This window comes from Ranitomeya variabilis, chromosome 7 (genome assembly GCF_051348905.1).
Source record: "Ranitomeya variabilis isolate aRanVar5 chromosome 7, aRanVar5.hap1, whole genome shotgun sequence".
Taxonomy (NCBI): domain Eukaryota; kingdom Metazoa; phylum Chordata; class Amphibia; order Anura; family Dendrobatidae; genus Ranitomeya; species Ranitomeya variabilis.
The window spans coordinates 181,097,814-181,169,902 of NC_135238.1; the positions used below are offsets into that span (position 1 = coordinate 181,097,814).

The following is a 72,089-nucleotide window of genomic DNA, read 5'->3' on the forward strand; positions in this document are numbered from 1 at the left end:
TCCCTGTACCGCCGGCACACCGCGATCATGTTTGATCGCGGTGTGCCGGGGGTTAATGTGCCAGGGGCGGTCCGTGACCGCTCCTGGCACATAGTGCCGGATGTCAGCTGCGATAGGCAGCTGACACCCGGCCGCGATCGGCCGCGCTCCCCCCGTGAACGCGGCCGATCGTTATGACGTACTATCCCGTCGGTGGGAATTAAGGCCCACCCCACCTCGACGGGATAGTACGTCATATGGGATTAAGGGGTTAAAATTAATAGCTACAGCGCCGAAATTTTGCACATACACACTACTAACATTAGTAGTGTGGAATATGCAAAAAAAGGGGGATATGACATGGTTTACTGTATGTAAACCATGTCTCATATCATGTCGGGTTTTAGGCAGGAGAAATGAAAAGCCGGCAATTGAATTACCGGCTTTAGGGGTAGGGTTAGGATCCCTTTATCAACCTTGATGGTGAGGGGTGGCTTATCAGTGTGTATTCTTGTTTTTTTCTATAAAAACGCATGCGTTTTTAACGCAAACAAACGCATGTGCTTAAAAAAGCATGCGTTTACATAGACAGCAATACATTTTTTTGCCGCAAAAAAACGCATGCGTTTTTTGGCGGCAAAAAAACGCCTCTAGAAATTACTACATGTTGCATTTCTGCGACAGAACGCATGCAGCCAAAAAACGCATGCGTCGTTAAACGCGGCCAAACACGTACAAAAAAAAAACGCATGCGTTTTTTTCTGTACAAACGCTGCAGATCAAAACGCAAGTGTGAAACCAGCCTTAGTATAATGTCCCACATCCTGGTATAATGTGCCACAATCTGGTACATACGTCCCTTATCCTGGGCCCCAACCTTTTGTATATGTCCCCAACCAGCTGTAATATACTCCATCCCATGTGCCCTGTTTTGTAATGAATTAAAAACAAAACTATACTACCCACCTTCCCCCACACCGTGCAAGATCTTCTATTTCCAGTGTGGGAGCCAGCAGCTTGACTTCGGCATCCCCTTTGTGGCACATGATGCCACTGCTGTGCACCCCCAGTCATGCCATCAACTGTCTGCCTCCAATTGGGCGGCAGCATGTATTGCAGCGCAAGGGAGCCGACAAGTTCCCTTTGCCACAATACATTTTAGCTTAAAAAGGAACCCGTCACCAGTTTTGGCCAATATGAGATACGACCACCACTTTTCAGGTCTGATATACAGCATTGTATAATGCTCTATATCTGCCCCCAACCTGACCTGCAAGAGAAAAGAGCTTCTACATTGTGTCCGTGAAGTCATGGTGCATTTTTAACCAGTCACTGGAAAGCAACAAAAAAAAAAAAAAAAAAAAAAGATAGAAATGTGAAATCTGCTCCAAATGAAAGAAACTCTCCCAGTTTCATACCTATTCAGTGCAATTCGATGTGGACTCCATTTGTTGCCCTACACACGTCCAAACGATAGTGTACTTAGCCGTGCGTGGCAAGAACTTCATCTGGTGTAACAGAGCGGTCGCCTCATCGCTAAACACAATCTTCTGCAAGAGTCATTGTCGATCTCATGAAGCATATCTGTAGCAAACACGCATCGTTTAGGTCTATCCGGCGGTTTGATAGTGTGCAACAGCCGCAATTTGTACCCCGTAAAACAGATGTTTAACACCTTATGAACTGTAATTTTGCTTCGTGTAATTGTCGAGCACACCCACGCATAGATTTTTATTTAGGGCTCCTTAGGTAGCTATACCATATAGCCTCTACAGACTCATCACTGACTGATGGCCTACCAGAACGGGGTTTCTCCACCAAACTGCCGGTTTCCTTCAACTGCTTATCCCTATTCCTATGTGGTGTCACTTCTTTATAAATGCACTGATATTCATGTAGCACTTTGGTCACTGATTCGAATTTAGCGAGCCACAGAACACATTGAACTGTCCTCTGTACCATCCACATCTTGACTGGCATGGAAAACCACACAGCTGGCATAAGCTTGTGGTTGCATAATATCACAGACCTGGCAGTGTATTAATTAGAGTTCAGTTTATCAGGGGTTAATCTGACTGGGGGCTCAGCAACCGCTTAAATGAGTTTGTGTTTGATTGGTTCTTGTTATCTCTCCTCATGAACAGGTCTGATATGATTGGGCCAGAGAAAGGGCACCAAAATGTAAACTATAAATAGATCCTGTCACTGGTTAAAAGTGCACCATGACTTTACGGACACTATTATGCTCAACTGCGGGGCAGTCCGGTGTCACTGGTCTTCGTCTGGCTCCTGTGCAGTCGTACTTCTCTGCCCTGACAAGGGCTGAGTAAAGTACTGAAGTGCACATGCAGCGGGGGGGTTCTTTGACCTTACCCGGCTGCAAATTCAGAACATGTGCACATACCCTAAAGCTTATGAATTATTTTTTTTTTAATAATATTCTTAAGGCCAATTACACCCATGTTTATAATTTAATATCTTATTTTTACTTAATTCCAGTGTAATATTTCCAAACTTCTCAAAATCTGAATCTCTCGAAAGATTAAGACCAGTATAAACCACCACATGGAGTCCATTAAAAAAAAAACAAACAAACAAACAAAAATATATTTCTATGAATTGAATTTCTGTTGCACCAAAAAGTACTGTAAAAGCAAAAACTCAGAACAGTCAAGAGTGACAGCAAATAAATGTTTGTTTAGTTAAAGTTCACTCTCGCCCCTCACAAAGCAGCAGCACAGATTCAGTAGACTTCTTTGCCTCATCCAACAGCTGGAAAATCTTCTTCTGAGTCTAAAGGGAAATAAACACAAAAATGGATATCAGTTTCTGTAGACAAGTGCATACAAAAATACCATTTAGGTGGGAATTCATCAAGAGTCCGGTTTTGTATGCCAGCGTTAGTAACTTTAGAGCATCTTTGGGTGCCACAAACTGAAAATAGTCACCAAGCACAAGCTAAAATAGATTTCTGCCAATTTCTGAAATAAATTATAGGGAATTGTTCAGGGTTGTGGAATTATCTGCAACTTTTATGCCAGAAAACTAATGCAATTACCTTGATGTGTTCCCTACATCGTATGCACCTGAGGGAACATTCTTGAGACGTTACTGTTATTCCATATTGAGGTTCAAAACTCTTTGCTGATCAATTTCAAAACATTTATGTGGCAGGATCTCCTTTCTATGCTTGAACACATTTGAAGCTGTAGAAGTCTGTATGCACCGAGCTCCCGTAGGGTCAGGCTCGCAAACCACCATAAAAGATTAATAACTGTACCATGTCTCTCTGGTGGATGCTCCACTGAAGCATAACTTCATAAAAATTTATCTTTCTTGGATTGAAGGATATATTTTAAATTACTTGGCTTCAAATTCCTGCATCAGACAGGGAGGCATTTCAAAGTACCGTAGTTTAAAACCAAATTATATATACCGTATATAGAGCTTTTGTGGGAAAAAATAAATAAGCCGGATTACTCACCGGTAATGCTCTTTTAGTGAGTCCACGACAGCACCCTACTGGAGAGAGGGATCCGCCCCGCAGGAACAGGAAACCTATTGAGAAATAAAAGGGGGCGGTCCGCCTCTCCTCCTCAGTTTTGATTTCAGAGTACCCGGAGGACCGCCAATATTAGGCAAATATCATTTATTTCATTCTTTAAACTTATTTGCTTATCATTAAAAGGATTTTACTCAAATAATATGCATTATATTAATATAGGGAGGGATGTAAGAGGGTGCTGTCGTGGACTCACTAAAAGAGCATTACCGGTGAGTAATCCGGCTTTTTACTCTTCGCCACGACAGCACCCTACTGGAGATCTTTCAGAGACCATCACCTAGGGAGGGGACCACCGTGCTGAGGACAGTCCTGCCAAAGTCTAGGTCAGAAGTTGACGATAGGTCTAGCCTATAGTGGTTATAAAATGTAGAAGGATTTGACCACGTTGCCGCCTTACATATAGTTTCAATCGGGACGTCTCCCCTCTCTGCCCAGGAGGATGCCATCGCTCTGGTAGAGTGTGCCGTTATGCCTTCCGGAGGGTTTTCTTTCCTCGCGGAGTAAGCCAGTTTGATAGCCTCTCTGATCCACCGGGATAAGGTGCTTTTTGTTACTCCATGACCCTTCTTGACACCCTGGAAGGAAATAAACAGAGCCCTACTCTGTCGCCAGCTGCTGGTCTTTTCAATGTATTTTAACACTACTCTTTTAACGTCTAGAGTGTGATATTTTTGTTCTTCAGGAGTGGATGGATTACTGAAGAAAGTGGGCAAGATTATTTCTTGTGACCTGTGGAATTTTTTTGCTACTTTGGGTAGGTAGGAAGGGTCTGGTTTAAGAATTAACTTATCCTGAAAGGTTAACAAAAAAGGTGGATCTATAGAGAGTGCTTGGATGTCACTGATTCTCCTAGCTGAAGTCAGTGCTACCAAGAGGGCCGTTTTTAGTGATAGACATTTAATTGGTATTGAGTCTATTGGCTCGAATGGAGAGTCTGTTAGGGCTTGTAAGACTAAATTTAAATCCCAGGGTGGAATTCTAGGTATGTTAACTGGATTCATTCTTTCGCAGGCCGTAATAAATCTGGATACCCATCTATCCCCCGCAATGTTATGGCCATAGAGGGCTCCTAGTGCTGAAACATGAACCTTTAAGGTGTTTACAGTTAGACCTAGTTCTCTCCCTTTTTGAAGAAACTCCAGGATAGAATGTATCGGAATCTCTGATATGTTGGTAGATGTATGGAATTGAAAAAATTTTCTCCATACTCTTGTATAGATTTTTGTGGTGGAGGGTTTTCTACTATGGAGAAGCGTATCAATTAAACCCCCCGAGAATCCTCTTGATCTTAGCATCTGCCTCTCAAGTTCCAGGCCGTCAGGTGGAGATTGTCCACCTGAGGGTGGAAAAACGGACCCTGGAAGAGAAGGTTGGGCGTTGAGGGGAGGACCCAAGGATCTGAGACCGACATGGTCCGTAGCCATGAGAACCATGGTCTCTTGGGCCAGAATGGAGCTATCAGTACAACTCTCGCCCCTTCTTCTCTGATTTTGCGTATAACTTGAGGTAGCAATATGATCGGAGGAAATGCGTACGACAGACTGAACTGCCAAGGGGCTTGGAGAGCGTCCAGAATGTCCGGATGATCCGCTGGAGATAGAGAAGCAAATCTCCGGACTTTTCTGTTTTTCCTTGTGGCGAAAAGATCTGAGGACGGCCCCAAAGAGATATTATGTCCAGAAATATTTGCTGGTTTAGACACCACTCTCCTTGCCTTAGGGTGTGTCGGCTTAAAAAGTCCGCCTGCTGATTGCTTGCTCCCCTTATGTGCAGTGCAGTAAGGGATGTTAGGTGATTTTCTGCTAGATTTAAGATTTCCGTAGCAGAAGACATCAGAGTCTCTGATCGCGTACCTCCTTGCCGATTTAGATACGCCACCGTGGTGGTGTTGTCGGACAGGACTCTGACGTCTTTCCCCCGAATCTGTGGGAGGAAATAGTATAAGGCGTATTTTACAGCATTCAGTTCTTTAAAGTTAGAGGAGCTGCAATTTTCTTCCATGCTCCATAAACCCTGGCAATAATCGTTCCCCATATGAGCGCCCCATCCATGAGGACTGGCGTCAGTGGTTATGGTGTGAGATGGCGTTATTACCCATGGAACCCCACTCAACAAATGGTTTGAGTCTAGCCACCACTCTAAGGAAGTTAAAACCTCCTGAGATAAGGTTATTTTTGTATTTAGGTGACCAAATAACCGTCTATCCTCTTGTAAAATTTGATGTTGTAGGACTCGAGTGTGGTGTTGAGCCCATCTCACTGCTGGTATACAAGAGATAAGAGACCCTAGTAACGACATAGCTTGTCTTAGGGATATACGAGGATTAGTTATTGCGGCTAGGACTTTGTGTCTGATCAGTAGGATTTTTACCTGCGGCAGGAGACACTTTTGAGATATGGAGTCTAACTGGAACCCCAAGAACACCTGACGGGAAAGCGGAGTGAGTCTGGATTTGTCGGTATGGATTATCCAGCCCAGGTCCTGTAGAGAGGAAATTGCGTGAGCTAAACGATCAGCACATTGAGTAACTGAATTTCCTATTACCAAAAAGTCATCCAGATAGGGCACAATCAAAGTTTCCTTCTGGCGTAGGTATGCCATCACCTCTAGCATTATCTTGGTGAAGATCCTCGGCGCTGTTGAGAGGCCGAAGGGTAAGGCCGCATACTGGAAGTGACGAACCTCGTTGTTGATTTTTACCGCCACTCTGAGGAATTTTTGGTATCTGTTATGAATGGGGAGATGATAGTAAGCATCCTTTAGATCAATGCCCCCCATCATACAGTTCGGGAAGAGGAGTTTTATGGTGGACCTAATGGACTCCATTTTAAATGTATAATTTTCAATGAATGAATTGAGTTTTTTAAGGTTTATGATGGTTCTGAAAGAACAGTCGGGCTTAGAGATTAGGAATAGGGGAGAATAGAATCCCCTACCCTCCTGTCCCATCGGTACTTGGACTAGGATCCGTTTTGATATTAGGGTTTGAATTTCAAGCTCTAGAGCCTGTTGCTGTATAGGCGAGCTGAGAGTTGTTATAATATAAGACTCGTGGGGCACACGAGAGAATTTTAATTTAATTCCATCTCGGACGATATTTAAAACCCACGAGCTAGATGTTATCTTCTCCCATTGGGTGGTGAAAAATTTAAGTCTGCCCCCAACTGGTATGTCCTCAGTATTTGTCTTTTGGGGGGTTGGGTCTTCTAAACATGGTACCTCTCTGCTTGTCGTCCTTAGGGGTCCATGTTGTAGACCTATCTGTTTGCCTCCTTTTGCCAAACGGCCTCCTCTTAAAGGCTCTCCTGTAAAAGGGAATAGAGGATTCAGGAAAAGCTTTCTTCCTGTCCTTTGCCTTTTTGAGTATGTCATCTAAGGTTTTACCAAAGAGGTACTCACCCTCACATGGGATTGCGCATATTTTAGATTTAGATTGCGCGTCCCCTTTCCAGCTCTTCATCCATAGAGCTCTTCTTGCGTTATTTACAAGGCCCGCAGATCTTGCTGCTAAACGGAGTGAGTCGGCGGAGGCGTCTGCCAGAAAGGCCGCTGCTCCTCGTATTAAGGGGATGGCTGCTCTCAGTTTTTCTCTCGAGCTTTTCTTTTCAATTTGCTGGTCTAACTGATCAATCCAGATGATCATTGACCGGGCCGCGCAAGTACTGGCTACTGCAGGTTTGAATATTCCTGTAGCCGCTTCCCAGGAACGTTTAAGGGATGATTCAGCCTTACGATCCAAAGGATCGACCAATAGTCCCGCATCCTCCACAGGTAAAGTGGATTGTTTGGAGGTAGAGGCTACAGCCGCGTCGACCTTAGGGACTTTGGTCCAAGTAAGAAGCTCCTCGTCACTAAACGGATATTTGCGTTTTGAGGCTGAGGGTAGAAAGCCTCTCTGATCTTGCTTCTCCCACTCTCTTTTGATTAATGTTTTCACTGCTGGTATAACCGGAAAACATCTCCTCTTTCTGTCTGCCAAACCCGCGAACATTATCTCTTGCGCGGTTTGCGCACCCTTAGACTCCTCACACCCCATGGTATTTCGAATGGATTTTACCAAGTTGTCCACACTGTCTAAGGGGAAACATGAGCGTCCCTCAATCTCTGATGAGGATGAGGACGCTGGACATGATGATAGGGAGGCATCTGACAGTATCGGTTGGTCACTGTCGGAGTCTGACACAAGTGTTGGTGTTTTAGATTTAGAACTACGCGGTTTTTCCTGGGTCATATTTTTTAGTTCTTCTCTAATAATGGCCCGTAGGTCCGTAATGGACACTGCTGCTCCCTGTGTTGTTTCTTTAACACAGTCCTCACAAAGTTTTTTGGGGTATGAGTCAGGGAGGGGCTGGTTACACAAGGCACATTCCCTGTGCTTCGTTTTTTGTCGTTTTTTGCTCTAAGCGTGTAAGTAGAGAGAGAAAGGGAAAAGAGAGAGATAGGGAGACAGCGTTAGCTTAATAGGCAGAGTTCACAACTCACCCAGTGAAGCAAATAATACCGGATCAGAAGGCCGAGATCCTGTTCTGGAACCGTCGCTTTTACGAGCGGTGTCCGAGGATCCTCTGGCGTGATCTTTGGCGGGGGGTACTGGAACTCCGGTTGTAGGGTCCATGGCACCTGGGGATGACATCTCTGCATCGCCGTTTTAGTGTTAATGAGCGCTTTAAATAGAGCGCCAAAACGTTTTTTTTTTTTTTGTTGTTTTTTTTTTTTCGCGCATGCGCAGACAGTGCCGCTCCCCTGCCCTGGATCCGGCCTAGGCGCCCCGGAAGTCCAGGATCCACTTCCGGGGTAGCCTGTATTTGCGGCGGTCGGCGCGTGTGCGGCCCGGGATTCAACGCCGGGCCGCGATGGAAGGTCATCTTACCCGCTCCTGCTGCCGTACCGCACGCTGGGAAGGACGCCGGTCGGCCTTTCCCGGACCCGGCCGTCTGCCCGCTCCATCAGACGAGGGGGGAGCCGTCTAACGGAACTCCCCCGACGCTGCTTCTGAGCTGCAGCCCCTGCCGTTCTCTCGGATACTGCGCAGGCGGCATGCAAGCCCAGGTATGCTTTTTCTCATTCGGAAGTCCTGTCGTTCCCGCAGGAACAGGAAACCTAAACTGAGGAGGAGAGGCGGACCGCCCCCTTTTATTTCTCAATAGGTTTCCTGTTCCTGCGGGGCGGATCCCTCTCTCCAGTAGGGTGCTGTCGTGGCGAAGAGTAAAAAATAAATACTGCAGTGGTCAGGAAAGGTTAACTGCCAATTGTATTACATGTTAAGATATCTTTCAAACATTTTACACCATTAGGCCGGGATCACACATGCGAGAAACACGTCCGTGTCTCGCATGTGAAAAACAAGCTCTGGCGCCGGCACTTGGGAGCGGAGCGTGCAGCTCCATGTGTTCCTATGCGGCCGCACGCTCTGCTCCACAGTGCCGGCGCCACAGCTTGGTTTTCACATGCGAGACACGGACGTGTTTCTCGCATGTGTGATCCCGGCCTTAGGGGGTTGTCCAGTTTATATAGAGCACAGCTTGTTACATAAGTCCTCTGCTCTAATTAGATATATACCTGTGATGATTGCCCTTAAACCAAGGCATTAGTGACTGTCACAGCTGGTGTGAATTGCCAGCAAAAAAAAAAAAAAAAAATGCTGAAAGAAACTGGTAGCAACTAATCTGCACAAATGTGTACTAGCGTAATGCGTGTTGTCACCAACTGAGAATTTATTATACCAAAACCAAACAGGTAAAAACAGCCCCACACCGGGTCATACAGTACATATAATAGTCAGATAGTCAGGTTATGTACACACATCCAGCTATCTGTGGTAGTGCAAGACAATTCACTCAATGTCTATAGAGCCAAAAAGGGTGTAATTCCAATTTACATAAAACTAAAAGTATTTATAAGCACCTCTTAAGCGGTAAGAGGCAATGGTATATTCTCTGTGTATAAATATTTTATAACCTGTTTGGCAACATAGATCATGCATAAATGGTGTCCAAGTAACTAGATTTGGACTTCTGCCACTCATGAGCCAAACATGTAAGGAAGTCTGCTGTAACCAGTCCTTATTTATGTTGCCACTGAGTAAGGGTACCGTTACACTACACGATTTACCAGCGATACAACCTGGCCGTGATCGTTGGTAAGTCGTTGTGTGATCGCTGGAGAGCTGTCACACAGACAGCTCTCCAGCGACCAACGATGCCGAAGTCTCCGGGTAACCAGGGTAAACATCGGGTTACTAAGCGCAGGGCCGCGCTTAGTAACCCGATGTTTACCCTGGTTACCATTGTAAATGTAAAAAAAAATAAACACTACATACTTACATTCCGGTGTCCGTCAGGTCCCTCGCCGTCTCAGCTTCCCGCACTGACTGTGAGCCCCGGCCGGAAAGTAAAAGCAGAGCACAGCGGTGACGTCACCGCTGTGCTGTACTTTCCGGCCGGGGCTCACAGTCAGTGCGGGAAGCTGAGACGGCGAGGGACCTGACGGACACCGGAATGTAAGTATGTAGTGTTTATTTTTTTTTACATTTACAATGGTAACCAGGGTAAACATCGGGTTACTAAGCGCGGCCCTGCGCTTAGTAACCCAATGTTTACCCTGGTTACAAGCAAACACATCGCTGGATCGGTGTCACACACCCCGATCCAGCGATGACAGCGGGTGATCCAGCGAAGAAATAAAGTTCCAAACGATCTGCTACGACGTACGATTCTCAGCGGGGTGTCTGATTGCAGTAGCGTGTCAGACACAGCGAGATCGTATGGATATCGCTGGTACGTCACGGATCGTGCCGTCGTAGCGACAAAAGTGCCACTGTGAGACTGTACCCTAACTTGAACGAATATATATAGGTCTGATTAGTACCTCAAAGTGCAAAATAGTGGTCAGTGCTGCATATCCTCGGTAGGCAGGAGAGTCCAGGAATCAGTCACAGCAAACTAAATTCAGGGAGTCCCTGCCAGTGACCCACCTGATGTGGTGAAGAGCCGCGTGTGTCAGTAGTCAGCGTGTGACGTCACGGTGTGGCTCGTGTACGGAGACCTGGAGGGGCCATACTATCCCTTATTTACCAAGCTGTGCTCTATATGAACTAATCACACCACCACCTGTGTATATTGCCTCCTGCAGCTTTTAAACATGCTCCTTTGAAGTTTGGACAAGTGCGGGTATCCATAATTACTCTGTTGTCCAGTGTATGTAGCTCTGATCTCCTCGCTTACGGAAAAGCTATATTAACAAGCAGGGCCGTATTTAGAGTTTCTGCTGCCCTAGGCACTTTTAGCACTGCCTCCCCTTTGGTGAGTATGACACTATCGGCAGTGACTTTAGCAAGAATCGCTGATGTGAAAGTCGCCTTTTGCAGCAGATCCGGCAGTTTTTCTGCATGTGCCGCGTAACGGATCACTTACGGCAACACTGCGGTCGGCCTCATTCATTCCCTATGGGATTTGCAGCACTTGCCATGATCTGGCAAATGTGGTACCATACCTCCCAACTTTTGAAGAAGGGAAGGCGGTACAAAGTGCGGCGCGCCGCGGCAAATTTTTAGGCCACGCCTCTGACCACACCCATTTCACAACTAGTCACACCCATATCCACGTCCCAACCACAGCCATTTAGCACTGCTGATCACAATGTTTTATATACAATAATTATAAACGAAAAAATATGGCCACAGTGCTCCATACTGTATAATGGCCACACATGATGCTCCATACTGTATAATGGCCACACACAGTTCTCCATACTGTAACGGCCACACATGATGCTCCATATTGTATAATGGCCATTGGCCACACATGATGCTCCATACTGTATAACGGCCACACACAGTTCTCCATACTGTATAACGGCCACACATGATGCTCCATATTGTATAATGGCCATTGGCCACACATGATGCTCCATACTGTACAACGGCCACACATGATGCTCAATACTGTACAACGGCCACACATGATGCTCAGTACTGTACAACGGCCACACATGATGCTCCATACTGTATAATGGCCACACACAGTTCTCCATGATACTGTATAATGACCCCCCCTGTATGCATGGCTCACACTCCCCCCTGTATGCATGGCTCACACTCCCCCCTGTATGCATGGCTCATATTCCCCCCCCCCCTGTGTGCATGGCTCATATTCCCCCCCCCTGTATGCATGGCTCATATTCACCCCCCCTGTATGCATGGCTCATATTCACCCCCCTGTATGCATGGCTCATATTCACCCCCCCCCCCCCTGTATGCATGGCTCATATTCACCCCCCCCCCCCCTGTATGCATGGCTCATATTCCACCCCCCCTGTATGCATGGCTGATGGCTAGTGTTGAGCGATACCGTCCGATACTTGAAAGTATCGGTATCGGAAAGTATCGGCCGATACCGGCAAAGTATCGGATCCAATCCGATACCAATACAAGTCAATGGGACTCAAGTATCGGACGGTATCCCTGATGGTTCTCAGGGTCTGAAGGAGAGGAAACTCTCCTTCAGGCCCTGGGATCCATATTAATGTGTAAAAGAAAGAATTAAAATAAAAAATATTGCTATACTCACCTCTCCGACGCAGCCTGAACCTCAGCGAGGGAACCGGCAGCGTTGTTTGCTTAAAATTCGCGCTTTTCTTTCCTTACGTGAAGTCCCGGCTTGTGATTGGTTGCGTCGCCCATGTGACTGCGACGCAACCAATCACAAAGCCGGGACGTAATTTTAAAATCCTTAAGGACCTGAAATTACATCACGGCTTGCTGTGATTGGTTGCGTCGCCCATGTGACTGCGACGCAACCAATCACAAAGCCGGAGCGTAATTTTAAAATACTGAATGACCTGAAATTACGTCACGGCTTGCTGTGATTGGTTGCGTCGCCGCCACATGGGCGGCACGCGACCAATCACAAGCCGGGACTTCACGTAAGGAAGTAAACGCGCGAATTTTAAACAAAAAACGCTGCCGCTTCCCTCGGTAAGGTGCAGGCTGCGTCGGAGAGGTGAGTATAGCAATATTTTTTATTTTAATTCTCTCTTTTACACATTTTTACATTAATGTTGTTTCGATACCGATACCCGATACCACAAAAGTATCGGATCTCGGTATCGGAATTCCGATACCCGCAAGTATCGGCCGATACCCGATACTTGCGGTATCGGAATGCTCAACACTACTGATGGCCCATCAGCCATGCATACAGGGGGGGTGGAATATGAGCCATGCTTATGGCTCATATATTCCCCCGTAGAACCAGGTATATTATACACAGGGGTGGCAGAGCAGGACTTGGATGGCGTGCCGCGTGTGGGGAGTTTGCCAGTAACCCGCTCGGCTCTCCTATATCTGCGGCGCGCAGCACTCACCTTCAGGTGCCCGTTCAGGTCGTGCGGGTCCCGGTCCGGCGTCAGCATCGGGGCAGAGGAGCGGCTGAACTCGTCCATGAAGATGCGAGCGTCGGCTTTCTCCTTCTCTAGCCCCATGCCTCCTCCGAGCTGCAGCGCGAGAAGACACTTCCTGGATGGTGCAGCTGCTCTCCGCACCCCCCTCCTACCCGCCCGGTGTGAGTTGTGAGTATTGTCTTCAAGGAGGGTGGGTGGGACTCGGAGGAGGGGGGCGGGAGGCGGGGGGACGGGGCGGTCGGTCGCTTGTGACCTGGGACTTTAAAAAAAAAAAAAAAAAACCTTGCTCAGGTGCCGCCCCCCGCAATGTCGCCGCCCTAGGCACGTGCCCTCGAGTGCCTAGTGGCAAATACGGCCCTGTTAACAAGCAGACAGCACTTCATTGAGACTACATAAAAGCTACGGTTCTCAAAAACGGTAATTAGTCTTACCGGTGATTGTATTTCCAGGAATCCATCCTGACAGCACCATGGAGGTTGCCTTCTTATCCACAGTGGGACAGGAAGCCACGAGAGTATAAAAAGGACCCTCCCCCCCCCTACCAACCGTCAGTGATTTTCCAAAGTACCACATCTGGATGGATGCCATAAAGAATAGTTTATTGAAACAACAAAACAAGATACAAATGTTTACATCACATTAGTTTTAGGTGATTTAGCATGGGAAGGGAAACTAACAGTGCTGTCAGGATGGATTCCTGGAAATACAATCACCGGTAAGACTAATTACCGTTTTCCAGGTCATCCACCTGACAGCACCATGGAGAAATACCAAAGCCGATTACTTCTTAGGGTGGGAGCACTGCCTGGAGCACCTTCCTGCCAAACCCTAGTTGTGTTGACATTACATCTAGTTTATAACGTTTGGAAAAGGTACTAAGATTAGACCAGGATGCGGCGTTACAAATTTGATCTGCTGACGCCCCCCCTTTTCTGCCCAAGAGGCTGCCATTGATCTAGACGAGTGTGCTTTGATATGTCCTGGTGGGATTTTCCCCTGAGCTTTATAGGCCGAAATTATTGTGGATCTAATCCATCTCACGATTGTGGATTTAGACGCCTTTCTACCCTTGTTTGGGCCTTCAAACTGAACAAAAAGATTATCTACTCTCCAGGGTGCAGTTACCTCTAGATATTTAAGAACCGTTTCTCTAACATCTAGGTTATGGTAGAGTTTCTTTTTTATTCTTAGGTGATTGAAAAAAGGAAGGGAGTATGACCTCCTGATTCAAATTTGAATCAGAGATCACCTTCGGGAGAAAAGCTGGATCCAGTTTCAGAATCAACCTGTCATTAAAAGACCTGCAAATAAGGATCCTGGATAGAGAGGGCCTGAAGCTCACCCAGTCTTTTCGCCGAAGTGATGGCTACAAGAAAAGACATTTTTAGGGACAATTTACATAGTTACATAGTTAGTAAGGCCGAAAAAAGACATTTGTCCATGCAGTTCAGCCTATGTTCCATCATAATAAATCCCTAGATCTACGTCCTTCTACAGAACCTAATAATTGTATGATACAATATTGTTCTGCTCCAGGAAGACATCCAGGCCTCTCTTGAACCCCTCAACTGAGTTCGCCATCACCACCTCCTCAGGCAAGCAATTCCAGATTCTCACTGCCCTAACAGTAAAGAATCCTCTTCTATTTTGGTGGAAAAACCTTCTCTCCTCCAGACGCAAAGAATGCCCCCTTGTGCCCGTCACCTTCCTTGGTATAAACAGATCCTCAGCGCGATATTTGTATTGTCCCCTTATATACTTATACATGGTTATTAGATCGCCCCTCAGTCTTTTTTCTAGACTAAATAATCCTAATTTCGCTAATCTATCTGGGTATTGTAGTTCTCCCATCCCCTTTATTAATTTTGTTGCCCTCCTTTGTACTCTCTCTAGTTCCATCATATCCTTCTTGAGCACCGGTGCCCAAAACTGGACACAGTACTCCATGTGCGGTCTAACTAGGGATTTGTACAGAGGCAGTATAATGCTCTCATCATGTGTATCCAGACCTCTTTTAATGCACCCCATGATCCGATTTACCAATATCTAGATCATTCCCTAAATCATAATGATGTCTACATAGTTCTTTAAGGACTAAATTTAGGTCCCATGGTGGGACAGTTTTCCTTATTAATGGTTTTAACCTCGCAACTGCCCTGTAAAACTGACTAATCCAGGGGTGGGCCGATAAGGTACAGTCATAGAAGACACTAAGGGCCGCCACTTGTACCCTTAAAGTACTGGGTCTAAGACCCGCTTTAAAACTGGATTGCAAAAAAATCAAGGATTTTAGGTATATTAGGGTGATCAGTATCGACTGTCGCCTCTCCACAATAGCTGCAGAATTTTTTCCAAATTTTGGTATAGATGGAAGAGGTTACTGGCTTCCTACTTGCTTTCAACGTGGAAATAACTTCATCTGACAAGCCTTTCGCTTTTAGAACTTGCCGTTCAGGATCCAGGCCGACAATCGAAGACTTTCTGGATTCTGGTGGAGAATGGGACCTTGAAAGAGGAGGTCTGTTCTTCGTGGAAGAAACTGGTTTCTCCCTTGACATGCTCTTCAGTAAGGAAAACCAACTTTTCTCTTTGGCCAGAACGGTACCACAAGTAGGACTTTGGCTCTGTCTTCTGCAATTTTTCTGAGAGTCCTTGGTATTAACGCAAGCGGAGGGAATGCATAGAACAGGCCTCTGCTCCATGATTGTGAGAAGGCATCAACTCCGGTTGGGTTCTCCTGAGGGTTCAGTGAGTAAAAGACGCTGACCTTTGCATTCTGTCTGGTTGCAAAGAGGTCCACGTCTGGATTCCCCCAACGACGGCATAAGTCTCTGAATACCTCGTTGTTTAATTCCCATTCTGTCGATAAGACTGTCCCTCCTGCTCAGGAAGTCCACCACTTGGTTTCTGGCACCTTCCAGATGTACTGCTGAGATCGAGAATACCGTTTCTTCTGCCCATCTGAAGATTCGTTCTGCCAACTGCTGCAGAGCCATATGTCTCGGACCAGCCTGATGTCGAAGGAATGCAACTGCTGTTGTGTTATCCGAGAGTATTTTCACATGTTTGTTCCTTGCCAAGAACTGGGCGGAGGATAGAACCTTCCAGACTGCGAGCAATTCTCTGAAATTTGAGGACTGTCTGCTGTTCTCCTGACTCCACTGACCCTGGAAATATCTTCCCTGGATGTGTCCTCCTCAGCCTTGTTGACTTGCGTCCGTGGTAATTATGACTTCGGGAGAACTAATCCAGGTCACTCCCTGCTGCAGATTTTTGGGATCTGTCCACCAGCGTAACAAAGTCTTCACTTGGGTTGGTAGCTGTATCACCTTGTCCAATGACCCCTGACTTCTGTCCCAGGATGAGAGAATCGCTCGCTGAAGTTGTCGAGGGTGAAATTGACTCCAATTTACGCAGGGTATGCAGGCAGTCATCAGCCCCAGGACCTTCATGGCTTCTCTGATAGAAACTCTGGTCTTTGAAGTGACGAATTCTGTTTACTATGCCGCACAGTTTTTCTTCCGGCAGAAAAGACATTCTCACATTTTGAGTCTAGTATGACTCCGAGAAATTTTATTCTCTGTTTGGGTACTAGATCGGATTTTGACCAATTTACGATCCACCCCAAATTCTGCAGTGTGGAAATTAAAGACTGACAGTCGGTTCTGAGCTGATTTGCTGTGTCTGCTACCACTAGAAAGTCGTCCAGATACAGTACTACCATGATGTCTTGATTTCTTAGGTAGGCCACTACCTCTATCATAATCTTCGTAAAGATACTTGGAGCTGAGGCTAGGCCAAACGGTAGGCAGCAAACTGGTAGTGGAAGATCCTGCCTTTTTTTTCTACTGCAAACCTGAGATATTTTTGGTGGCCTGGGTATATTGGAACGTGGTAATACGCACTCTTCAAATCTAGAGTGCACATCACCACCCCTTTGTCTAAGAGGGGAATCGTAGATTTTATATATTCCATTTTGAATCTTTTGTATACTAGCCATGAATTTAGGCGTTTGAGATTTATAATTGTTCTTGATTCCCCCGAGGGTTTTATGGAAAATAGGCTTGAATAAAACCCTTGTCCTGTTTCTTGGGGAGGCACTGGGACTATCGCAGCTGTTTTTAGTAAGTCCTGAATATCTACCTACATGGGAGAGGTTGAGACGAGTTGGGAGCTGGAGATTAGGAATTTTTGTGGGGGAGGCGAAGAGAATTCTATCTTGTAACCCTGAGCAATCAGTTGCAAGACCCACGGGCTGGTAGTGATCTTTTGCCAGCCCCCCAGAAACCTGGATAAGCGCCCCCCTACACTGGTGGCGTCATTTTCTGTGGTATCCTGATGTTGAACCTGAAAAGGTGGACTCTTTACCTTTTTGGTTCTAGCCTCCCCACCTTTTGGATAGCTCCATCTTCCTTGTTTCCCTTTCCCTCGTATAATCAGTTTTTTGAATAAAACGGAACCTACAAAAGGGCTGAAACTTTTTGCGTTTTTCTTCCGGAACCAACTCCCCCTTTTTTTTTTTTTTTTTTTTTTTTTTAAATCATCTGACGCCTTCTCTAAAATGTCATCCAGAACTGGCCCAAATACTCTTCCACCTGAGAATGGGATAGCACAAAGTTTATTTTTTGAATGTACAGCCCCCCGACCAGTTTTTGAGCCAGATGGCTCTTCTGGCCGCATTTGACAGTGACTGACTTCTGGCCGTGAATCTTACTGATTCTGCAGACGCGTCTGCTAGAAAATCTGTCCCCATTTTTAGAAGGGGTAGGGATTTTAATATAGCCTCTCTAGGGGTTTTAGATGAAAGTTGATCTACCAGATCATCTACCCATAAGTGCATAGATCGTGCTACTGATGTCGCCGCTATGTTTGCACGTATTACAGCTGCCGAACTCTCCCAAGCTCTTTTTAAGAGACTGTCTGTCTGCCTTCCTATCTATAGGCTCCTTTAGGTTAGAGGAGTCTTCAAAGGGTATGGCGGTTCTCTTGGAGACTAGCTAAAGTGATGTCTATTTTGGGAATGTCCTCCCAATCCTTGACTTCCTCTGGATCAAACGGGAGACGAAGTTTAAAGTCTTTTGGAATAGTCAGACGTTTCTCAGCTTCCTCCCATTCTTCTAGAATCATACCACGTATGAGAGTTTACAGGAAAAACTTTTGAGGTCTGAGCCCATAACCCGCCAAACATCTCATCCTGTATTGAACAAGATGTTGGGGGTTCTTCAATTTGCATGGTGCGTCTCACTGCACCTAGTAGCTCGTCCGTGTCCGTAGAAGAGAATAGATACTACTTCCCTCTTTCTGGAGCAGGGGTGTCAAACTGCATTCCTCAAGGGCTGCAAACAGGTCAGGTTTTCAGGATTTCCTTGTATTGCACAGGTGATAATTTAATCACCTGCAGAGAATGATTCCAGCACCTTGTGCAATGCTAAGAAAATCTTGAAAACACGCATGGTTTGCGGCCCTCGAGGAATGCAGTTTGACACCCCTGTTCTGGAGTATCTCTATATTCGTTTTCCTCCAGATCCGACTCGGACAAAGCTCCCTCAGATGTAGAGTCTGAATCCCTCATCCTTTTCCTGTTATCAGGCTGTGTGGGTTGAGGAGTCATTAAGCCAGAGACTGACGCCTGTACCTCCTCTCTGATAATAGCCCTCATGTTAGACATGAGAGAGGCTTGTTCTTCACCCACTATGCGGTTAGTGCATGATTCACAAAGGGGTTTTTGCCACGAGTCCTTTAGTTTTATGGAGCATATGGGGCACTTCTTATATTTCCCCGATCTTTTAACCTCCTTCTTATCCACGGAGGCAGGGGCTCCCTATAAAACAGAAGCAGCCCAGTTTTAAAGGACGCAGACTGTGGGTGGATGGTAGGGATCTGGTGGCTACCCTCTTTAGGGAAATCACGTGTGCCTGGCTCTCTGACTCCAACCTGGCGGTATCCTCCATGCCGGACTATGCCCTGGTCGGTGGAAACGTCCCTACCCCCCTTTACCTTATATCCTTGCTGTTAATTCGTGCGTTGGAGCGCTCTGTGCTCGCCCACATGCCCCGGAAATGATTCTTTGCGAAGGAGACGCCGCCCTGCCCACCGCTGACCGCCACCCGGAAGTGACTACGCCGGGCTGCAGCATGCGGTATGCTGGTAATGGTCGCTGGTGCACTCCGGGATCGCGTAATGAGATGCCGCTCACAGAGGAGGTTCCGGACCAGAGAGGAACCCGGGCGGTGTGCACGGTCGAGAGCCCCCCCCAGGAGGAAGCGACCGGCCATCCCAGGAGCAGCGCTGCACTGGGTAAGCTGAGGGACCCTGTGTCGGGTTTCAGCACATGGAGGTCTTGAAGTGGGAAGGGTAATAAGGGCCTAAACCCCCCGATCCACACTGTCCGAACGGAGCCTGTCAGTTCTCGTAGTTCCTATCCACAGTGGGACAGGAAAAACACTGACGGTTGGTAGGGGGAGGGTCCTTTTATACTCTCGTGGTTTCCTGTCCCACTGTCGATAAGAAGGCAACCTCCATGGTGCTGTCAGGTGGATGACCTGGAAATGGAAATTAATGGAGGACCATGTAACCACACTGGCCCATCAGCCTTATTCAGCAGGTCTTTCTCTGCTCAAAGGTTCCACATCCTATTTCTTCCTCTACTGGCACCCAAGATCTATGGCTCGGAACCACCCACTAGTCCCACAAACTGTTTAGGTCAGTTACTTTCAGCGTTTAGCAAGCTCCGGGTTTCTTGTGACAAGTTGTTCTGTCCAGAGACCGTTTTAAAGGTGGGAGGGCATGGTCTCCTTTTCGGTCAGTTGTAGGCTGCACTACTCCCTTGTTCCTTAGTCTCCTTTTGGCAGTTCACCCAACAGCAGCACTGCTCACAGCCATTTCCTAATCTAACTTGTCTATCTGCATAACTACAGGAAGCAGTCACTTCCCCCAACACTGATACTCTCCCACCATGGGCTAGTACCAGACACTAACTACAGTCACCATCTACCTTATCTATTAACCTGTGTCTTATCCTATACACTACCAACATTATACATTACTTAGGCAAAAAAAAGGCACTTTACACAGTATATACACACACAAGAGATGCACAACATTATACAGACACACCGCGATTGGTGTCTTCAGGGGTATGAACCCAACAGTCCAGCCCACACCCCTTACATTGGTATACTGTATGTAGCTTTTGGTTGTCTTGTATACTGCATGCATTTTTTTATTATTTTATTTATTTTTAATTTGTTTATTAATTCCAGAATAAATCAAACATTACACACATTTGCTTTTGTTATTATCAATTATAACAGAATACAAATAATTGCAGAGTATCATCATATCTAAAGTTTTGCAGGGGTAGCAAACTGTGCATGTTAAATCACTAGTACCTTATAAAATTACCTATTGTACAACATTAACTACTTTAACCACCAATAGTAATCACCAAAAGGAAGATCATACTTAAGTCCTGTAAGTGATGCCCCCAAAACCACAAGCCCATCTTCTTGTGTAAGTATCTACTGCATGCATTTTTCACTAACTTTTGAGTCATCTGAACTATTCCACCAAGCCATTTTCTAGGAATCCATACAGTATCGCATCTTTGAATTTTGTAAACTAAATACTACACGAACGGGCAATACTTCACAAAAAAAAAAAAAATAATGAGATCCAGTAATACATGTATAGGAGTAGCACAAAATTATGACCAAACATTTGGTGAAAGAAAGTGAACAATCCTTTTAATGTATTACCTGACTTTTAAATTCATCATCCTTGATTTCACGGAGGTTTATGAGAACATTGAAATAAGCTCCAAAGACTTCGATCTCTAAAGCTTTAGCTGCCACCTAATTAAAAAGAATAAATCCAGTCACAGATGTACCAAAATAAGATGAAAGTGCAATAAAATAAAAAGCACAAAAAAAAAAAAAAAAAAAAAAAAAGGAGGAAGAGGAAGAAAAGATTCCATGTGTGGAATATTCAAATGACGTCTCCTCTTCTTGACACAAGAATAAGGCTTTTATCAGCATTATCCCAATGGATTCTATGACACTTACACAAAAATGAGAATATATTACATTTCATGTCAGTACCTGCAAGTCAGATATACATGATGCATTGCCGTATTTTGACAGCTCCAACAGTGGCTTCCACAAGGCGCTTATTTTTTCAGCAAGACTTAGCGCTCTCCCATTAACACAATGGGAACCTAGCCTAACGGACAGCGTTGCACTGCAAAATTAACGCCGTGCACTGTGTCCGTTAGCGCTCCCATTGCCGGCAATGTTAAAGCGCATTGCTAGCGCGTGTCATTTTCGACATTTTCAGCGTTCGCGGCGCGCCAGAGGTCCGTTCCCCGCTCTCGCAGATCGGGGATCTGCGAGAGCGGGGACGTTAACGCGACCCCTAAAAAGACATTGCGTTAGTGCAATCCGCTAGCGCTAAACGGATTGCACTAACGCAATCTGAACCTAGCCTTAGGGGCACACCAACTGCCTCCTTAAGGCCATTCTGAAGAGCCTGGAAACGTCTGGAGAAAGCAAAAAAAAAAAAAAAGCACAGATAAGATTGAGGTCTTTGTTAAATATCCAGATTATGAGTCAGAGGCACAGAAGCCGGATACCAATACTTGAACCCCATATAAAATGTTGGCTAGAAAAGGTCTCTGCTGCTCTAGTCTTATCCTCCAAATGGCTTCTTTTTTTAGTTTAAGGCTTACCGCTATCCAAATGAAAATCAAGTAACAAAACGCTAGCAAGAGCTGCCGATTAGGAGGGTTTTTTTTGTTTTTTTTTACTTTTGTTCAATCTTGGGCTAAACAGCGACATGGATTATATGGCAGCAATATTCAAAGACAAAAAAAAATTAAAATGCAGCTTGAAAGCAAATTGTTACCACGATTCTATTTCAAGTATAATGTAAATGGGATAAGCGATAAATACAATGGCTTTAAAGTGGAATAGGCGTATAATGGAACTGGTTAGAGAGGAATCAATTTTACCTGGTTATAGAGGCTGGAAAGTAGTGCAACATAGGAGAAGGGTCGTGTCACCTCCTGCGCCCGACGAGCGCCTTTTCACTTTACCGCTTCTTCAAAGGGGGCGCCCTTTAAAAGCTAAACGGCGCTCGTCGGGAGCAGGAGGTGACACGACCCTTCTCCTATGCTGCACCACTTTCCAGCCTCTATAACCAGGTAAAATTGATTCCTCTCTAACTAGCTCCATTATACGAATAACAAAATCCAAAATATATTAGATACCTTCATAAGAAACTTATTAGAACAAAATTCCCCTTGTATATGTATGGGGAACAAAGGTATACCCACAAGAATAAAATTGAAAATACTTTATTAAATACCACATTTAGTGAACATTAAAATCCACGAAAATAGCCAAACAGGGAAAGATCTCACCCCCCTTATGGAAGAAGCCTGAGCGGCGAAACAGTGCTGTCGGGGTTACAGGACAGGCACACGATTCCTTCATCATTTGTCATGTAAGTTCATTCTCCTATATATTTGAACTTACTCCTGATAGAGACTTGCTTTGTAGCTTGTTGTGCATTGGTACAAATGAAACGGCACTGCAGGACTGTATATTGAAGCATATTGTGTCTATTAGGTTGCATTCCAACCATAGACTACTAGCACTGTTGCACTTTATTGCTTACTTTTTACACTGATTAGCATCTGGTTTCTGTAGTAGCCTCAACAGATACAGCTGCAATTTCGGCACATAGTCTCATAGCCATTGTTATGCTGTCACATACACAGCTCTTTTTTTTTTTTTTTCATGACTCTTTTCAACATGCCCACATGGGGATGCTGTGTGCAGGATTGACTGGGCTTAGTGGCTAAATACACATTGGCTGCGCTATATTTGAAGGAGTGTTCTGAACATACATACTACAATCTACATTGAGGTTTTGTAAATGGTTTATCGTGTCTGCTCTGTGATAGATCTCAATAAAAACAATCACAGAGCAGACACGATAGTCTTAGTTACTCACCGGTTAACGGTGTTTTTCGGAGTCCATGACAGCACTACGGAGAGAGGGGATCCGCCCTTCAGGAACAGGAAACCTACAGATACATAAGGGCGGCACCTCTCCCACGCATCAGTTGGTTTACAGAGCACAAGAGGACCACCAAGGTTAATAGCATACATAATAAACAATGATACAAATAACTAACTATTCACTACCCGTGAATTATATAAATAAAGGAAGAGGTGTACACCCAGAACTTAAGAAGACGGGAGGGTATGTACAGGTGCTGTCATGGACTCCGAAAAACACCGTTAACCGGTGAGTAACTAAGACTTTATCGGTCGTCCATGACAGCACTACGGAGAGAATTACAGAGAGTAACTAACTAGGGAGGGACTACAGCTTGCAGCACCCTTACACCAAACGAAAGGTCAGAAGAGGCACCCAAGTTCAATCTATAATGGTTATAGAATGTGTGTGGAGAAGACCAAGTAGCAGCCTTACAAATTTGGTCGATCGACACCTCCAATCTTTCTGCCCACGAAGCCGCCATAGCTCTAGTGGAATGCGCTTTTAGACCTTCAGGCGCCGGCTTGCCCTTTGAGATGTATGCCAGCGAGATAGCCTCCCTGATCCATCTAGCTAAAGTAGATTTTGATGCCCTGTGACCCTTCCTACTACCCTGATAGGACACGAATAGGGCGTTATCTATCTTCCAGGGATCAGTTACTGCCAGATATTCCAGGATACATCTTTTTACATCTAAAGTGTGTAGCTTCCTTTCCTTATCGTTAGTAGGATTGGGGAGGAAGGATGGAAGAACTATTTCCTGTGTTCTGTGGAACCTGGACACTACTTTAGGAAGATATGCTGGATCAGGGGATAGTATCACTCTATCATCCCTAAGCTGCATGTAAGGGGGAACCCTGGATAATGCTTGGATGTCGCCTATCCTACGCGCCGATGTTAGGGCCACCAGGAAGGCTACTTTAAGGGATACATTTTTAATAGAGGCTGATGCAATTGGCTCAAATGGGGCCTCTGTCATGGCTGAGAGGACTAGGTTCAGGTCCCATGGCATGACCCTATTCTTCACCATTGGCCTGGACCGTTTTGTCGCTCTGATGAATCTGCTGACCCAGTGATTCTCAGCAATGTTGCAGCCAAAGAGGGCCCCTAAGGCTGATACCTGCACTTTAAGTGTATTTGGGGATAACCCCATATCTAACCCTTTCTGTAAGAATTCTAAAATCTGGTCTATTGGTATTGACTGACCAGCTATTACCCCCGAGTTTTGAAGGAACCTCTTCCAGATCCTAACATAAATCTTTGTGGTGATTATTTTTCTGCTCTTCAGCAGAGTGTTAATGAGGCCCGGAGAGAACCCCCTATCCTTTAACAGCGCCCGCTCAAAATCCACGCCGTCAGATGAAGGCCAACCGCCCGAGGATGGTAGACTGGGCCCTGGGACAGGAGATCCGGGATGTCTGGCAAGACCCATGGGTCGGATATCGACATAGCCCTCAGGCATGGAAACCACGTCCTTCTGGGCCAGAAGGGGGCAATTATTATCACTGTGGCTTTGTCCTTCCTGATTTTCCTCACCACCAGAGGAAGTAGAGACAGGGGAGGAAAGGCGTAGGCTAGCCTGAAGTTCCAGTCTATGAGGAGGGCGTCTACTGACAGAGGATTTTCTCTGGGGTTGAGAGAGCAGAATTGTGCCACTTTCCTGTTTTCTTTTGTGGCAAACAGGTCTATTTCTGGTTGACCCCATCTTTCCACGATGAGGTTGAAGATGGAGTCGTTCAGGGACCACTCCCCCTGCCTCAATGTGTTGCGGCTTAAGAAATCCGCTGTAGTGTTTTCTGCCCCTCTTATGTGAAGAGCCGTCAATGAGAGAAGATGTTGCTCTGCTAGATGGAATAGACGATCTGCTACGCACATTAGGGATTTGGAACGAGTCCCGCCTTGGTGATTTATGTATGCCACGGCGACCCGATTGTCCGAGAATACCCGCACGTGGTGGCCCTGTAGATAGACAAGGAGTGATTTAACTGCCTGTTCCACAGCCGTTAACTCCTTTAGGTTGGAAGACATTTCTATCTGATCCCGATCCCAAAGCCCCTGGATCAATGTATCCCCCATGCGAGCCCCCCATCCAGAAGGGCTAGCGTCCGAGGTGACTATACGAGTTACATTATATTCCCAGGGGACCCCTGTGGACAGGTTCTCTTGGACTAGCCACCATCCGAGGGATATAATAGCGTCTTGGGATAGGGTCATCAGGCTCTCCAGACATCCCCCCAACCTTTTTTGTTGTAACAGCACCTCGCCCTGAAGTATCCTCGTATGATACTGGGCCCATCGGACCGCTGGAATACAGGACGAGAGAGAGCCCAACAGAGACATGGCTCTTCTAAGGGACATGGTGGGGTTTTTAGAGGCATTCAGCACCTGAAGGTGCAAGCGATCAATTTTCTCTTGAGGCAAACGGCATTCCTGAACCTGGGAATCCAGGGTCAGGCCTAAAAATCGCTGCACCGTCATGGGCTGTAAGCGTGATTTTTTGACATTTAGCATCCACCCCAGACGCTCCAGAGCAGACATCACTTTATGTAACTGTTCCAGACAGTGATCCGCCGTTTTACCTACGATAAGGAGATCGTCCAGGTAGGGGATTATTAGAATGTTGGACTCATGCAAGTGAGCCATAACCTCCGCCATAACTTTGGTAAACACTCGAGGGGCGACCGATATACCAAAGGGGAGGGCCCTATACTGGAAGTGTCTGATTACCCCATCCAACCTTACCGCCACCCTCAGGTATCGTTGGTGACCTGCATAAATGGGGATATGGTAATAGGCGTCCTTCAAATCCAATACTACCATAAAGCAGTTTTTAAACAGCAGCTTTATTGCGGTGTTAATAGTTTCCATCTTAAATGATTGGACGGTCAGGAAATTATTAAGAGCCCTAAGGTTAATAATTGTTCTGAAGGAGCCATCAGGTTTACTTATTAGAAATAGAGGAGAGTAGAATCCTCTACCCTGTTCTCCTTCCGGAACCTCTGACAGGACATTCTTACTGAGCAGGTCGTGAACTTCTGCTTCCAGGGCCGCCTGTTCTGCTGGAGAGGACCTGAGTGGGGTAACTCTGAAGAAGTTCTGAGGGATGGAGGAGAACTCTAGCCGCAGACCCGTAGCTATTAACCCCAAAATCCAATCACTACTGGAGATTTTGGACCAGGCCAGGTAGAAGGCAGATAGTCTACCTCCCACCGGGGCGACTAGTCATTGGGGTGGTTTTTTGACCTCACGGGATGGCTCCTGACGTCCTCCACCTCCAAACATAAATCCAGTACCTTTCTTCTTTTTCTCATCCCATCTGCTCTGGTCTCTGGCTGGTCTCCTCCGAAAGAATCTTTTCCCTGTGAAGGGACGCCTGTAAGAGGTAGCTGGTAGATTGGGAAACTTTTTCTTCTCGTCTCCAGCTTTCTCCAGCAGTTCGTCTAGGACTGGACCAAACAGGTATTCCCCTTCGCATGGGATAGAGCACAGACGGGATCTGGATTGAAGGTCACCTGGCCAACATTTCAGCCACAGGGCCCTGCGTGCTGCGTTTGATAGTCCGGCCGCCCTAGCCGCCATTCTTGCCGAATCCGCAGATGCGTCCGCGAGAAAGGCAGCGGCATTCTGAATTGTTGGCAGGAATTTCAACATAGAGTCTCTGGAAACACCGCCTTCCAACTTAGACCCTAGCTGATCCAGCCAGACCATCATCGATCTGGCTGCACATGTCGCAGCTACAGCAGGTCTCAGGGCACCCGCCGACATCTCCCATGTCCCTTTAAGGAATGAGTCAGCCTTCTTATCGAGAGGGTCCTTTAGGGAAGCCATGTCGTCGAAGGGGATAGATGATTTTTTAGACGCCTTAGACACCGCTGCGTCCAATTTCGGCGCCTTATCCCATGTATTCACCATGGGGTCCTCAAAGGGATATCTGCGTTTAAAGGCAGGTGGAAAAGAGCCTTTCTTCTCCGGTTTTTTCCATTCCCTTTTGATGAGGTTCTGGACCTTGTCATTGAGCGGAAAAGACCTACGTTTTTTAGGGTCTAGACCGCCAAACATTAGGTCCTGTGTAGAGAGTTCTGGCCTTTCATCAGCCACCCCCATGGTGGATCTAACTGACTTAATAAGTTTGTCCATTTGGTCCAATGGGAAACAGAACCGGTTAGACTCCTCTTCCGAAGAGGACGCTGAGGAGACAGAGGCGTCTGACTCATTCTCCCTACTAGGGCCAGCGGACAAATCCGACTCTGAGGCGCTAGGCTCCCTTCTTCTTTTGGAAGACTCCCCCCGGGACAGGGATTTCAGGGAATCTTTCACCTCCTTCCTGATAATCTCCCTAAGGCTTGATGTGAAATCAGGAGACTCTTCCGCCACCTATGGGAGCGGAGAAAAAGGCTATGTAATTTATCTGGCGCTACCGCTATCAGTGTTCCCATCAATTTATTTCCTACCGTCTGCCGTACACACGACTGACAAAGTCTCTTAGGGTAGGCGTCTGGCAAAGGGCAAGCGCATAGCGCGCACTCCTTGTTTTTTGATTTACCAGCGCTTTTTTTCCCCTACGGAAATAAACATAGGAAAAGACTGCATCAGGGTACATTCACGAAGATCTCTTACCCAGGCAGTAGCGGTAGGTACCGGATTACTGGGGGGGTCGGTCCAGATCCTTCTGCTTAGATCTGCGACTGGTCTGGTTACTGCGCCCGCGGGTCTTCAGCTGGGGGTTCGCATGGGACTTCTCCGAGGATCCATCCTGCTCCTGCTCCAGCAGACCGACGGCAGCTTCCGGCTCATCCATAGCTGCAGATGGGCTCACAAGCAGTGCTGCAGCATTTTGTTTGGCTATAAATAGCCCTCCCCCGGATCCGGAATCAGTGCAGGTGTGTGGCCAAATCCACCCCCCCGACTTGCAGGTGACTGCTCCACCCCCCCCTGCACCCAAACGCCCCCCCCCCCCCCCCCCCGCCCCCGCCGCATGCAGGACAGCGGCGTTTTTAGAAAAAAACCGGCCGGCGTTTGACTTCCGGTTTTGGCCCCGCCCCCTGCGCGTCACTTCTGGTTTCGGGCAGAACGCTCAGAAACGTGCCCGGAAGCCTGGGAACGGCGCCGCCGGACCCCCCAGCCGCCCCCCCGCTACGCCACCGCCGCTTCCACGGCCGCAGCCCAGCGGTGACCGCGGCAGAGGCCGGCGTCCGACCCCCAGCTCCGGTCCCGAATCGAAAGGAGCACACAGGACGCCGCGCTGCACCGCACCGACGGGGAGAGTGGGGAAGACCGAGGCCCAGGGGGGAGAGCGGACCCCGGGGGGGGACATACTCACCTGCTGACCACTGGGGATGGACCTCCTCCGGACGTCGCTCCACACTGCACCGCTCACTGTCGTGGAGCCCTACCCGGACCCACCGTGGCGCTTCCAGGGACCCGCACTGCCCGAGGTAGGAGACCCCCTCGCTACCTGGGTCGGACAGCCGGCCTGGGTATTGATAGGAGAAACGAAGTCGTATCTGCAGGGAATCCTGTCCTCCAGGAACAGGAAACCAACTGATGCGTGGGAGAGGTGCCGCCCTTATGTATCTGTAGGTTTCCTGTTCCTGAAGGGCGGATCCCCTCTCTCCGTAGTGCTGTCATGGACGACCGATAAAAACCATTTACAAAACCTCAATGTAGATTGTAGTATGTATGTTCAGAACACTCCTTCAAATATAGCGCAGCCAATGTGTATTTAGCCACTAAGCCCAGTCAATCCTGCACACAGCATCCCCATGTGGGCATGTTGAAAAGAGTCATGAAAAAAAAAAAAAAAGAGCTGTGTACGTGACAGCATAACAATGGCTATGAGACTATGTGCCGAAATTGCAGCTGTATCTGTTGAGGCTACTACAGAAACCAGATGCTAATCAGTGTAAAAAGTAAGCAATAAAGTGCAACAGTGCTAGTAGTCTATGGTTGGAATGCAACCTAATAGACACAATATGCTTCAATATACAGTCCTGCAGTGCCGTTTCATTTGTACCAATGCACAACAAGCTACAAAGCAAGTCTCTATCAGGAGTAAGTTCAAATATATAGGAGAATGAACTTACATGACAAATGATGAAGGAATCGTGTGCCTGTGCTGTAACCCCGACAGCACTGTTTCGCCGCTCAGGCTTCTTCCATAAGGGGGGTGAGATCTTTCCCTGTTTGGCTATTTTCGTGGATTTTAATGTTCACTAAATGTGGTATTTAATAAAGTATTTTCAATTTTATTCTTGTGGGTATACCTTTGTTCCCCATACATATACAAGGGGAATTTTGTTCTAAATAGCTCCATTATACGCCTATTCCACTTTAAATCCATTGTATTTAGCGCTTATCCCATTTACATTATACTTGCCTGCCATCTAGTGGCTCTTTTTACAAATTACATCTTGGGTAAGATTTCTAAGTCCTATTACAGTTGGGATTCCTTCTATTCTATTTTATTCCCTTGAGCTGATTGTTAGTAACTTCAATTGAATCGATGCCTGTTGTAAGGTAATTATTGGTGATTTTCTTGGTCTGTGTTAAACTTCTTGGATAATGGATTAAAAGGGGAAACTAGGAGACGCTGTGACGTCCACCACCTCCTGAGCATGTCCATATAACCCCTCCAGGAGGACACCTTCCATAGGCAGACATATCATAAACCTATCATTTTCTCGTGTCACACCCTGACTCTTTTGGAAGGTCCCATTTTTTTCCCCCATCTCCCTGTCTTTTTATTATAAAATGTTTTGTTTTAAGTATTATGCTAATAAAGGAAAAAAAGTTTTTATTCACTACCTCTTGTGTCATTTCATACCTTAATAGGTAAAACTTATATAATTATGTACAATTGAATTTTGGATTATGGGATTAACCTTTTATTTTCCAACCTTGAAGAACAGCTCATGAAAACTGAAATTTCTGCAAGTAAATATCCAAAAATGCACCCTAGATGCAGTTAGGTCCAAAATATGAAAATAATCTAATACAAAAGCATAACCCCCTAAGAATGGACCCAATACAGTACATTTATACTCACTTCTGTTGTTGTTCTTCAGTGTCTTTGGGAAGCTTTAGTGCAGCCTGCAGAGGGGGACACCAAGGGGGAAAGTGGAAATTAGGTCGTAATAAACAAGAAGATAATAAAAGACGTAATGGAGATGGGTATTGGATGGTAAAACAGATCTAAAGTCAAAATCTATTTAACCCCTTAGTGACAGAGCCAATTTGGTACTTAATGACCGAGCCAATTTTTACAATTCTGACCAGTGTCACTTTAAGAGGTTATAACTCTGGAACGCTTTATCGGATCCCGCTGATTCTGAGATTGTTTTTTCGTGACATGTTGTACTTCAAGTTAGTGGTAACATTTCTTCGATATTACTTGCAATTATTTATGAAAAAAATGGAAATATGGCGAAAATTTTTAAAATTTTGCAATTTTCAAACTTTGTATTTTTATGCCCTTAAATCAGAGAGATATGTCACAAAAAAAATAGTTAATAAATAACATTTCTCACATGTCTACTTTACATCAGCACAATTTTGGAAACAATTTTTTTTTTTGTTAGGGAGTTAAGGGTTAAAAGTTGACCAGCAATTTCTCATTTTTATAACACCATGTTTTTTTAGGGACCACATCACCTTTGAAGTGATTTTGAGGGGTCTATATGATAGAAAATAACCAAGTGTGACACCATTCTAAAAACTGCACCCCTCAAGCTGCTCAAAACCACATTCAAGAAGTTTATTAACCCTTTACGTACTTCACAGGAACTAAAACAATGTGGAAGAAAAAAAATGAACATTTAACTTTTTTTTGCAAACATTTTACTTCAGAACCATTTTTTTTAATTTTCACAAGTGTAAAAACAGAAATTTAACCACAAATTTTGTTGCGCAATTTTTCCTGAGTATGCCGATACCCGATATGTGGAGGTAAACCACTGTTTGGGCGCACCGCAGAGCTTGGAAGTGAAGGAGCACCGTTTGACTGTTTCAATGCAGAATTGGCTGGAATTGAGATCGGACGCCATGTCGCGTTTGGAGAGCCCCTAATGTGCCTAAACAGTGGAAACCCCCCACAAGTGACACCATTTTGGAAACTAGACCCCCCAAGGAACTTATATAGATGTGTGGTGAGCACTTTGAACCCCCAAGTGCTTCACAGAAGTTTATAACGTAGAGCCGTGAAAATAAAAAAATCGCATTTGTTTTCACAAAAATGATTTTTTCGCCCACAAATTCTTATTTTCACAAGGGTAACAGGAGAAATTAGACCACAAAAGTTGTTGTGCAATTTCTCCTGAGTACGTTGATACCCCATATATGGGGGTAAACCACTGTTTGGGCGCACCGCAGAGCTTGGAAGAGAAGGAGTATCGTTTTACTTTTTCAATGTAGAATTGGCTGGAATTGAGATCGAACGCCATGTCACGTTTGGAGAGCCGCTGATGTGCCTAAACAGTGGAGACCCCCCACATATGACACCATTTTGGAAACTAGACCCCTTAAGGAACTTATCTAGATGTGTGGTGAGCACTTTAAACCCCCAGGTGCTTCACAGAAGTTTATAACGTAGAGCCGTGAAAATAAAAAAATCACATTTTTTCTACAAAAATGATCTTTTTGCCTCCAAATTTTTATTTTACCAAGGGTAACAGGAGAAAATGGACCCCAGAAGTTGTTGTACAATTTGTCTTGAGTACGCCGACACCCCATATGTGGGGGTAAACCACTGTTTGGGCGCATGGCTGAGCTCGGAAGCAAAGGAGCGCCATTTGACTTTTCAATGCAAAATTGACTGGATTTGAGATCGGACGCCATGTCGCGTTTGGAGAGCCCCTGATGTGCCTAAACAGTAGAAACCCCCCAAAAGTGACCCCATTTTGGAAACTAGACCCCCCATGGAACTTATCTAGATGTGTAGTGAGAACTTTGAATGCCCAAGTGCATCACAGAAGTTTATAATGCAGAGTCGTGAAAATAAAAAATATATATTTTTTAACAATAAAGATTTTTTAGCCCCCAAGTTTTTATTTTCACAAGGGTAACAAGAGAAATTGGACCCCAAAAGTTGTTGTCCAATTTGTCCTGAGTATGCTGGTACCCCATATGTGGGGGTAAACCACTGTTTGGGCGCACGGCAGAGCTCGGAAGGGAAGGAGCGCCATTTTGGAATGCAGACTTTGATAGAATTGTCTGCGGGCGTTATGTTGCGTTTGCAGACCCCTAATGTACCTAAACAGTAGAAACCCCCAACAAGTGACCCCATTTTGGAAAATAGACCCCCCAAGGAACTTATCTAGATATGTGGTGAGAACTTTGAATGCCCAAGTGCTTCACAGAAGTTTATAATGCAGACTAGTGAAAATAAAAAATATTTTTTTTCCCACAAAAAAAGATTTTTTTAGCCTCCAAATTTTTATTTTCACAAAGGTAACAAGAGAAATTGGATGCCAATATTTGTTCTCCAATTTGTCCTGAGTATTCTGGTACCCCATATGTGGGGGTAAACCACTGTTTTGGCACACGGCAGAACTCGGAAGAGAAGGAGCGCCATTTTGGAATTCAGACTTTGATAGAATTGTCTGTGGGTGTTATGTTGCGTTTGCAGAGCCCCTGATGTACCTAAACAGTAGAAACCCCTACAAGTGACCAAATTTTGGAAACTAGACCCCCTACGGAACTTATCTAGATATGTGGTGAGAACTTTGAAAGCTCAAGTGCTTCACAGAAGTTTATAATGCAGAATAGTGAAAATAAAAAAATATTTTTTTCCAACAAAAAAGATTTTTAGCCCCCAAGTTTTTATTTTCACAAGGGTAACAGGAGAAATTGGACCCCAAAAGTTGTTGTCCAATTTATCCCGAGTACGCTGATGCCCCATATGTGGGGGTAAACCACTGTTTGGGCGCACGGCAGAGCTCAGAAGGGAGGGAGTACCATTTGACTTTTTTAGCGCAAAATTGGCTGTCGTGTTTGGAGACCCCCTGATGTACCTAAACAGTGGAAACCCCCAAATTATAACTCCAACCCTAACTCCAACACACCCCTAACCCTAATCTCAACCCGATCCATAATCCTAATCACAACCCTAACGATAATCACAACCCTAACCCCAAAACAGCCCTAATCTCAACCCTAACCATAACCCTAATCAAAACCCTAAATCCAACACACCCCTAATCCCAACCCTAACCCTAATCCCAAATGTAACACTAATCCCAACCCAAACCCTAACCCTAACTCTAACCCTAACTTTAGCCCCAACCCTAACTTTAGCCCCAACCCTAACCATAACTTTAGCCCCCGTCGTCACAAAAAAAGTTCAATGTAACCTTTTTTTTGTACGTCGCGTCCGCCATTTCTGCGCATGCGTGGCCGTAACTCTGCCCCCTCCTCCCCAGGACATAGACTGGGCAGCGGATGCGTTGAAAAACTGCATCCGCTGCCCACGTTGTGCACAATTTTCACAACGTGCGTCGGTACGTCGGGCCGACGCATTGCGACCGCCCCGTACCGACGCAAGTGTGAAAGAAGCCTAAGGCTACTTTCACACTAGCGTCGTACTCGGCCCATCGCAGTGTGTCGGGCCGACGTACCGACGCTAGCGTTGTAAGCGCCGCACTACAGGTGCAGCGGATGCTGTTTTTTCAACGCATCCGCTGCCCCATTGTGAGGTGCGGGGAGGCGGGGGCGGAGTTCCGGCCACGCATGCGCGGTCGGAAATGGCGGACACGTCGCACAAAAAAATTTACATGTAGTTTTTTTTGTGCCGACGGTCCGCCAAAGCACGACGCATCCGTCGCACGACGGATGCGACATGTGGCAATCCGTCGCAATGCGTCGCTAATGCAAGCCAATGGAGAAAAAACGCATCCTGCAAGCACTTTTGCAGGATGCGTTTTTTTCTCCAACGACGCATTGCGACGGAAGCCAAAAAACGCTAGTGTGAAAGTAGCCTAACCCTAGCCCTAACCCTAACCCTAAATTTAGCCCCAACCCTAACTCTAACCCTAACCCTAATTTTAGCCCCAACTCGTCTTCTCCTGCCGGCCGGCAGATGGCGGGCGCACTGCGCATGCGCCCGCCATGATGAAAAAGCCGGCTGGCAGGAGAAGACAGAAGAGGACCCAGGGACACCGGGTGAGTATGTTAGGGTCCCCGAATCCCCCTATTTCTCTGTCCTCTGATGTGCGATCACATCAGAGGACAGAGAAATAACTGATCGTTTTTGTTTTTTTTGCGGTCGCCGGTAAACTGTTAATTACCGGCGATCGCAAAGCAGGGGTCGGTGCAAACCGACCCTGATCATGTTCTTTGGGGTCTCGGCTACCCCCGGCAGCCGAGACCACAAAGATCTTCCGGGCGGCGGGCGTACTGCGCGTGCGCCCGCTATTTTTTCCCGGAAAAAAGATGGCGGCGCCCATCGGGAGCCACGAGGAGCACCGGGGGAGATAGGTGAGTATTGGGGGGCTATCGGGGGCCATCGGGGACCCTATTTCTCGGTCCTCCGATGTGCGATCACATCGGAGGACAGAGAAATTAAAAGGCAAATCGCGTTTTTTTTTTTTTGTTGCGACCGTTGGTAAACGGTTAATTACCGGCGATCGCAACTCGGGGGTCGGTAAAACCCCCCCGAATCATGTTCTCTGGGGTCTCGGCTACCCTCGGCAACCGAGACCCCAGAGAAAATCCAACTCTGGGGGGCGCTATTCACTTTTTCCACAGCGCCGTTAATTAACGGCGCTGTGGTTTAAGTACCCTTAGCGGCCGCCGTTAAAAGGCGTATCGGCGGTCGTTAAGGGGTTAAAAATAAAATTACCATATAGCTTCCAAATGCATTGGAGTCCGAGTCTACGAGAGCCAGCAACTGACCGACTGCATGATGAAAAGAGGGAATCAACTCCCTCATCGCTCCATCCAAAGATTCAAATTGACGTTTTCCATAAGTCATCTGCCCCACCATACATCCTAGTGCTGCTCCCTAAAATGAGAATGTGACCCAAACTGCAACATTACAATTATCCAGCAAACAAGAATTTGATTTAAAAAAAAGTCTTCGTTACTCACCGGTTAACGGTGTTTTTCGGAGTCCATGACAGCACTACGGAGAGAGGGGATCCGCCCTTCAGGAACAGGAAACCTACAGATACATAAGGGCGGCACCTCTCCCACGCATCAGTTGGTTTACAGAGCACAAGAGGACCACCAAGGTTAATAGCATACATAATAAACAATGATACAATATCTAACTATTCACTACCCGTGAATTATATAAATAAAGGAAGAGGTGTACACCCAGAACTTAAGAAGATGGGAGGGTATGTACAGGTGCTGTCATGGACTCCGAAAAACACCGTTAACCGGTGAGTAACTAAGACTTTATCGGTCGTCCATGACAGCACTACGGAGAGAATTACAGAGAGTAACTAACTAGGGAGGGACTACAGCTTGCAGCACCCTTACACCAAAAGAAAGGTCAGAAGAGGCACCCAAGTTCAATCTATAATGGTTATAGAATGTGTGTGGGGAAGACCAAGTAGCAGCCTTACAAATTTGGTCGATCGACACCTCCAATCTTTCCGCCCACGAAGCCGCCATAGCTCTAGTGGAATGCGCTTTCAGACCTTCAGGCGCCGGCTTGCCCTTTGAGATGTATGCCAGCGAGAGCCTCCCTGATCCATCTAGCTAAAGTAGATTTTGATGCCCTGTGACCCTTCCTACTACCCTGATAGGACACGAATAGGGCATTATCTATCTTCCAGGGATCAGTTACTGCCAGATATTCCAGGATACATCTTTTTACATCTAAAGTGTGTAGCTTCCTTCCCTTATCGTTAGTAGGATTGGGGAGGAAAGATGGAAGAACTATTTCCTGTGTTCTGTGGAACCTGGACACTACTTTAGGAAGATATGCTGGATCAGGGGATAGTATCACTCTATCATCCCTAAGCTGCATGTAAGGGGGAACCCTGGATAATGCTTGGATGTCGCCTATCCTACGCGCCGATGTTAGGGCCACCAGGAAGGCTACTTTAAGGGATACATTTTTAATAGAGGCTGATGCAATTGGCTCAAATGGGGCCTCTGTCATGGCCGAGAGGACTAGGTTCAGGTCCCATGGCATGACCCTATTCTTCACCATTGGCCTAGACCGTTTTGTCGCTCTGATGAATCTGCTGACCCAGTGATTCTCAGCAATGTTGCAGCCAAAGAGGGCCCCTAAGGCTGATACCTGCACTTTAAGTGTATTTGGGGATAACCCCATATCTAACCCTTTCTGTAAGAATTCTAAAATCTGGTCTATTGGTATTGACTGACCAGCTATTACCCCCGAGTTTTTAAGGAACTTCTTCCAGATCCTAACATAAATCTTTGTGGTGATTATTTTTCTGCTCTTCAGCAGAGTGTTAATGAGGCCCGGAGAGAACCCCCTATCCTTTAACAGCGCCCGCTCAAAATCCACGCCGTCAGATGAAGGCCAACCGCCCGAGGATGGTAGACTGGGCCCTGGGATAGGAGATCCGGGATGTCTGGCAAGACCCATGGGTCGGATATCGACATAGCCCTCAGGCATGGAAACCACGTCCTTCTGGGCCAGAAGGGGGCAATTATTATTACTGTGGCTTTGTCCTTCCTGATTTTCCTCACCACCAGAGGAAGTAGAGACAGGGGAGGAAAGGCGTAGGCTAGCCTGAAGTTCCAGTCTATGAGGAGGGCGTCTACTGACAGAGGATTTTCTCTGGGGTTGAGAGAGCAGAATTGTGCCACTTTCCTGTTTTCTTTTGTGGCAAACAGGTCTACCTCTGGTTGACCCCATCTTTCCACGATGAGGTTGAAGATGGAGTCGTTCAGGGACCACTCTCCCTGCCTCAATGTGTTGCGGCTTAAGAAATCCGCCGTAGTGTTTTCTGCCCCTCTTATGTGAAGAGCCGTCAATGAGAGAAGATGTTGCTCTGCTAGATGGAATAGACGATCTGCTACGCACATTAGGGATTTGGAACGAGTTCCGCCTTGGTGATTTATGTATGCCACGGCGACCCGATTGTCCGAGAATACCCGCACGTGGTGGCCCTGTAGATAGACAAGGAGTGATTTAACTGCCTGTTCCACAGCCGTTAACTCCTTTAGGTTGGAAGACATTTCTATCTGATCCCGATCCCAAAGCCCCTGGACCAACGTATCCCCTATGTGAGCCCCCCACCCAGAAGGGCTAGCGTCCGAGGTGACTATACGAGTTACATTATATTCCCAGGGGACCCCTGTGGACAGGTTCTCTTGGTCTAGCCACCATCCGAGGGACATAATAGCGTCTTGGGATAGGGTCATCAGGCTCTCCAGACATCCCCCCAACCTTTTTTGTTGTAACAGCACCTCGCCCTGAAGTATCCTCGTATGATGCTGGGCCCATCGGACCGCTGGAATACAGGACGAGAGAGAGCCCAACAGAGACATGGCTCTTCTAAGGGACATGGTGGGGTTTTTAGAGGCATTCAGCACCTGAAGGTGCAGGCGATCAATTTTCTCAAGAGGCAAACGGCATTCCTGAACCTGGGAATCCAGGGTCAGGCCTAAAAATCGCTGCACCGTCATGGGCTGTAAGCGTGATTTTTTAACATTTAGCATCCACCCCAGACGCTCCAGAGCAGACATCACTTTATGTAACTGTTCCAGACAGTGATCCGCCGTTTTACCTACGATAAGGAGATCGTCCAGGTAGGGGATTATTAGAATATTGGACTCATGCAGGTGTGCCATAACTTCCGCCATAACTTTGGTAAACACTCGAGGGGCGACCGATATACCAAAGGGGAGGGCCCTATACTGGAAGTGTCTGATTACCCCATCCAACCTTACCGCCACCCTCAGGTATCATTGGTGACCTGCATAAATAGGGATATGGTAATAGGCGTCCTTCAAATCCAATACTACCATAAAGCAGTTTTTAAACAGTAGCTTTATTGCGGTGTTAATAGTTTCCATCTTAAATGATTGGACGGTCAGGAAATTATTAAGAGCCCTAAGGTTAATAATTGTTCTGAAGGAGCCATCAGGTTTACTTATTAGGAATAGAGGAGAGTAGAATCCTCTACCCTGTTCTCCTTCCGGAACCTCTGACAGGACATTCTTATTGAGCAGGTCGTGATCTTCTGCTTCCAGGGCCGCCTGTTCTGCTGGAGAGGACCTGAGTGGGGTAACTCTGAAGAAGTTCTGAGGGATGGAAGAGAACTCTAGCCGCAGACCCGTAGCTATTAACCCCAAAATCCAATCACTACTGGAGATTTTGGACCAGGCCAGGTAGAAGGCAGATAGTCTACCTCCCACCGGGGCGACTAGTCATTGGGGTGGTTTTTTGACCTCACAGGATGGCTCCTGACGTCCTCCACCTCCAAACATAAATCCAGTACCTTTCTTCTTTTTCTCATCCCATCTGCTCTGGTCTCTGGCTGGTCTCCTCCGAAAGAATCTCTTCCCTGCGAAGGGACGCCTGTAAGAGGTAGTTGGTAGATTGGGAAACTTTTTCTTCTCGTCTCCAGCTTTCTCCAGCAGTTCGTCTAGGACTGGACCAAACAGGTATTCCCCTTCGCATGGGATAGAGCACAGACGGGATCTGGATTGAAGGTCACCCGGCCAACATTTCAGCCATAGGGCCCTGCGTGCTGCGTTTGATTGTCCGGCCGCCCTAGCCGCCATTCTTGCCGAATCCGCAGATGCGTCCGCGAGAAAGGCAGCGGCATTCTGAATTGTTGGCAGGATTTTCAACATAGAATCTCTGGAAACACCGCCTTCCAACTTAGACCCTAGCTGATCCAGCCAGACCATCATCGATCTGGCTGCACATGTCGCGGCTACAGCAGGTCTCAGGGCACCCGCCAACATCTCCCATGTCCCTTTAAGGAATGAGTCAGCCTTCTTATCGAGAGGATCCTTTAGGGAAGCCATGTCGTTGAAGGGGATAGATGATTTTTTAGACGCCTTAGACACCGCTGCGTCCAATTTCGGCGCCTTATCCCATGTATTCACCATGGGGTCCTCAAAGGGATATCTGCGTTTAAAGGCAGGTGGAAAAGAGCCTTTCTTCTCTGGTTTTTTCCATTCCCTTTTGATGAGGTTCTGGACCTTGTCATTGAGCGGAAAAGACCTACGTTTTTTAGGGTCTAGACCGCCAAACATTAGGTCCTGTGTAGAGAGTTCTGGCCTTTCATCAGCCACCCCCATGGTGGATCTAACTGATTTAATTAGTTTGTCCATTTGGTCCAATGGGAAACAGAACCGGTTAGACTCCTCTTCCGAAGAGGACGCTGAGGAGACAGAGGCGTCTGACTCATTCTCCCTACTAGGGCCAGCGGACGAATCCGAATCTGAGGCGCTAGGCTCCCTTCTTTTGGAAGGCTCCCGGGACAGGGATTTCAGGGAATCTTTCACCTCCTTCCTGATAATCTCCCTAAGGTTTGACGTGAAATCAGGAGACTCTTCCGCCACCTATGGGAGCGGAGAAAAAGGCTATGTAATTTATCTGGCGCTACCGCTATCAGAGTCCCCATCAATTTATTTCCTACCGTCTGCCGTACACACGACTGACAAAGTCTCTTAGGGTAGGCGTCTGGCAAAGGGCAAGCGCATAGCGCGCACTCCTTGTTTTTTGTTTTACCAGCGCTTTTTTTCCCCCTACGGAAATAAACATAGGAAAAGACTGCATCAGGGTACATTCACGAAGATCTCTTACCCAGGCAGTAGCGGTAGGTACCAGATTACTGGGGGGGGGGGGGGGGGGGCGGTCCACATCCTTCTGTTTAGATCTGCGACTGGTCTGGTTACTGCGTCCGCGGGTCTTCAGCTGGGGGTTCGCATGGGACTTCTCCGAGGATCTGTCCTGCTCCTGCTCCAGCAGACCGACGGCAGCTTCCGGCTCATCCATAGCTGCAGATGGGCTCACAAGCAGTGCTGCAGCATTCTGTTTGGCTATAAATAGCCCTTCCCCCGGATCCGGAATCAGTGCAGGTGTGTGGCCAAATCCACCCCCCCCGACTTGCAGGTCACTGCTCCACCCCCCCCTGCACCCAAACGCTCCCCCCCCGCCCCCGCCGCATGCAGGACAGCGGCGTTTTTAGAAAAAAAAACCGGCCGGCGTTTGACTTCTGGTTTTGGCCCCGCCCCCTGCACGTCACTTCCGGTTTCGGGCAGAACGCTCAGGAACGTGCCCGGAAGCCGGGGAACGGTGCCGCCGGACCACTCAGCCGCCCCCCCGCTACGCCACCGCCGCTTCCGCGGCCGCAGCCCAGCGGTGACCGCGGCAGAGGCCGGCGTCCGACCCCCAGCTCCGGTCCCGAATCGAAAGGAGCACACAGGACGCCGCGCCGCACCGACGGGGATCAGAGTGGGGAAGACCGAGGCCCAGGGGGGTGAGTGGACCCCGGGGGGGGGACATACTCACCTGCTGACCACTGGGGATGGACCTCCTCCGGACGTCGCTCCACACTGCACCGCTCACTGTCGTGGAGCCCTACCCGGACCCACCGTGGCACTTCCAGGGACCCGCACTGCCCGAGGTAGGAGACCCCCTCGCTACCTGGGTCGGACAGCCGGCCTGGGTATTGATAGGAGAAACGAAGTCGTATCTGCAGGGAATCCTGTCCTCCAGGAACAGGAAACCAACTGATGCGTGGGAGAGGTGCCGCCCTTATGTATCTGTAGGTTTCCTGTTCCTGAAGGGTGGATCCCCTCTCTCCGTAGTGCTGTCATGGACGACCGATAAAAAAAGTGGTCTCCTTTCAAAATTATTATTATGCAACTTAGCTCCTAGTTAAATGCCTCTATTGTGTAAAAGTAATTGCCACAGAGGTGCAAACCACTGAGAAGACGTGTCAGATTCATTATGTGACATATGCCACTTAATGAATTTGGCGCATTGTACTCCAGTGAGCTCTTAATTAAGACCGAATCGCGAAGATTCATCCAATGTTGTCTGGGTGAAACTTGGATTTATTTATTTATTTTTTTAAATACACTTGTGTGAACTTGCCCTTAGATGGACACTAACTTGGTTTATACCTTCACTACCACATACAGCTAAAATATAGGTGTATTTCTAACCCACAAAGATGATGACAGTGGTATAGGTCCATGTATGTGCCAAGTCTATAGTATGCTAGAAGTAAGGGTATAAACAAAATGAAACGTTAAGTAATCACGGAGAGGTAGATTATCAGCGTTTGAAATAACAAAAATAAAACACACAACAGATTAATTACTGCACGATTCAGAATGTTGCGAAGCGATACACACAATGGATTTTGCCTTGGAATATTGGTTCATTGAGTGGTACAGGGAACAAAGTACCATGGTGAATCCAGATAGATAACCCATCTTTGTATTTTGGGCTCTTTAAAGAATACTAGACAGATTCACAAAAAAAAAAAAATATATATATTTTTAGAAAGGCGTTTTCCCAGTTGATGCTTTACATGCCATCTACACTGGTTAGCAGTAGTGGAGCATGTCAGCATAGCTCCATCAACTGTATAGTGGCTACTGCACATCTCCCCCTTGATTAAGAATGGGGTCATGCAGTGCACAGCAACGGCCACTACACCATTGATGGAACCGAGCTATTCAGCCACACTACTGCCAACATCCGGCTGTCACTGGGACCTAGAAAAGCTGAACAGTGGGGGTCCAGCCCATCACCGATCAGATATTGATGACTTATCCAGGAGGGCCACGTTCACCATTTTACATCTGGATTTGTAAACCAAAATCAGGAGTGGAACAATCAGAAAAGTAGAATATAAACACGTCACCTCTTCTGTATTTATCACCCATTGATTAGATACTGAACATGGCCTTAGGATAGGTCATCAGTATAAAAAGTGGTGGAGTATCCTTTTAAGAAAGGTTTTGTAAAATTGGAATTTGTGTTTGTTGTATTTGGAAAGATTGAATAAAAATTTTATCTGAGTAAAGAAAAAAAGTTTAAGCGCCAAACATACACAAAATAAAGGAGCGATAATTTTTTTGGGTCACCTGATTGTGCGTCGCTTTAGTCCTACACAATAATTGCATAGAAACACATTGTATCATCTAAAATGTTTCTACCCCTGCTCCCTGTTCTTACCATAGCCGACATGGCAGCAGACACAGAGCCACCTCCGGGGGTGGCCGTCCGCGCCCCCACACTCTGCACAAACCCTTTCAACGTCTGTGTGATAAGTGATCCAGACACGTCGTCTTCAACAAGATACCTACGATACATAATGTGCATTCATTATCAATTACAGCTAAGAACTTTGGGGTAGAATCGGCAGAATACCGGTCGGTAGGAGGGAAGGTTCAACTTACTCTATAATTCTTTTCGGAGGTTCAAAAGGAGCCAATGAATCAAGTCCAAGTCTGTTAATAACCTTGACAAGAAGGAAAAAATATAAAACAGTTCAGTATATAATACAAATCTGTTGGGTTCTCATCCTAAATAATATTCAATATAATTTACAGGGAATCTGTCAACAGGTATTCGCTACCCCATCTGAGAGCATGATGTAGGGAAAGAGACCCTGATTCCAGCAGTCACTTTACAGAGTGCAGCCGTTGTGATATAAACTTTATACGTACCACCACTGATTAGCAGCTGTATGTACAGTATATCGAAAGTACAACACATCTTAGTAAGCCACACACTGAAATCAGTGTCTCAGCCCCTTCCTGCTGACAGATTTAAAATTATGCATAAATCAAGATTTTGTTGAACAAAATGAAATTTGTGAGTAGCACATTGTATAATCTGCCCTAGAAAAGCCATAATATGGGAATGGTAATCTGTCGGAACAGGAGCTTATGAATAACTGGTCCTACATTGAAGGAAGGCGAAGATTACCAGTCGAATTTTGTGTTCTTCCTCCAATATAAACAAGTTTTCTTCTTTGATATAATATTCTGCAGAAGTTAACAAGGCTTGAAGAGGCACTAAACCCACCAACTGCGAGCCGAGAATCGGAAGACTCAACTCCTAAAGCAAGACAAAGTAGTTTAGCTAAACCAAAAAAGTAACCTACACGGCTAACCGGCACAAAAATTAAAAATTAAGCACCTTGGCATCTTTGTGCGTTTCTTTATACACCTCGTGAAGAGGAGTCATTTCATAATCTAGTATGTTTACAGACACTTGAGCCAGATTCTCCTCTTGCAGGTACCAGCCAATCGCCTGCACTTTTTTGAGACGTCCAGGCTGAAATAAAAGGGGAAAAAAAAAGCATTGGAAAAGCTTTGCAATTTGCAAGTCAAGAAGAGCTTTTTTGAAAGTGCTCTGATCATGACAAGTATTCAAGTAACCACCAGTAATACCAATCAAATGGCAGTGTCAATGAAGAACATTTTAGCTGCAAGTCTCAGGAAATCTGGCACTAGATTTAGGCAGCCTGATTTGAGAGACTCCGACGTTAGCATTCTGTCACCTGTAATCAAGAACACACTGCAGCAGCTACAGAAGAAGAGTACTACAAAGACATCCTACTAGGTGACAGGCCATCAGGGTTTCTCGCACTATAGGTTAACCTGTAGTGCAAACCTGACTACAGAGTCTCCAACATTGAAGTCAATGTGAATAAGTATGCAGAAGTACGTGCTAGACCAACATCTGGGGTCAGAATATGGGCAGAGTGGTCTCCTCAGCTAGACTCAACAGCCTCATATACGAGTGGTCAGGAAATCCACGGCTGGTCCCGATATCACCATCAGAGATCACAAAATGGTCATATAATTAACATGTTGCATCTCATTACTAAAGCTGGGCCCTCTATTCAGAATGCAAACAATTCCGTTGGATTTAGTCATACTTTACCGCGTATAGAACATTTCTGCTCACCTGACCTTTCCCGCGACCACCTTCTCTGATGTTAAGCGCTATACGATGAGCAAGCTCCTTTGTAGTTAGTAGGTTTATATTGTACGCTATGAGAAATTTCCGGGCTCCCGTCACAGTTGCCCCCCAACTTGGAACAAAAACTGGCTCCCCATAATCTGGTTTCCATTCTGTATTTTGCAACTAGGAGAAAAAAAAAAAAAAGAAGTTAAAATAAAGTAAACTCGAGATCAGTCTGAATTACATAAAAGATCACCAATGGCAGCACATCGTTCTGTGTAAACAGGACCTGCGTTCCCTAAAATATTGGCAGCCTGTGCACACAGAATCATCCATTAGTGAGCGTACTGTGCGCATCTGAATTGAGGTTGGTCACTGTTGCTTTTTAAAAATGCCAAAGACAAGATTTTGTTATTCACACAACCTGTAAATCAACATAATGTACAGTGAGACCCATATTCTAGGGCTATATCACTTACTGAGCTGATAGCTGTAGTTTTGAAAAAAAAACAAAACGCTATTTTATCAGCAGGAGATTATCACAAGAGGACTTGTAAACCTGCTGCCATGTATTCCTCCATATTCATGAGCTCTGTATAACCCCACCCCCACCACTGATTGGCTGCTTTCTGCCTATGCACAGTGTACACAGAAAGAAAGCTGCCAATCAGTGGTGTGAATGAGGCTATACAGAGCTCATGAATATGGAAGACTTCATGGCAGCAGGTTTACTAGTCCTCTTGTGATAATCTCCTGCTGATAAAATAGTGATTTTATCAAATCTACAGCAAGCAGCCCAGTAAGTGACATCACTGGAATCAGAGGTGACAAAAATCTGATGGCAAATCACCTATTATCGTAAAGGACCCCATTAAAATTGACCCGCAATTGAAGATACAACAAGACTGATAAAACATTGGTCATCATGACTTATTGTAGTGAACATATTTATCTAAAATAACTTCCTATTGTACACAAACAACTACCCAAATAAATGATAAATATGCTACATGGTAAAGAGTTAGAAAATTAAAGATTTATAACCATATAATATACCTTGGTGGGAAGAGCTTCATACTCTCCAGCTCTCACAGCGGGGAGAGTCCTTCGATTCTCAGTGCGTGCAGCCTCTGCATAAAGATACACTAAAATAAAAGGAGAAAAAAATAAAATAAATAAAAATAAAAAGTTTGATAGTTTAATAGACAAGTGCACTGAAATTACTCATTAATATACTGTAGCAACAGGCTGTAGACATGGGGGAAGAAATACAAAAACATCTGCGAGAAGTTTGGAAAGAAACTGGGGAGAACATACAAACACATACTGATCGGGATTGTGGGCCCCAATGGGGACAGGGATAATGTCTGCAAATGTAAAGGGAGATGGAATTAATGAAGCTGAGCTAAGATCAGTATAATAGAATTTATTGCTGAAACCAAATATTCTATTAACATTCTCTTGCAATTTACAGTATTTTTTTTTTTTTAACTATAAGACGCACTTTTTTCCCCAAAATTTTTTTGGTGCGTCGTATGGTCGCAATATACTTACAAATCCTGTGGTGGTGGCAGCGGTCCAGATGCAGCCTCCCTTCCCAGGCTGGTGCAGATATGGCAGTGCGGCTGGGCTCTGTGGTATGGTGGGCTGTGCTCCAGGGCAGTGGCAGCGGCTCTCTGCTCCGTGGGGGGCTCCGCTGGCATTTCGTCAAAGCCCGGAGGCCCCCGCTCATCCGATAATGCCATGATGCGGTTGCCTCTGGGTACATGGGCGCCAGGAAGATGGCCACCGAGCCGGCGCACGCTCAGATTCAACTTTTGGCAACGAGATCTCGTCCCGAGATCTGAATCTTGAGCGTGCGCCGGCCATGTTCCTGGAGGCCACCGCAACATGACATTAATGGATGAGTGGGGGCCTCCGGGCTTTGACAAAATGCCAGCAGAGCACAGAGAGCCACCACCCCTGCCTCATCACAGAACCCGTCTGGGATTTCCCGGAGGCCACCGCACCAGCCTGGACCACCGAATGACCCCTGTGACCACTCCTCCATCTGTGCCCATCCCCTCACTGGTAAGCTGAATTTGGACCCCCATTTGACACATTTCCTCCCCCCCCCCCCCCCATTTTCCTTCTGAAAATTTGGGGTGCGTCTTATGGTCCGGTGCATGTTATAGTCCAAAAAAAAAAAACGGTAAGCATCGCCTACTAAAAAGTCTTCACTAGTCTCTAGATGCCGTCACATGTAATCCACACATGCTCTTATCCAGAAGGTCTCCAGTTTCCCCTTCTTTGAATTATACAATTTGCCATTCTTACCCCTCTAATAGGCATCAGCTCCCATCTCCCAACAGGATTCTACTATGGCCCAATGGTCGCCTCAACTGCTGAGCTTGCCACTCTTGGCTGAAATTCAATTATCCATTTCCTATCTACATTTGGAGTGCCCACCAGGGCCGTGGGGTACTCGGGCCGGGTTGGACAGTTCTTCGGGGGTTGTTTTCACGGCAGCAGTGACCTGGTCAGTGGCCCTGGGTGTCCAATGAAATGAGAATGAAGGGGGAATAAAGTTTATAGGGGATTAGTTTGTGACGCCACCCGTGGTGTTCAGCAATAAGGAAATGGCCGACACTGCAGTTCAGGTCCACTGGGGCAGTGGACGGGTAGAGCTAGGCCCCAGGGCAGTTAAAGTCAATGATGGTGAATGTTGTAGTGCAGGGCAGGTGACGTAGTAAATAATTCTGAGGACACAGCAGGGTGGAGTCTTCACAGTTCTTATGTACAGTCCCCAGCAGGGTGCTGTGTCCATGATCCAGCCAGCTCTCAAGTAATTTGGGGTTCACTTTCCCCGAGACTCCCTTTCTTATGCTCCTTCCCTGGCCGTCTCTTTGAGCTGGCTTCACCCTCCTGCCCTGCGCCTCATACAGTGTTCCAAGCCAGCAGCCTCGGATCCTGTCAGGTGACATCCTCCTGGTCCCCTTGATCCTATATGGCTGCCTTTTCAGTGAATGTATGTGCCAGCCACATCCACACACAGATACCACAGCCTCCGGCTTGCTAGCCGAGTCTTGTAGTTCCTCCACTAGTCTGGGAGCTGGTCCCCCCACTGTGACCTGGTCCTTCCACCCGACTACGGTCAGCATGGATTCGGGCACCCAGGGTGGATTCCTCACTTCCCTGGCCCCTAGGACCCCTTCCTTCCTTCTCTCAGGAGCTTCTCGCTCCACGTCTGCTCTCCTCCACTCCTTACTGACTCACTCCACCTTCAACTCTCTCTCCACCCACACCCTCTACCTAGTTCACCCTCCAGCCTGAGATGGGGCCCTCCCTCAATAGGGTCCACCCTTATCCCCTGGCCGGGAGTGGTGTTTGATGCTAGTGTGGGTCTCGGGTAGTGCCCCCTCCTTACCCGAGAGCGGAGTACCACACCTCTGGCTGAGGTGCAGTACCTCTGTGGTGACTGAACCTTCAGGGGCACCACACATTTTCTTTGTTGAGAACATATTTCTGCTGGTAAATCTGGGTTATACCTGGCAAATAACCATGGTAATACATGGGTCCGAGAGTAATTTTTCTCCTTTTTAAAAAGATCAAGATTTTGGTCGACCAATTTTGCGATGTTAAGTTGGAGGCGAAGGTATTGGTTGAAAGACTAACGAGAAGCAAATGGGAATGGCGCCTTAAAAAGGTCACCTGAATCTATTAGAGATTTTGTTTATAAAACTCCACAACGTGGAAGAATTTGCCCCACTCCATCCCCTCACTGAATTCAGTTACGGCTAGTGTTGAGCATTCCGATACCGCAAGTATCGGCCGATGCTTGCGGGTATCGGAATTCCGATACCGAGATCCGATACTTTTGTGGTATCGGGTATCGGTATCGAAACAACATTAATGTAAAAATGTGTAAAAGAGAGAATTAAAATAAAAAATATTGCTATACTCACCTCTCCGACGCAGCCTGGACCTCACCGAGGGAAGCGGCAGCGTTTTTTGTTTAAAATTCGCGCGTTTACTTCCTTACGTGAAGTCCCGGCTTGTGATGGGTCGCGTGCCGCCCATGTGGCGGCGACGCAACCAATCACAGCAAGCCGTGACGTAATTTCAGGTCATTCAGTATTTTAAAATTACGCTCCGGCTTTGTGATTGGTTGCGTCGCAGTCACATGGGCGACGCAACCAATCACAGCAAGCCGTGACGTAATTTCAGGTCCTTAAGGATTTTAAAATTACGTCCCGGCTTTGTGATTGGTTGCGTCGCATTGGTTGCATTTTAAAATGCGCGCGTGTCCAGCCTCCCGTGACGTCCCGGCTTGTGATTGGTTGCGTCGCCCATGTGACTGCGACGCAACCAATCACAAAGCCGGGACGTAATTTTAAAATCCTTAAGGACCTGAAATTACGTCACGGCTTGCTGTGATTGGTTGCGTCGCCCATGTGACTGCGACGCAACCAATCACAAAGCCGGAGCGTAATTTTAAAATACTGAATGACCTGAAATTACGTCACGGCTTGCTGTGATTGGTTGCGTCGCTGCCACATGGGCGGCACGCGACCAATCACAAGCCGGGACTTCACGTAAGGAAAGAAAAGCGCGAATTTTAAGTAAACAACGCTGCCGGTTCCCTGGCTGAGGTCCAGGCTGCGTCGGAGAGGTGAGTATAGCAATATTTTGTATTTTAATTCTTTCTTTTACACATTAATATGGATCCCAGGGCCTGAAGGAGAGTTTCCTCTCCTTCAGACCCTGGGAACCATCAGGAATACCGTCCGATACTTGAGTCCCATTGACTTGTATTGGTATCGGGTATCGGTATCGGATTGGATCCGATACTTTGCCGGTATCGGCCAATACTTTCAAGTATCGGACGGTATCGCTCAACACTAGTTACGGCATGTCACAGCGTGCTGTGGCCCTTACTGTGGGACATCCTGAAGATTTTTTAACTTATTGGATAAAGTAATATCCTACCCCCCCCCCCCCCCCCCCCCATTTTTGACATCCAGCCTTACTAAAGCAGACAGCTGGGGGCTGTATATTGACCCCCTGCCTAAAGATAACAGCCTGCAATTCTGGCGCTTTGCCCTGTAGCGGTGGAGAGTGTGAGTTGCCACTAATACTTTGGTTTAAGGGCAATCATCAGATATATATCTAAATAGCGCAAAGGATTGTTATTTTACCAAGTTGGCCTCCTGAACTAGGTTTCCCTAAACTTCGTATGATTTATTTATAGGAATCAAAAAAGTTTCACCGAAATAAGGGCTATAAACGCCCATTTCTTACCTGGGACATGCAGCTCATTCGCTAGTCTTTCAGCAAAGTTGTTTGCGCAGGAAACACATTCAGCCATGGTCACATTTCGGACAGGAATAAATGGACACACATCCAGAGCGCCCATACGAGGATGCTCCCCTGATGGCAATGACATAAGTGTGGAATATGTAGTTATGTATACATTAAGTCAATGGGCAGGAAGCTCTCCAGATCTCAATCCAGTTGAGAATCAGTGGTCAATCCTCAAAAAGTAGAAGAGGAATATAATGCTCTCCTGCTATATTTCCAAAGATGACAGGTTAATATGAGGGAGGCAGACACTTACCTTTGTGTTTGCTCATATCAATCATCTTAAAAGCAATGCGTGCTGCATTCAGCGCCCCTTCAACAACTGCCTCTGGGGAACCCACGAAGGTGTACACCGTTCTGTTGGTGGATGCTCCAGGGTCCACATCCAACAATCGACATCCTTCAGTCGCAAAAATAGCTGCTGCCAGCGCATCAACAGTCTGGATAACAGGAAGATTGTAAGGGCGGACTTAATAATCTGGATACTCTTTCCCCATGGAACGAAAGCAAAGGCTCATTCAGTTTTTTTCCCCCTCACACATACAAGAAAACTGGTCTCAGATAGGTGTGCCTTTCTTTGATAGAAAAAATAAAAAACCACACAAGGTATCTAGCAGCCCATGAAAAACAGTCTGCACTTGGATGGCATCCAAGTGTAGTCCAATTTTTTTTTTTTTCATAGATCAAAATCATCAATTCAAGTCTAACAAATCAATATTGAACAAGTCTCCACAATTTCACATGTATCTTTCAGTCTGTAAAAATATATTAATATGTATGCGAACAACCCCATAGACTATACTAGTTAAGAGTTCAAATTGGTTAAATAAAATAAATAGATCTCACATGTGAAAAACAGGCATCTAACTGAGCCCTAACCCGCATGTAAGCAGAGCCTTTTATATTTAGGAGCCATTTTTTGCACAAATTTGTTAATAGTGAACGACATTTGTTACAACCTCTTAAAATTAATATAAAACGCTGAATAGGAGAATTTGTTCCGCAGCGATTCACCTACGGTCGCATGTTGACCGGTGGATCTGCAGCAGCCGGCACTATAGGCTTGTGAACATTTTACATCAGGTGAGCAGTTACATTACAGGCGAATCTGCTCTTAAATTGTGAGATAAGACACTATCTGCGCTTCCTCTTTCCTGCACAGTATATTACTAAAATTAATATAAAGCAATAGCATCAGAATTACATCCAATTCCAGCAAAGAAAAATACAAAAAATATCTTTTGTCTGTCCACTCTATAAAAAGGCACGCTGACTACTATGATAAAAAGTGAGTTTTACAGATGGCCCAAAATTTGCAGGATACGTGCTGACTGTCCCAAACATTGCTGTAATAGTAACACCTTTACCTCTTTGCTTGTTCCTTCTGAAAAATTTGGGACACATTCCACAAGTTTGGCCATAGTTCCGCTCACATTCACCCGTCCTTCCCCTGAGAGCTGTCAGTCTGTCTGTCTGCAGAGCGATTCAGGAGCTGTTTGTTGTCCTACACGCAGCAGTTACAAATTAACTAATCAATGGGAGTCACGTGATGAGAAAAACCTTCAGACGCCTCACAGAGGTCTATGTTATCATTTAATGAATATTTTGGAATCAATAAAATGCAATAGTAATGGTATGCCAATCAAACTATCTTTGCAACATTTATGTTATTGGCAAAATTTAACTTTGTCAAATTTAATTTATTAAAATTTATTGAAATGATTTGATCACAACAACACTGGCAAAAGACGAGAAGCTGTTCTGCAGGACCTGGCAGCCGCCGCTACATATTAGGCTATGTTTCCACACACGTGAAAAAAAAAGGAAATGTGTCTCAGTGTATTTTATAGGAAAACACAATCCTTTAAAAAGCATGGACCTGTGAATAGCAGCGCCAATTATAATGGGTACATGTTGGATCTGTGAAAAAAAAGGATACAATGTGGACGTCTGAATGAGGCCTTACATGGAGCTGGTTTTTGTGGCTCAGGTGCATGTGTATATTTCCGTCCGCCGCTGGAGCAGTTGATCAGCGGGGGGTGCCAGGTTTCGGACCCCCACAGATCTGATATTGATGACATATTCTTTGGATAGCGCATCAGTATTTTGTGCCTGGACGACCCCTTTAATATTACAACTCTCAATATGGCCTGACAAGGTGTAGCTCAGAGAGTGGCGTATTCTGGATCACTGCAGAGGTCAGAGAACACGTTCTACAAAACAGTAATATTTGGGAGTAAGAGTCCTGTACAGACAGACAAAGGTAACTGGTCCCATTTAATGTTTAACCAGTTGTTGGGCAATCACTCTAAGCAAATAAGGCTAATGGGCGATACCTATACCCAGGCTCATATAGTGCGAAAGGACAAGGACCTCTATCAGAGAAGGAATTCCCTCCAAGAATGACCGAATACAAGGGCTAGTTCCCATGACCATAAAGCGGACGTATTTCTTGTCCATAATCAATGCGCCTCCTGACCTGAAATAACAGCATCATTAAAGCTTAAAGGGGTTTTCTAGGTTTCTAGGTTGGGCCAAATTTTCAGCAAGTACTGTAGAATGCCTAATCCTAATGACAAAAGAAAAAAGACAAGGCGCCCCCAATGTGTCACACTGTTTAAAAAACACACATACAATCCTTTGTAGGGAATGTGCTCACCTATTGAAGTTGTGAAACTAGGTCACAACTCCCAAGAAGGCATAATCGTAGCAGCAGGTCTCCACAAGAATCCAAAAGGATGCTGGAGGTAATAGTCTTAGGCGAACTGAAGACCGCGCACACGAGGTAGATTTAAGGTGGTTTATTGAAGCCTACGCGTTTCAAGAGCTATCTTGCTCTCTTATTCAGGGCATATAGTACAACACACAAATATGGGGTATATTTATACAAAAGGGAAGGGGAGGGGCCCCAAGGCCCTTGTATTATGATACATAAACACCTTTAAAACACATATTAATAACATATAAAAACATTACTCTTTATTATTTATAACCTAGGAACATTAATTGATATAAATAGAAAAAATAAATTTAAAATTTAAAAATATAAATAAGCCCTGAAAAAAAACACATAAGTAACCTAATGGGTATTCGAACCGGGGAACTTTGTATAATAATTCTATTGTTTAAGCTATTCTAGTCCTTGCGCCACAGAATACTGATAAGTTCTTTATTAATTTCTCTTGTGGAGATAAAAAAATCTGAAAATGATCTTATGGGCAAAAGAGCAAAATATTGCAGAAAAAGAAAAAACAATATATGCCGTTATTAATTACTAAAAAATTGCATGGAGTAATTGTTATTATAAATTATATACAGTTAAAAAATATTAAAATTATTACAACATGAGTAGTACTAGAACCATCCCATGGGACCAAAAGAAAAATTGTTATTTGGAATGAGGCTCAATGATAGGAACCACACTTCAATTAGAGAATTTATTCAGTCACAGGAGGTCTGACATTACATTTAGCCCTTCAGGCTCCAGAGAATTCAAGGTATATATCCAAAAAACCTCTTTCTTATTGAGTGACTGTGTGCGATTAGGGACATGTGCAGGAACGTGATCAATGGGGTGAACATGAAATAGTGAAGGATTACTATTATGTGAGATGCTGAAGTGTTTGGAAAGACCATGTTTGAGATAACCTATTTTAATATTGTGTCGGTGGGAATTCATACGGAGGTGAAGTGGTTGTGTTGTCCTGCCAACATATATCTTGTTGCATGGACAAGTAATAATGTAAATAACATAGGAGGTAGTGCAGGTGAAATGGTGACTGATTGGAAAAGGGTAAGGAAAAGAGGAGTGTTTAAATGCTGTACTGGTATGTGCTATGATACCACAGCACAAACATTTCTTGTGAGAGCATTTGAATATACCTGGTTTTAGTGAAGAAGGTGATTTTTTTCGTTCATCAGGGAGTCTGCTAGGTGCCAGTTTATTTTTCAAGCTGGGTGCTCTCCTAAAGATAATTTTAGGATGTTGCGGCACCAGCTTTCCCAGTATATTATCCTCTCTTACTATGTGCCACAACTCATTGATGGATTTTTTAATGAATTTGTGGTCTGTGCTGAATGTGGTTACAAAACTACAGGTGTATTCTTCTGGGCTGGCTACAAGGTCAACTTTTTCTTTTTTTAGTAACAATTCTTGATTAAAATTCTTATAAACATGTTCAAGTGCTCTATTCACCAACTCTCTGGGGTATTTTTGTGCTAAAAACTTATTTTTTAAAATCTCAGATTGGTCCTTAAAATCACTATCAGAAGAACAATTTTTCCTAATACGCATGAACTGGCTTTTTGGAATGTTACAAAGCCATTTATCAAGATGGTTGCTATTATAATGAACATAGCTATTACTATATACTTTTTAAAAAAAGTTTTTTGTATGAATCTCTCCATCCACAATGAAAAATGTCACATCTAGATAGTTAATGGCAGTTTTGTTAAAAACAGAAGTAAACTCAAGACCCCAGGGGTTGTTATTGAGCTCTGACATTAAAAATTCCGGAGGTTTAAAAGTTGTGTCCCAAATAAAAACAAGATCATCAATATAACGTCCATAAAAAACCATGCAATCAATAAAAGCACTATTATAGATAAAAGAATTCTCAAAGTGACCCATAAATAAATTAGCATATGTAGGCGCTACCCGGGAACCCATCGCTGCACCACGTGTCTGGTGGTACAGTTCACCCAAAAAAGTAAAATAATTATTTTTTAAAATGAACTCCATTCCTGACATTAAAAACTGTTTTTGTTTATCCAATAATCTCGGATCTGTATTCATAAATAATTTAATACTTTCAAGTCCAATTTCATGTTTGATATTTGTATATAGGGAGCACACATCAACTGTAACAAATATATAACTGTCTTTCCATTTTATATTTCTAATGAGTTTGATCGCATGTGCAGAATCCTTGATATAGCTCCTCAATTGGGTAACATGTAACTGCATGATGCTATCTATATACCTGGATAGATTTGAGGTTAGGGAACCAATACCCGAGATAATGGGGCGACCAGGGGGATTTTTAAGGCTCTTGTGAATTTTGGGAATATGATACATAAATGGTACACTTGGATTTATTATAGAAAGATACTTGTTCTCATTCTCATTTAAGACACCACTGTCAAAGGCATCCTTAATCATGGAATTGTAAACTTTTTGCATTTCAGAAAAAGGGTCATTACTTATTTTGGAATAGAACTCATGGTCAGACAGAATGTTATAGGCTTCTTTAATATAGTCACCTCGGTCCTGCACCACTATACCACCACCCTTATCTGCAGCTTTAATGACTATCTCCATATTATTTTTAAGTTTTGAAAGAGAAGCTTTCTCACCTGGTGTTAAATTCCCACTTTTTTGTGGTTTTGCCTTGGAATTTTTTTCAATATTATTAAATTTTTTTAGTAGTAAATTAGAGAATGTTTCCAAATGAGGACCCTTACTGTCTGTCGGGTAAAATTTGCTTTGTCTTTTAACATCCAAATGTAATCCTGTGGTTTCAAGTGTATTAGAGAGTCCTTCATAGTCAGTAGTATTATGGACATGTTTTTTAATTTCATAATGTCTCTTTAAAGTGAGTTTTCTCACAAAACTGTGCACATCAAGAAATACCTCAAGATTCTTACTACCTGAATTAGGGCAGTATGAGAGACCTCTAGATAAAAGAGTTAAATCATTTGTAGTCAGTGCCAAGGAGGAGAGGTTAAAAACATTGTTAGGTGTTATTGAGGATCGTTTTTGCCTTTTTTCCTTCCCTTTTCCTCTTGACCCTCTATATTTACTTTTCTTTTTAATTGAGCCTTGTGAAAAAAATGAGGGATAGTTTTAGAATTGGTAGTACTATTTATATCAAGGGAGGAAATAGAGGTAGATGGAATTGAGTTATCAACCCTTGGAAGAAAAGGGACAGCTGCTGAGCATCCTGCTCCTGAATTGTCAATAATGACAGGTGTACACTTGATAGGGGCAGTTGCAGCCGGGGTGGTGTCAGATGTCTTATGTATTAGGTTTGTACTAATATTATTATTATTATTGTTGCCAATGTTTATGGTTACATCGTCTAAATAAATCAAAGGTTCTTCTGATACTGAAACTTCGTGAATGGACAGATTTAATAGATTCTCATCAATATCATTTTTACATACATCATTAGCATCAGCAGTTTTTATCTCTGGGTCAAAAAGCGGTAATGTGAAGGAAGCTGACTCCCTTCTGTTTTTTAACACTAATTCAGCTGATTCAGATAAGGGTTTGGAAATTTTGTTCTCAGCAGATTTCTCAAATTTTTCAATATTGCTGTCAATAACTTTGTTTAGATCTACAGTGCTGCCTCCTGCTGTGATCCACTCACACTAATGGAATACTTCCAGCACCGTCTCTTGTCTAGAGAACGTCTGATCCTGCAGACAGTCGGATCCAAAATTACTATACCACCAGACACTATTACTACCCAGGATTTCTCGGAGGAAGATACTAATCTTATGAAGAAATTGTTCCACAACTTGGAGGAGAACATTAAAGAAGAAATACATCAAAGTCTGGATGCAAGGTTTCTTGATATTTATATAGATGAACATTTATGTCCACGGGGATTACGTATAGACCTTAGATGTCCGTTCCCCACGGACAAAGATTTAAATAATGAATGGAGCACAATATTATCCGATTGTATGCACAGAATTTTAGGCTGCCTGTATAAAAAAAGAACCTTCCTTGCTGAACAAGCAACCATGAGGGTGCAAAAAATCAGCAATTAACTATTAAGGTTTAATAATCATCCTTTATATAGAAATATTAATTCCAGTATCTCTACGAATGTAACTAAAATTGAACATGATGCTATTATCAGGAGGTCTAAAAAACTGACCAGAGACCGAATTGATTTTGGTCTTATTTTGAGTGAACCTACTCATAGTGAGGGTGAAAGTATGGAGGTTACACCTGCCGTATTAACCCCGTCATTGGTTAATAATCATACACGCACCTTTGTTAACAGTAACAAATATTCTCAAAGGGGAACCCATCCAGGGGGTACAAAAAATTGTAGTAGGAATAATAATAATAAAAATTTGGAAAGCATTAATGATCACACTGTAGATCTAAACAAAGTTATTGACAGCAATATTGAAAAATTTGAGAAATCTGCTGAGAACAAAATTTCCAAACCCTTATCTGAATCAGCTGAATTAGTGTTAAAAAACAGAAGGGAGTCAGCTTCCTTCACATTACCGCTTTTTGACCCAGAGATAAAAACTGCTGATGCTAATGATGTATGTAAAAATGATATTGATGAGAATCTATTAAATCTGTCCATTCACGAAGTTTCAGTATCAGAAGAACCTTTGATTTATTTAGACGATGTAACCATAAACATCGGCAACAATAATAATAATATTAGTACAAACCTAATACATAAGACATCTGACACCACCCCGGCTGCAACTGCCCCTATCAAGTGTACACCTGTCATTATTGACAATTCAGGAGCAGGATGCTCAGCAGCTGTCCCTTTTCTTCCAAGGGTTGATAACTCAATTCCATCTACCTCTATTTCCTCCCTTGATATAAATAGTACTACCAATTCTAAAACTATCCCTCATTTTTTTCACAAGGCTCAATTAAAAAGAAAAGTAAATATAGAGGGTCAAGAGGAAAAGGGAAGGAAAAAAGGCAAAAACGATCCTCAATAACACCTAACAATGTTTTTAACCTCTCCTCCTTGGCACTGACTACAAATGATTTAACTCTTTTATCTAGAGGTCTCTCATACTGCCCTAATTCAGGTAGTAAGAATCTTGAGGTATTTCTTGATGTGCACAGTTTTGTGAGAAAACTCACTTTAAAGAGACATTATGAAATTAAAAAACATGTCCATAATACTACTGACTATGAAGGACTCTCTAATACACTTGAAACCACAGGGTTACATTTGGATGTTAAAAGACAAAGCAAATTTTACCCGACAGACAGTAAGGGTCCTCATTTGGAAACATTCTCTAATTTACTACTAAAAAATTTTAATAATATTGAAAAAAATTCCAAGGCAAAACCACAAAAAAGTGGGAATTTAACACCAGGTGAGAAAGCTTCTCTTTCAAAACTTAAAAATAATATGGAGATAGTCATTAAAGCTGCAGATAAGGGTGGTGGTATAGTGGTGCAGGACCGAGGTGACTATATTAAAGAAGCCTATAACATTCTGTCTGACCATGAGTTCTATTCCAAAATAAGTAATGACCCTTTTTCTGAAATGCAAAAAGTTTACAATTCCATGATTAAGGATGCCTTTGACAGTGGTGTCTTAAATGAGAATGAGAACAAGTATCTTTCTATAATAAATCCAAGTGTACCATTTATGTATCATATTCCCAAAATTCACAAGAGCCTTAAAAATCCCCCTGGTCGCCCCATTATCTCGGGTATTGGTTCCCTAACCTCAAATCTATCCAGGTATATAGATAGCATCATGCAGTTACATGTTACCCAATTGAGGAGCTATATCAAGGATTCTGCACATGCGATCAAACTCATTAGAAATATTAAATGGAAAGACAGTTATATATTTGTTACAGTTGATGTGTGCTCCCTATATACAAATATCAAACATGAAATTGGACTTGAAAGTATGAAATTATTTATGAATACAGATCCGAGATTATTGGATAAACAAAAACAGTTTTTAATGTCAGGAATGGAGTTCATTTTAAAAAATAATTATTTTACTTTTTTGGGTGAACTGTACCACCAGACACGTGGTGCAGCGATGGGTTCCCGGGTAGCGCCTACATATGCTAATTTATTTATGGGTCACTTTGAGAATTCTTTTATCTATAATAGTGCTTTTATTGATTGCATGGTTTTTTATGGACGTTATATTGATGACCTTGTTTTTATTTGGGACACAACTTTTAAACCTCCGGAATTTTTAATGTCAGAGCTCAATAACAACCCCTGGGGTCTTGAGTTTACTTCTGTTTTTAACAAAACTGCCATTAACTATCTAGATGTGACATTTTTCATTGTGGATGGAGAGATTCATACAAAAAACTTTTTTAAAAAAGTAGATAGTAATAGCTATGTTCATTATAATAGCAACCATCTTGATAAATGGCTTTGTAACATTCCAAAAAGCCAGTTCATGCGTATTAGGAAAAATTGTTCTTCTGATAGTGATTTTAAGGACCAATCTGAGATTTTAAAAAATAAGTTTTTAGCACAAAAATACCCCAGAGAGTTGGTGAATAGAGCACTTGAGCATGTTTATAAGAATTTTAATCAAGAATTGTTACTAAAAAAAGAAAAAGTTGACCTTGTAGCCAGCCCAGAAGAATACACCTGTAGTTTTGTAACCACATTCAGCACAGACCACAAATTCATTAAAAAATCCATCAATGAGTTGTGGCACATAGTAAGAGAGGATAATATACTGGGAAAGCTGGTGCCACAACATCCTAAAATTATCTTTAGGAGAGCACCCAGCTTGAAAAATAAACTGGCACCTAGCAGACTCCCTGATGAACGAAAAAAATCACCTTCTTCACTAAAACCAGGTATATTCAAATGCTCTCACAAGAAATGTTTGTGCTGTGGTATCATAGCACATACCAGTACAGCATTTAAACACTCCTCTTTTCCTTACCCTTTTCCAATCAGTCACCATTTCACCTGCACTACCTCCTATGTTATTTACATTATTACTTGTCCATGCAACAAGATATATGTTGGCAGGACAACACAACCACTTCACCTCCGTATGAATTCCCACCGACACAATATTAAAATAGGTTATCTCAAACATGGTCTTTCCAAACACTTCAGCATCTCACATAATAGTAATCCTTCACTATTTCATGTTCACCCCATTGATCACGTTCCTGCACATGTCCCTAATCGCACACAGTCACTCAATAAGAAAGAGGTTTTTTGGATATATACCTTGAATTCTCTGGAGCCTGAAGGGCTAAATGTAATGTCAGACCTCCTGTGACTTAATAAATTCTCTAATTGAAGTGTGGTTCCTATCATTGAGCCTCATTCCAAATAACAATTTTTCTTTTGGTCCCATGGGATGGTTCTAGTACTACTCATGTTGTAATAATTTTAATATTTTTTAACTGTATATAATTTATAATAACAATTACTCCATGCAATTTTTTAGTAATTAATAACAGCATATATTGTTCTTTTTTTTTTTTTTTTCTGCAATATTTTGCTCTTTTGCCCATAAGATCATTTTCAGATTTTTTTATCTCCACAAGAGAAATTAATAAAGAACTTATCAGTATTCTGTGGCGCAAGGACTAGAATAGCTTAAACAATAGAATTATTATACAAAGTTCCCCGGTTCGAATACCCATTAGGTTACTTATGTGTTTTTTTTCAGGGCTTATTTATATTTTTAAATTTTAAATTTATTTTTTCTATTTATATCAATTAATGTTCCTAGGTTATAAATAATAAAGAGTAATGTTTTTATATGTTATTAATATGTGTTTTAAAGGTGTTTATGTATCATAATACAAGGGCCTTGGGGCCCCTCCCCTTCCCTTTTGTATAAATATACCCCATATTTGTGTGTTGTACTATATGCCCTGAAGAAGAGAGCAAGATAGCTCTTGAAACGCGTAGGCTTCAATAAACCACCTTAAATCTACCTCGTGTGCGCGGTCTTCAGTTCGCCTAAGGCTTCTTTCACACTTCAGTTGTTTGGCGTCAGTCACTTCCGACAAAGTGACGGATCGACGGATCCGTCACAATTGTTGGAAAAACGGATGTAACGGATCCGTTTTTTGACGGATCCGTTACTCGGGGGTTGTATATACTTTTTGGAGCATGCGCAATTGAAAAAAATTGAAAAAACGGATTGGGGCGACGGATCCGTCGAAATAACGGTCGCGACGGATCCGTCGCCCATAGGTGGCCATTCTATGGAATGACGGACGCGATGGATCCGTCGCGATCCGTCATTTCAACGGAGACAAAAAACGTTGCAATGACCGTCAATGTCTAGATGACGTCCGCTAAATTTTGACGGATCCGTCGCATGACGGATGGAACGGACGACCATCCGTCACAATCCGTCGCTAATGCAAGTCTATGGGGAAAAAAACTGATCCGTCGAAAAAAAAAAACGGATCCGTTTTTTGAGGAAAATGACGGTTTTAGACTGACGCCAAACAACTGAAGTGTGAAAGAGGCCTAAGACTAATCCTAATGACAGGCGCAGACAAGCAGATTTTTTGTCATCAGGGAAAATTGGATCAATCAAAGTTTGATCAAAGTGTGATCACAGTGTGATCCAATTCTGTCGGATGAAGAGAATATGGAGAAAAAAAGTCTCCATCTTCTCCATTCTGTCAGTGTATGGAAATTGGACTGCACTCAGATGTCATCCAAGTGCAATCTGATGTTTTCCACACACTCATTGACTTGCATGGCCGAGTGCGACCCAAATATTCGATTAAACTCCGCCATAAAGTGATTTTTTTTTTCCTCCGATTCTAAATCGGATGTGTGCACGGTCCCTAAGCAAAACATTGGTCAAAAGTGTGATCCAATGTGTTGTCGTATCGCACTCAGATCAAAAGTACACTCGTCCGCACCTGCCCTAAAAGCGTGTAATATATGCACTGTTAGGGTATGTCTCCACGTTCAGGATTGCATCAGGATTTGGTCAGGATTTTCCATCAGTATTTGTAAGCCAAAACCAGGAGTGGGTGATAAATGCAGAACTGGAGCATATGTTTCTATTATACTTTTCCTCTGATTGTTCCACTCCTGGTTTTGGCTTACAAATACTGATGGAAAATCCTGACCAAATCCTGATGCAATCCTGAACGTGGACACATACCCTTAAGATTTGGCTCTGCTTGCTTGAGTGGTTGTCACGTCACCATAAGTTTGTGAATTCAATGTTACATATTCGGCATGCTACAGTGCTTATCAAAAACTTGGCCTTGCCCGGAAAACCCCTTTAAGAATTTAAGGAATCCAGAGGATATTTCTCATGCACTAATGGCCGCTCTGTGCAGACTTGGGGTGACCCCCCCCCCCCCACAAGGTCCGAGGCAACAAGATTTCAGAAAGATCCGCGACACCAGCGAATCCTCATAGGGATAAAACGCAGCTTTTATTCCATTTTTAAAAACATATGGCAAAAGTAAAAAAATGAGGTAGACGATACCACGTTTCAGCCATAATAGGCCTTTTTCAAGCCAGACAATGCCTGAAAAAGGCCTATTACGGCTGAAACGTTGCACCATCCGCCTCATTTTTTTAGTTTTGCCATGTGGTTTTAAAAATAGAATAAAAGCTGTGTTTTATCCCTATGAGAATTCTCTGGTGCCGCGGATCTTTCTGAAATAGTAACCACTTTAAGGCTGCTTTCACACATCAGTTTTTTGCCGTCAGGCTCAATCCGGCGAATTTTGAAAAAAATGGATCCGGGAATGATGCCTCCGGGTCCTTTTTTTTCCCATTGACTTGTATTAGCGACGGATGGCCTCATGTTTCATCCATTGTTCACCAGATCCAGCGAAAATTGTTGATCCGACAGCCGGAGACAATGGACAAAGGTTTTTTTTGTTTCCAGCGAAAAACCGGACAGCACCAGATCCGGCGTTTGCTAGAATGACGTCACATGACGGAATCCGGCGCCGGATTCTGTTTTTTTAACTGCGCATGCTCAGATACAATTTGGGAGCCTCCCATGGGTGTTTTTAAAAAACAGATACATCGCAATCCGTCGTAAAACGGATAAAAAAAAGGAAGAAACGGATGAAAAAACGGATCCGTCGCAACAGTTTTTCAGAATTTACTCCGGATCCTTTGCTCTGCCGGATTGAGCCTGACGGCAAAAAACTGATGTGTGAAAGCGGCCTAAGATATTGTTGGTTCGCATGCCAGTCTTGGTGCTTTTTACAACCAAAAAAGTTATAACACAACAGGCCTGATTCATTATTGCATTTGTGCCTTTTTTCTATAGTTTTTGGTGTCTTTAGCCTGTTTTTCTTAATGACGTCAAATTCTTCCTTTTAAATCGTGTCTTATTTTAAGTCTTTATCTATGTCTTTGCTTGTTTTTTATGTTTGGGGGTGGAGTTTGGGCTTTCCAGATATTTTTAGCTGAATAATAACGTATGACTTTTAAAAAAAGTTGTAAAATGTTTCCACAAATGTGGAATTCTTTGGAGGGATATTTTATGTTCGCCTATAATTTATATGCAACTTTGTGAATTTTAGGCTGTGTTCACACGTTCCGTTTTTTTCGCGGTTTTTCCCGATAAAAACGCTATAAAACCGCAAAAAAACCGCATACAATAAGCATCCCATCATGTAGAATGAATTCCGCATGTTTTGTGCACATGATGCGTTTTTTTCCGTAAAAAAAACGCATACCGCACAAAATCCGGACATGCTCTATCTTTTTGCGTTTTTTTTGCGGATTTCCCACTCCAAAATGCATTGGGAAGTGTCCGGAAAAAAACGCGGCAAAAACGCATCAAAACCGCGGCAAAATCGCGGCAAAAACGCACGCGGTTTTCTTGCGGATTTCTTGCAGAAAATGTCCGGAATTCTCCGGAATTTTCTGCAAGAAATCCTGAACGTGTGCACATAGCCTTAGTGTAACGGGTGACTTTTTGTGCTAACAAGTGGCACAACAGGTTCAAGATAAAAATAAAGAGAATTTTTCATTTTGCATAAAATTTGTGAATCACAAGGGCTATTTTGAAGAATTTGGCTAAAAAAAAAATAACGAATACCACAAGACAAAAAAAGAAAAGTGACTTAAAGGGAACCTGTCACCCCAAAAATCGTATCTGAGCTAAGCCCACCGGCATCAGGGGCCTATCTATAGCATTCTGGAATGCTGTAGATAAGCCCCTGATGTAACCTGAAAGATGAGAAAAAGAGGTTAGATTATACTCACCCAGGGGCAGTCCCGCTGCGGTTCTGGTCCAATGGGCGTCACGGTCCGGTCCAGAGCCTCCTATCTTCTTACGATGACATCCTCTTCTTGTCTTCACGCTGCGGCTCTGAGGGCAGAGCAAAGTACTGCAGTGCGCAGGCGCTGGGCCTCTCTGACCTTTCCCTGCGCCTGCGCTCTGCAGTACTTTGCTCTGCCCTCAACAGGGGAGATAAAGTACGCCTGCGCTGGAGCCGCAGCAAGAAGACAAGAAGAGGACGTCATCGTATGAAGATGGGAGGCGCTGGACCGGACCACGACACCCATCGGACCCGGACCGCAGCAGGACCACCCCTGGGTGAGTATAATCTAACCTTTATTTCTCATCTTTCAGGATACATTGGGGCTTAGCTCAGATACGATTTTTGGGGTGACAGATTCCCTTTAAAAAAAATTAAAATAATGAATCAAACCCCATGTGTCAAGGAAGCCTATTCTGTATTTTTGTGTAGTGGGAAAAGAGACAGACACAAAAAACTGTCAACATTACACAACAAAATCCACATAACAAAAAACACTTTTATGCTATGTGCCCACGTTGCGCTTTTTCCGCTGCGGAAACACTTAAAAACCGCTTACAGAACGCATCACATTATTTTAAATGGAATTCCGCATTGTTGTGCCCATGCTGTGTTTTTTTCCTCAGCGGAAACACATCGTGGAAAAAAACGCAGCATGTTCATTAATTTTGCGGAATTTTGGCGATTTTGCTGCTATATAATTGTATTGAGACACATGGAAAAAAAAAGTTAGAAAAACACGAAAAAACGCTAGAAAAACACAAGCGGATTTCCTGCCAAGGGAGTCTGGTTTTGATCAGGAAAATTCTGTTTACATTCTGCAACGTGGGCACATAGCCTCATAAATCTGCTTTCAACAAGTTATCCATTTATTATAAAGAGAACAGCTGCCTAGGGCACATTGCTTTTTTCGCCTCTTTTTATCAGCACATTTTCTCTACATCGACTATTATTTTCTTGCCTTTAGCCAATTAATTAATTTATTAACTTCCCATGTTTCATCTATTAGTTCACTGATAGAAATACATTGAGTTTTTGGCTACACCATAAATTACGTACATGGGGTCCGATGGTGTTGTACACTCCAGGCTTAATGAAGGACCGTTTTGGAGTCAAATGCGCCAAATTCATCGAGAGGTGCATGCCACTTAATAAATTTGGTGCATCTTCTCAGTGGCGTGGGCCTTCTTGCGCCTCTAAGAAATGCTACTCTACTGGGGTAACACTTCTGGGGTAACACATGCCGTCACTCTTGATGAATTTGACGGGCCCATCACAGCTCTTTCTTTTTTGACAAAGAAACTGAAAATGCCAAAATTCACAAAACTTTTTGCAAAACTCTGCATTGTGCAAACAAAAAATTGCAGCTTTTTAAAGTGTTTTATACCAGTTTTCTGGCGTAAATACTTTGATGAATTGGGGCCATACGATTCAGTATAGCATGAAGTCGTTGTCCGGTTCCCGTTGTGGGAGGGTTTATATTTCTTTATATTTTGTATCCATTCTTGTGTTTTGTTTGAAATTCTGTGACGAATATTGTAGAATTTCCATGAGGACATATTTGGACCATGTGTTTATAATTTGTTTTTGTGCAAGTTTTGTGACAATTCTTATACAATGCTTATCTATCATTCTGCGGAGACGGTTTTATTCACCTTCCCAACTATATCTGCAACTATGAGCGGCTTTTATGTGACTTGAGAAGAATTTTGAACTTGTCGGAATGGGGAGGGAGTATCTCTGGGAGGAAAGGTCTGACCCTAAACGTGTGAAATATACCAGACCCGGCACCCAATCAGCGCTGGTGTCACTGTCTCCGCCTTCATAAGGACTGAACATGGAGAAGTCCAGGCTGCAGCTGATCCCTGACTTCCTCTTCTTGTTAAACCCGCATGAAGGTGGAGACAGTGATGCCAGTGCTGACTAGGCGCCAGGCACCACGTATCACAACACCACATCACAGCCCTGGGACCGCAAGTGCTGACACCGCTGGAATGGCATCAGCATGGAAGCCGAGTATAAGCTTTTTTATTTTATGGGGGCCAAACATTTAGTTCAAGAAAGGGTTGTTTTAGTAGTGGACAACCTCTTTAAACTGAAGAAAATCTGATAAAACTCTACACAAAAACTGTGGAAACCAGAACTGTTTTTCACGTAAGTGAAAAATACAGATGACACAAAGAATGAGCCCTAAGGGCTCATCTAGTGTACCATGGATAGTGGTGCAGAACAGCCTCCCTGTACTGCCATGAAGTTCCCGTTGGGTAGCATATGCTCACTCGGGGACGTGTCAATGTGCTGTTGCCAACCCTTACCTGTGGACCACCAGCCACGTCCATACATGCACCAATTTAACTGCACATTGACATGTACCAAAAAGTTCAAACAATAAGGCTGATATCCGGAGTCAGTACACCATGCTGTAATCACAGCCAGATCAGCTCCACATTACCGCTGTAGAGCAGTAGGTGCACAACACATTACAAAGTTGATTGTGGTGGGGAAAGCTACCTATTGGAGAGCTAGATGTCACTTACTGTCAATGAGAAGATCCTTATACACCTAGCTATTGCACATTGAGGAAAGGCATCCTAGGGAGAACTGTCTGTAACACTCCCAATGCTGGCTGTATCTACGATCCACCCTAGAGGTACATCTGAAGGCCTCTCACCCAGCCAAGTTGCACTACGTGTATGGTAATTAGGGACAGGTACCCAGACAGCCGTCTACAAGTGGAAACACCTCTAATTCAACTAGAATCCCTAGTCATGCTTCTAGACTTCCTCATCTGTCAGACATTGAATAACCGGGAAGCTATTTACCGTATTTACTCAACATTGAAATTGCAACAGAGATGGAAAAGTTGTGATATTGTAGAAATCACAGGATGGATACACATATAATGGTATGCGAAAGGATGACATAAATTGAAACAACATTTTCCAAACATCTCGATTTATTCAGTATTGAATATGAGCTTAACATGCAGAAATCCACACACTTACACACCTTGGCTGCCATCAATGGGTGTATTAATGGTCGTCTGAGGAATGTTCTGCCACAATGAATGCACTGTTGCAGAGTGCGTTTTCTTGCAGTCACCGCTGTAGTTAGGACAGCTTCAATCAGCAAGATATCTTGAGTAAACAGTATTTACTTCATACTGGTAAACATGGGATACAATTCAGTTTCACACAGACCGTGCACTGAACACAATACACATTCAAGATGAAGACGAAAAACATCAGGAAGTAAGAAAAACAACTAACAACTGAGAGCTTCCCTCCCCACATTAGAGCAAGTATATTACTTTACACACTATCGCCATCTGCTGTCTGGTTAGTATAAAGTCCTCCTTTCACTTATAATAAGTCCTAGTCTGTTGCATATGCCAACACCCTTTTTCAACAATAAGGACTTATTCAATCAAACCCAACTTTTTTATTAGTCTCTGATGTTTATCAGCATTCAACGCCTTCGTGAGGATGTCTGCTGTCATCTCTTCAGTAGGACAGTACTCTAACTTCAAGACTCCTTTTTCCTGATGATCTCTCAAGAAATGATATTTCACATCAATATGCTTGGTTCTTGGATTGACTCTTTCCATCTGAGCAAGAACAAGACATCCTTGATTGTCCTCTTTCAGTTTTGTTGGTGCCAACTGTGGTTGTCCTAATTCTGTCAACAATTGTCTTAACAACAGTACTTCTTGACTCGCATGTGCTGCGGCAACATATTCTGCTTCTGTTGAAGATAGTGTCACAATTGACTGTTTCTTACTTGTCCAACTTATTGGTCCACCTGAGAGGAAAAAAATATGTCCACTGGTAGATCTTCTGTCAGTTGGATCTCCAGCCCAATCTGCATCAACATATCCTGTTAGAATGCAATCATCACTTGTGGGTAATTTCAGCTTAACATTGCTAGTTCCTTTCAAATAACGCATTACTCTCTTCACGGCATTCCAATCAGCTTTATTTGGTTTTGATACCTTTCTACTCAGGATTCCTACTGCTGCTGCGATGTCTGGTCTTGTAACGGTCGCTAGATACAGTAGTTTTCCTATTGCTGTTCTATATTCTTCATTATTTGGTAGCATATTTTTTTCACTGTTCATCTCTTTGAGATAATTAGTTTCCATTGGAGACTTTACTGTTTTTGCATCCTTTAATCCAAATTTTTCTGTTATGTCTTGAATCATGTGATTTTGATTCAGTAGGAAACTTCCGTCTTCTTCTCTTTCTACCTGTATTCCTAGGTATTGTTTTACATTTCCCAAGTCTTTAATTTCGAAATGTTGCTTCAGGATTTTTAGAATGTTTTCGTTATCCCTTTCTTGTTCAAAACAAATCAAAATGTCGTCTACATATATGAGTATATAAATCCATCTATTACTCAGCCTTTTTGTGTATAAGCATGGATCAGCTTTGCTTCTTTGAAATTTTTCATTTGTAAGTACTTCCGTGATTTTGTCATTCCACGCTTTAGCTGCTTGCTTTAAACCATATATGCTTTTCTGTAGTTTACAAACTTTGTTTGGATTTCTTTCATCTTTGAATCCTGGAGGTTGGTCCATATAAATGTCTTCTGTTAAATCTCCATTCAGAAAAGCTATCTTTACATCCAGATGTCTCAGTTGCATCTATTTCATTGCTGCAACGGTAAGTAAAGTTCTTATTGTAGTGTGCTTGACAACTGGAGCAAATGTCTCATCATAGTCTTCTCCATATTTTTGAGAATACCCTTTAGCTACGAGTCTTGCTCGGTATCTTTCAGCTGTGCCATCTGTTTGGTATTTAACTTTAAAAATCCATTTACATCCTATGGTTTTTCTTCCTTCTGGTAAATCTGTTAGTGTCCATGTATTTGAGTCTTGCATGGATTTAATTTCTGTTTCTGTTGCTTCTATCCATTTATTAGCTTCTTCTTCAGGAAGGTTAGATATGTCTTCCCAAGAGGTAGACTCATAGATTTTTCTTGTGCTTGTCTTGTATGAGAGACATTTTGGTGGTTTTCCTTTGTTCTCTCTCATTGAACGTCTTGGTTCTGTGTCAGTTTGTAGATGTGATTCTTCACTTTCAGTATTTTGTTCTTCATTAATTTCTGCTTCTTTCTCATCAGATATTTCTTCAGTTGTGTCACTATTGGTTTTCTCATTTTTTGTTTCAACTGAAATCATAATGTCTTCATTTAAATCTTCAATGAATGTCACACTGTTTCTCACCGTAACTCTGTCTGTTTTGGGATCTAGGATTCTGTATCCTTTGCAATTTTCACTATATCCAACAAATATTCCTTCCATGGATCTGTTTTGAAGTTTGGAACGTTTTTCTGTTGGAATGAATATGAAAACTTTACATCCAAAAACTTTTAAATGACTGACACTTGGTTTCATACCTTGCCACAGTTCATATGGAGTTTTCGTCAGTTTTCTGGAAAAAAAGTCGGTTCTGTAGATATGTAGCTGTCATTGCTGCCTCACCCCAATATTTCTCTGGTAGTTTGGAATCCGTCAGCATACATCTTATCATTTCTGTTAGAGTTCTGTTTTTCCTTTCTGCTACTCCATTTTGTTCAGGTGTGTATGGAACCGTTTTCTGGTGTTCTATTCCATTTTGTCGTAAGTAGTCTTCTATTCTGTGACCTGTAAATTCACCTCCATTATCACTTCTGATGAAAATTGTCTTCCTTTGAAATTTGTTACTTGATCTTGTTACATAGTCTACAAGTTTATCAAAAACTTCACTTTTGTTTTCAATTAAGTATGTGACTGTGTATCTTGAGTAATCATCTATAAAAGTCAACATGTATCTATTGCCTCCTGATGTAGTCACTTTCATGGGTCCACATACGTCCGTATGCACCAAATCAAGTGGTCTTTTGCTTTTCATCTCACTTTCTTTTGGAATAGATATCCTTGTGGCTTTGGATTTTATACAACATTCACATCTTATGGTAATTGAGCAATCTGATATCTTTAAATCTTTTGTCAATTCTTTTCTCTGTAGTTCCCTTATACTGTCAGGGTGTCTATGTCCTAGACGTCTATGCCACATGTGAATACAGTTTTTGTGATCATGTGTACATACCTTCATCTGTTCCTTCGGTGTGTCAAGATGATATAATTGTTCATCTGCCTTGACTTTGGTTATCACCTTGTTTCCTGCAATAATTGCACACTGATTGTCTTTGAATTTCACTGTAAGTCCTTTTGCTGTTAAACGTTTCACAGATAATAATCCGCCTTCCAATTTTGGAACATACAACACATCTTGTACAAGTATCTTTGAATCTTGCCCGAACTTGTTTGAACAATTTAGCATACCTTGTCCGATACCTTCTGCGGTTATTTTGCTTCCATCTGCAAGATAAATGGCTTCTTTCTTATCTAAATCAAGATCTGTAAAGAAATTCTTGTCACTTGTCATATGACTCGTTGCTCCTGAATCAATAAACCAACCAAGTGATGATTTCTTGTCTGTTACTTTAAATGTGCCATTCCAATTATTCTCACATGAATCGGAAATTGTGTTTTTTACTTTCTGTGTATGCTTTTCATGTTGTAATTTTTGTTGTTCTGCTTTCCATATGGTACAGTCTTTCTTTAAATGACCTTTTTTCTTACATCTGAAACATTCTCTTGTCTCTTTATTATAGGGTTTTTTGAATTCTGTAGCTTTAAGAGCATTTTCACTGTCCTTTTCAGAAGAAGAATAATTTCTTTGTTCTATTCTTCTCTGATATTCATCTATTAGTCTTGTTTTCACAAAATCTAATGTAATGTCAGTTTCTGGTCTCGTCTCAAGGGCATTTATCAAGGCTGTATACGAATCTGGTAAACTGCACAACAATATAGCTGCTACATGACTTTCTTTAACATCTTCACCAATAGATCTTAGCTGTGATATCACTTCCATCATTGAGAATATGTGCTTCTGCATATCATCATTTGCACTCAATCTCATACTGTACAGCTTTCTTAATAAAAATAACTTGTGATTCAAGCTAGGTCTTTCATACAGTTTTCTTAATGCTTCCCACATTCCCTTAGATGTTTCTTCATTTCTTATATGTATTAATTGAGCATCATCCACTAATAAGCTAATGGTGGCTTTAGCTTTTCTATTCTTATTATCCCATGTCTGATAATAACATCCAAACAAGTTCAAGCTGCCCTGCAGTCCGAGGGTACAACAGTGTCAACCCGTACTATCCGTCGGTGTCTGAATGAAAAGGGACTGTATGGTAGGAGACCCAGGAAGACCCCACTTCTTACCCGAGACATAAAAAAGCCAGGCTGGAGTTTGCAAAACTTACCTGAAAAAGCCTAAAATGTTTTGGAAGAATGTTCTCTGGTCAGATGAGACAAAAGTAGAGCTTTTTGGGCAAAGGCATCAACATAGAGTTTACAGGAGAAAAAAGAGGCATTCAAAGAAAAGAACACGGTCCCTACAGTTAAACATGGCGGAGGTTCCCTGATGTTTTGGGGTTGCTTTGCTGCCTCTGGCACTGGACTGCTTGACCGTGTGCATGGCATTATGAAGTCTGAAGACTACCAACAAATTTTGCAGCATAATGTAGGGCCCAGTGTGAGAAAGCTGTGTCTCCCTCAGAGGTCATGGGTCTTCCAGCAGGACAATGACCCAAAACACACTTCAAAAAGCACTAGAAAATGGTTTAAGAGAAAGCACTGGAGACTTCTAAGGTGGCCAGCAATGAGTCCAGACCTGACTCCCATAGAACACCTGTGGAGAGATCTGAAAATGGCAGTTTGGAGAAGGCATCCTTCAAATATCAGGGACCTGGAGCAGTTTGCCAAAGAAGAATGGTCTAAAATTCCAGCAGAGCATTGTAAGAAACTCATTGATGGTTCCCGGAAGCGGTTGGTCGCAGTTATTTTGGCTAAAGGTTGTGCAACCAAGTATTAGGCTGAGGGTACCAATACTTTTGTCTGGCCCATTTTTGGAGTTTTGTGTGAAATGATCAATGTTTTGCTTTTTGCTTCATTCTCTTTTGTGTTTTTTCATTTAAGACAAATTAAATTAAGATAATAATACCAAAGAATTTGTGATTGCAATCATTTTCAGGAAGAAACTGAGTATTATCTGACAGAATTGCAGAGGTGTCAATACTTTTGGCCACAACTGTACTACATACACACTACATACATACAACATACACACTACATACATACTACATACATAATACATACATAATACATACATTCTACATACATACTACATACACACATTACATACAATACATACATACTACATACATACAACACACATACTACATATATACTACATACATACTACATACCATACATTCATACATTACATACAATACATACATACATACACTCACCGGCCACTTTATTAGGTACACCATGCTAGTAACGGGTTGGACCCCCTTTTGCCTTCAGAACTGCCTCAATTCTTCGTGGCATAGATTCAACAAGGTGCTGGAAGCATTCCTCAGAGATTTTGGTCCATATTGACATGATGGCATCACACAGTTGCCGCAGATTTGTCGGCTGCACATCCCAAAGATGCTCCATACAAGGCAGGATGGATCCATGCTTTCATGTTGTTTACGCCAAATTCTGACCCTACCATCCGAATGTCGCAGCAGAAATCGAGACTCATCAGACCAAGCAACGTTTTTCCAATCTTCTACTGTCCAATTTCGATGAGCTTGTACAAATTGTAGCCTCAGTTTCCTGTTCTTAGCTGAAAGGAGTGGTACCCGGTGTGGTCTTCTGCTGCTGTAGCCCATCTGCCTCAAAGTTCGACGCACTGTGCGTTCAGAGATGCTCTTAGGCCTACCTTGGTTGTAACGGGTGGCGATTTGAGTCACTGTTGCCTTTCTATC

General features: G+C 43.9%; 2 protein-coding genes across 4 annotated transcripts; both read right to left on the minus strand.

Moving 5' to 3' along the window:
• Positions 1-2,641: 2,641 nt before the first annotated feature.
• On the minus strand, positions 2,642-50,715 carry LOC143784304 (formimidoyltransferase-cyclodeaminase-like). 3 transcript variants are annotated; one of them, XM_077272427.1, is made up of 15 exons: positions 50,579-50,715; positions 49,468-49,651; positions 49,152-49,280; positions 44,928-45,016; positions 43,875-44,054; positions 43,101-43,238; positions 42,888-43,019; positions 42,356-42,417; positions 42,132-42,258; positions 34,839-35,000; positions 30,051-30,094; positions 21,426-21,479; positions 21,043-21,127; positions 20,701-20,796; positions 2,642-2,772 (listed from the first exon to the last, which is right to left on the minus strand). In XM_077272427.1, the coding sequence occupies exons 1-15, from the start codon at positions 50,630-50,632 to the stop codon at positions 2,689-2,691; spliced, it is 1,620 nt and encodes a 539-aa protein (XP_077128542.1). In that variant the 5' UTR covers positions 50,633-50,715; the 3' UTR covers positions 2,642-2,688. The 3 variants fall into 3 exon arrangements, 1 of the variants encoding a protein (XP_077128542.1); XR_013217759.1 differs by lacking the exons at positions 2,642-2,772; positions 21,043-21,127; positions 21,426-21,479; ... (7 more) ...; positions 49,468-49,651; positions 50,579-50,715 and adding an exon at positions 35,087-39,683 and having other exon boundaries at positions 20,744-20,796; positions 34,892-35,000; XR_013217758.1 differs by lacking the exons at positions 2,642-2,772; positions 21,043-21,127; positions 21,426-21,479; ... (7 more) ...; positions 49,468-49,651; positions 50,579-50,715 and having other exon boundaries at positions 20,744-20,796; positions 34,892-39,683.
• Positions 3,094-8,205, minus strand: LOC143785116 (lamina-associated polypeptide 2, isoforms alpha/zeta-like). The gene is made up of 3 exons (XM_077273791.1): positions 6,944-8,205; positions 6,500-6,849; positions 3,094-3,195 (listed from the first exon to the last, which is right to left on the minus strand). The coding sequence occupies exons 1-3, from the start codon at positions 7,773-7,775 to the stop codon at positions 3,094-3,096; spliced, it is 1,284 nt and encodes a 427-aa protein (XP_077129906.1). The 5' UTR covers positions 7,776-8,205.
• Positions 50,716-72,089: the final 21,374 nt, after the last annotated feature.

Excerpts from the sequence above, each read along its gene's own strand:
- LOC143785116 (XM_077273791.1), bottom strand. The coding sequence starts at position 7,775 with ATGACCCAGGAAAAACCGCGTAGTTCTAAATCTAAAACACCAACACTT. Across the intron at positions 6,850-6,943 it reads ATGCGCAATCCCATGTGAGG|GAGAGCCTTTAAGAGGAGGC; the intron begins GTGAGTACCTCT and ends TCCCTTTTACAG. Across the intron at positions 3,196-6,499 it reads CAAAACGGATCCTAGTCCAA|ACTTCTACAGCTTCAAATGT; the intron begins GTACCGATGGGA and ends CGGTGCATACAG.
- LOC143784304 (XM_077272427.1), bottom strand. The coding sequence starts at position 50,632 with ATGGCCAAACTTGTGGAATGTGTCCCAAATTTTTCAGAAGGAACAAGC. Across the intron at positions 49,652-50,578 it reads CAGAAGGAACAAGCAAAGAG|ACTGTTGATGCGCTGGCAGC; the intron begins GTAAAGGTGTTA and ends CCTGTTATCCAG. Across the intron at positions 21,128-21,425 it reads GCAGTTGGTGTGCCCCTAAG|TCTTGCTGAAAAAATAAGCG; the intron begins GCTAGGTTCAGA and ends GAGAGCGCTAAG.